The sequence below is a fragment of the Cryptomeria japonica genome, chromosome 1 (genome assembly GCF_030272615.1).
Source record: "Cryptomeria japonica chromosome 1, Sugi_1.0, whole genome shotgun sequence".
Classification (NCBI taxonomy): domain Eukaryota; kingdom Viridiplantae; phylum Streptophyta; class Pinopsida; order Cupressales; family Cupressaceae; genus Cryptomeria; species Cryptomeria japonica.
The window spans coordinates 257,273,101-257,345,189 of record NC_081405.1 but is presented as its reverse complement, the minus strand read 5'-3'; the positions used below and the strand labels follow the sequence as shown (position 1 = coordinate 257,345,189).

The 72,089-nt window shown below is 34.5% G+C and overlaps 1 protein-coding gene and 1 pseudogene across 1 annotated transcript; both read right to left on the bottom strand.

Moving 5' to 3' along the window:
* Nucleotides 1-19,829: 19,829 nt before the first annotated feature.
* LOC131073764 (ATP synthase subunit beta, chloroplastic-like) lies at nucleotides 19,830-46,621 on the bottom strand (annotated as a pseudogene).
* Nucleotides 46,622-47,081: 460 nt separating this feature from the next.
* Nucleotides 47,082-47,594, bottom strand: LOC131857296 (uncharacterized). The gene has a single exon (XM_059209575.1). The coding sequence runs from the start codon at nucleotides 47,592-47,594 to the stop codon at nucleotides 47,082-47,084; it is 513 nt and encodes a 170-aa protein (XP_059065558.1).
* Between the last annotated feature and the right edge of the window lie 24,495 nt (nucleotides 47,595-72,089).

Below are 72,089 nucleotides of genomic sequence, written 5' to 3'. Positions count from 1 at the left end.
TTTCTTGGAATCAAGCCAAACAATGTTGTACAATTTTTTTTGTGAAGTACATCCAACTTTGCAAATATCACAAAGGGACTTTGAATCTTTGAAACCATTTTATTGTGTTCCTCTTAAGATTCGCAATACTTGTTGTTGCAAGTACCATGTGGAGTTTTCAATGTACCATGAACTTTTATGTCATATTAGTTCTATGGTACATACTAATGAGATGTTGCAAGATTGTGGTGTAATGCTATTTCTGACATCATCAAGAGACTTGTAAGATCTATTTTTATGCCCTAGAGATGATGGCTGCTATTTCTATAGAAATAGTTGTTTGAATGAGAAGTGCTTAGAATGTGGTGGGTTGTCAAAGTTTGTTTCATGTTTTCATGAGGGAAGTGAACACGAGTTTGGAAAGAATTATGTTGAGACAAAAAGATATGAGACATTGAAAAATACTTTGAAGAGTGGAGGTGAAGGTTCTAGATGCAAATTGGTCTCAAGAGAAGTGAGTATTGCTGATTTTATTTTGGATTTTAAGGAAAATATTTTTTACTAGTATGCAAGGCACACCCATAGGTCTCAGTGGTTGGATCAATAGTTCAAGATGTGTAAGAACTCTTTCCCGATTAGCACTATTGTATCGGTGGTTGATTTTGCAGAGAACTATACATTGCAACCACAGAATGAGGTTTAGTCTCAGTACTACAATTCAATCCAAATTGCTATTTTTGTTCACATTACATATATACTTGCTCCTGATAGTATAGAAGAGGATAGGAAGATAATCAAGGAGTATCATTTTTATATGAGTGATGCTAGATCACACTCCTTCGAGTATGTGCAACATTCTTTCGAGAATTTTTTTGAGTTCTTGCATGAGAAAGATATTTAAATTGACCGACATATAATATGGTCAGATAACTATACGGGTCAATTCAAGAATGCCCGTATGTTTTATTGGTTGAGTAAAATGCATGTAGAGAGGCGTATACCTCATATTTGGTGTGTTTTTCAGGCAGGGCATGGGAAGGGAGAGCACGATGGAGTAGATGCATGTTTGAAGAGAGCTCTAGTTAAGGAGCAACTGGGGATTTCAGGTGCAAATTTCTCTGATGCATGTTCTATTATTGATTGGTGTAGTTCAACATTGTCACATGGAGGTACTCTTGATTCAATAGTGACCAGATTCTTTTGGTTGGTTGAGGAGGGAACAGTGGGAGATAGATTGGATTCTCAAACAATTAAAGATTCTTCAAAGATGCATTCATTTCTCAGCTCAGATGCAAGTACATGGACCATTTGGACATTAGTGTTGGCTTGTTTTTGTCAGAGTTGTGTTCGATGTGATTGGGATCAGTGCGAGTCAAGTGAGTGGGTTGATACGTGGGTTCCCCACTATCTAACTCCTTTATCTCAAACAATATCCTTGTCAAATGATGACATGGAAAGTTCACTTGAGTATGACCATCTATCAGATCTTGTACAACCAGGACATGTTTTTGCAGTTGTCACACCGCAAGGGAATGAAGAGAGATCAGAATATTGGTTGGCACTATGTCTACAAGGAAAAAAAAAGCTAACACAACCAGTGACAGATAATGACGGGTTCACATATCCTACAGGTTCAGTTGTTGTTGTGGGAACTTGGTTGCGAACATACACGATTAAAAAGAATGGCATACCTGCATTTGAAGACTATGAGAGACACAAAACCATTGTAATGTATTCAAACCTTATTATAGCTACAAATGTCAATTTGTTGAATCATCAAGCAAAATCGAAGATGAAAGAGCTATGGACAGTGACTACTACTGATCATGAAGCAATACTGGATACTCTTAAGCAAAGAGATGACCCTTTAGGCACACTTGAGTAGTAGGTCTTTAATGGTGCCTTGTTTTTTTTATCATGCATTTCATTTCAAACAATGATAATTAAACCTTAATGTTCAAGTTTGTTACGTGTATATTAAAAATGCAGGTCTATTGATGAACGTTTTTTTTTGGCAACACGATTTTTGCATGCACATAGCGGGTACACTCGATATAATCGGAAGGGATGTATTTTTGCAACATGACTTATTATCATGCATTTGATGAGATTTACAATTTTTGTTATTAGAGAACACTATTTGACAATTTTTGATGATATAATTATCGCAAAACCTTTATGCTCATGGAGGTCTTTTTTGATGATATACAACAATATCACAGTATGACTTTTGCGTCAATATAGTGGGTTCTGTTGATATAATTCAAAGGGACATATTTTTGTGGTATATAATCCCACCTTTTCATTTATTATCATGCATTTCAGTTGAAGTGATTATCATAAAGCCTTTATGTGTATCCATGCATTTTATGTGTAGACTAACAATTCTTAAAAATACAGGTTCATGCTAGATCATTCGCCGTTGACAAGACCCTCTCTTGGTGATGGTACATATTCCTTTGTGCATTAATGAGATAAAATTTTGTACATAAAAATTAAGTCAAGTGAATTTATTTCTATTTAAAAATGACCATATCTACCATCGTTTTCAACCATACAGAGAAATGCAGTGAGAAGGGCTTTAATCAACATGCGTCTTTCTTCAAAGTTATGCGTGTATACTTTGCAGAGAAACTGGTAAGTTTCATAATTATACAGTTTTGTACATCTTAAAAATGTTTCAAATGATCTATTTATAATTTTCCAAACTAATTTGTATTAAGTGTTATAATTTATTTCTTGTAGCACATTCATTCCGCATAAAAAGGTTACTTATTTTGGTCTTCATTTATATGCAGGCATTACTGTACATAAGCTTTTCTCTTAGGACATGAGCATGTTTGATGCAGATGAAGTGGGATGTTGTATTTGTATATGGATGTGAATTGATGTAACGTTGTTATGATGATATACAATTTCCATGAGCAAATTGGTTTAGTTATATTGATGATATACAATGTATTTGTTCATGAGTACATTGGTGTAGTTGTATTGATAATGAAAAAAAAATCATGTTTGTATATCCCTTCATGGATGTCACATGCATGTGTAAAGGTAATTATGTGTATACAATACATGGAAATGTTGATGATCATTATGTGTCTATAGTGTAATGCTTGTTTATCTATAATTTTAGCACTTAGGCCACTCAAGGGATGACATCGATAGGGTATGACCTCGAGCGTTCAACCGAGTGGGGGGGCAAAATAGGAGAATGCATAGGGTAATAATGCCTAACTGGACATGTTGGAGCTGACGGTTCGTCATCGCAATGAGCGGAATGAGAAATTGGCCACACGATAACATTGGATTGAGTGAGACTGATGATTTTTTCACCAACCGAAAAATTGTTTCCCTAATAAAACTGTAGGGCAAATTAAAAAACAGAGATAGGCTTTTGTAGGGACCCCTCTCATGGCCCTATAGGCTCAAATGGATAATTCATAGGTTCCCTGTATTTTGAGTTAGGGCCCATCAAAGTTTGACAATTTTTAGCACTTAGGGCGCTCAAGGGACGACGTCGATAGGGTATGACTTTGAGCGTTCGACTGAGTGGGGGGCCAAAATAGGAGCATGCATAGGGTAATAATGCCTAACTGGACATGTCAGAGCTGATGGTTCATCATTGCCATGAGCTGAAAGAGAAATTGGCCATGCGACATCATTCGATTGAGTGAGATTGACGATTTTTTTGCCAACTGAAAAATTGCTGCCCTAATAAAACCGTAGGGCAATTTGAAAAACCGAGATAGGATTTTGTAGGGACCCCTCTCATGGCCCCGTAGATTCAAATGGATCATTTGCAGGTGCCACAGATTTCAAGTTAGGGCCCGTCAAAGTTTGACATTTTTTAGCACTTAGGGCGCTTAAGGGATGACGTCGATAGGGTATGACCCCAAGCGTTCGACTAAGTGGGGGGGAAAAATAGGAGCATGCATAGGGTAATAATGCCTAACTGGACATGTCAAAGCTGATAGTTCATCATCGTGATGAGTTGAACGAGAAATTGGCCACGTGACAACATTCAATTGAGTGAGACTGACGATTTTTTTGCCAACCAAAAAATTGCTGCCCTAATAAAACCGTAGGGAAACATGAAAAACCGAGATAGGATTTTGTAGGGACCTCTCTCATGTCCCCGTAGATTCAAATGGAGTGTTTGCAGGTGCCACGGATTTTGAGTTAGGGCCCGTCAAAGTTTGACAATTTTTAGCACTTAGGGCACTCAAGGGACGACGCTAGTAGGGTATGACACCGAGTGTTCGACAGAGTGGGGGTGGAAAATAGGAGCATACATAAGGTAATAATGCCTAACTAGACATGTCAGAGCTGATGGTTCATCATCACAATGAGCTGCATGAGAAATTGGCCACGCGACAACATTCGATTGAGTGAGATTGATGATTTTTTCGCCAACCAAAAAATTGCTACCCTAATAAAACCGTAGGGAAAATTGAAAAACTAAGATAGGATTTTGTAGGGACCCCTCTCATGGCCTCGACGTTCAAACGAATTATTCATAGGTGCCATAGATTCTGAGTTAGGGCCCATCAAAGTTTGACAATTTTTAGCACTTAGGACGCTCAAGGGACGACACCAGTAGGGTATGACCCCGAGCGTTTGATCAAGTTGGGGGGGGGAAATAGGAGAATGCATAGGGTAATAATGCCTAACTAGACATGTTGGAGCTGATGGTTCATCATCGCGATGAACTGAACGAGAAATGGGTCACGCGACAACATTCGATTAAGTGAGACTGATGATTTTTTCGCCAACTGAAAAATTGCTACCCTAATAAAACCGTAGGGAAACTTGAAAAACTGAGATAGGCTTTTGTAGGGACCCCTCTCTTGGCCTTGTAGGTTCAAATGGATCATTTGTAGGTACCATAGATTCTGAGTTAGGGTCCGTCAAAGTTTGACAATTTTTAGCACTTAGGGCGCTCAAGGGACAACATTGGTAGGGTATGACCCCGAGCGTTTGACCGAGTGGGGAGGAAAAATAGGAGCATGCATAGGGTAATAATGCCTAACTAGATATGTTGGAGCTGATGGTTCATCATCACGATGAGCAGAATGAGAAATTGGCCATGCGACAACATTCGATTGAGTGAGACTGATGATTTTTTCGCCAATTGAAAAATTGCTGCCCTAATAAAACTATAGGGTAACTTGAAAAAATGAGATAGGATTTTGTAGGGACCCCTCTCGTGGCCCTGTAGGTTCAAACAGATCATTCGCAGGTGCCACGGATTCTGAGTTAGGGCCCATCAAATTTTGACAATTTTTAACACTTAGGGTGCTCAAGGGATGATGTCGGTAGGGTATGACTTGAGTGTTCGATCAAGTGGGGGGGAAAAATAGGAGCATTCATAGGGTAATAATGCCTAACTAGACATGTCAAAGTTGATAGTTTGTCATCGTGACGAGAAGAACGAGAAATTGGCCATGCAACAACATTCGATTGAGTGAGATTGACGATTTTTTTGCCAACCGAAAATTGCTGCCCTAATAAAACCATAGGGCAACTTGAAAAACCAAGATAGGCTTTTGTAGGGACCCCTCTTGTGTCCCTATAGGTTCAAATGGATCACTCACAGGTGCCACAGATTACGAGTTAGGTCCCGTCAAAGTATGACAATTTTTAGCACTTAGGGCGCTCAAGGGACGACGCCAGTAGGGTATGACCCCGAGCGTTCAATTGAGTGGGGGGGAAAAATAGGAGCACGCATAGGATAATAATGCCTACCTGGACATGTTGATTCATCATCACGGTGAGATGAATGATAAATTGGCCACGCGACAACATTCTATTGAGTGAGATTGATGATTTTTTCGCCAACCGAAAAATTGCTACCCTAATAAAACCCCGGGCGTTTGACTGAGGTGGGGAAAAAAATAGGACCATGCATAGGGTAATAATGAATTGTATAAAGTATTTTTCATTAAATGAATTGTATTATATTTTTCATTAAATGAATTGTATTGTTCATTAAATGAATTGTATTGTATTGTTGATTAAATGAATTGTATTGTATTGTTCGTTAAATGAATTATATTGTTCATTATACAAACAACACTTACAATGAAATGAAATGAATTTTATTGTTCATTAAATAACCATTATTAGCCATTGTCAATTATTGGAATGAAGATTGAAGATTTCCATGATAACACCACGCACAGATGAGCAACAATTTATATGATCGAATTTCAACTTTTGTATATATAAAAATGTCAAATGATTACAAATGTATGTCCATACACAAATATGGCATAAACGCCAACTGAAACAAAATGTATGTCTAAATACATGAATGTATTTCCATATACAAAATATACATGCCAAGTAGACATGTAAGCATCCCAAAACTATCTATAACATCTTAAGTTGTTGATGGATCATCAAAAGCGATCCTCTTCGCCGCACTGCTCGGCTCTAAAGGATCCTGCACAAGAAAAACAAACCACGATCAATATTAGCTATATTATATAATTCACATTCAAAAAGTTAACATAAAAATGAGCTATAATTGAACTATTCATGTTTACCTCATCTCCACATTTTCTCTTTGGCTTTGCAGGACTCTTGATGTATGTCTTCAGTAGAAGAGGTATGTTTTGAATATTTGCATACATAAACCTACATATGTTCAAAAACATGGCATTGATACAAGTTAGCATATAATTATCATTGATAATAACAAATTATATCTACTAATCAAAAAATAAAATAAACACACATCTACTCGAGGCATCTCTTCGTCTTCTTCATCTTTAGGTATACTGGGTGTAGTCATCAAGGATGTGAAGCCAAGAATTCTCTATATATATACACAAAAAGTATATGAAACTATCAATTTATGTGTAGATGTGTATAATCACTATAAGTTATTTAAACTATTCATTCAATCATATTTGCATTCAATTACCTTTCCCTTGTCTCCAACTGCACTACTAGATCCTAAATCACACTACCTCGCACTCGTGTTGCTTGTGCCCTACAAGAGTAAAATAAGATATACATGCAAGTTACTACATAATCTAATTAATACCAATATAAATGATGAGCATGTATGTACAATAAAATACAAATTACTAGGTGCAATAATATATCTACTGTCAAGCTATCAAGGCCAAATGAAATGGCCGACAAGGTGCCCTCCTTAATCCGTCTCAACTCCTCCTCAGTCATCAACTGTTAAATAGACCATGTAAATAAAAATTAGTACTTAATATTATCTAGATTATAAATATTCATTTAAAATATAACATGAACTATGAAAATACAAATCTTACCACTACATCATCAATGTATGATGACGGTGGCTCCTCGCCTCTAGCATGTGAGGACTTCCCAAGGTATCCTCTAGTCTGTGTAATAATATCTGGTGCATCATGCATCTCATGCACCTCATAATTTGCACTGTCCACAGGAGGATCAACAAGTTGTCCAACTAGACCCAAGCATACGTGCTCATACATGATACAACTATGGGGCATGCATATGTGTGGAGCCGAGGATGACATGTTAGCACCACTGGATGCACCGCTACCATCAAAAGTAGGCTGAGCTACTAACCCAGCCTAAGAAACCAAAAGGCTACTCAAAGAGTGAATAGCCGATATGGTCTGTGAAACCACCTCACAAATGATATCAAGATGTTGCACTATAGGTGGGGGATCAACAGGAGGAGGGGGGACATATGGGTCGTGGACTACTTTGATTGCCCCAGGTTTATTTTGGGGCATACCTAAACCTACACCCTGGAAAGGTTAGATGTCAAAGTAGTTAACATGTTTGCGTAAAAAAAACTCAACATACAATTTTTTTATGAAATAGAAGGGGACATCAAGATTGTTGTTGGGTGGTTTGTCGAAAACCATCCACCAACGATCCCAGAAAATTTTCACAATATCATCATTTGTGCACCATTTAATAGAAAGTTTTGGTTTTTTGGGATCTATGGGTTGACCAGTGTGGGGATTCAAAAACAATGAGGCAATAGTGGCTTTGGAAATCTCAAGATCCTTGATATCCTTATATGACAAGCCATCTGCATATTTTTCCCTCATAGAATCTCACCACAAAAGGGCGACATTGTGCTCCTCAGTCATGGTTTCCATACTCTTTGTAATCGATGTGAGAGGATCAAACATTGGGTTTAGATGAGGGATCCTATGATATACATCTTTAATCCCCCTCAATTCATTCAAATTTTGTGCAATCAAATCCTGAATTGAGGGGCAGTTTGGCAAATGAGGGTTTGGTCGTTGCAGTTGTGGTTGATCAATGTTTTCATTGTTATCCCCCATTTTTAACCTAATTGAATGTAAACAATTGAATTTAGGTAACAAATTTAAACAATTTGGTATTTGATTTTAAAAAAACCTAGTTTTCATGAGAAAAACCATATTTTCAATGAAAAATCAAATAAACATTAACAAAAAATACAAAAAATGAATGAAAATGATTGAAAACAATAAAATTCTTACCTTTCAATCTATTTTTTAGCAATTTTTGGCCAAAACACCGGATATCGGATTTTTATAAAATCGTGCATCCCGTGAGTTAAAAATGACTCACGGGCTATCACTATCGAAATATATTTGTCTCGGAAAATCGGATATCCAATTTTTATACTTAAATTATTTTTAACTAACATATAACATATATAATATAATAATATATTATATAATATATTATTATATTATATAATATGTATTGTATTATATTATAAAATATAATTATATATTATATAATATAATAATATATTATATAATACGTATTATATAATATATAATATGTAATATATAATATTACATTATATATTATATAATACATTTTTTTAATTTAAAATTACAAATAAAAATTGGATATCCGATTTGCATAGGTAATTACCATGCCAAGGTGTACTGACACCCAGGCCAAGCAAAAAGTCAACATGGATTTTCGTGTTTTTAGGTGAGTGGAAAAGGATATTTTTTTCACATCGCCACTTTTTGGCCCCCCATGATCCTGCACTAACCCAGGTCCATGCTACCAATCAACAGACCAACAAGGTCCTTGGAGATAAAGGACAAGGAGACGCCATTGAGGAGTGCTCTTTTACTTTGTTCATTGATTAATTCCTTAATATAATGTCTCATTAGTGTGTTAGGTGTTTTACTTGATTAATTCACATTCTTAGCATACACTTTATATTGGTTATCTCAAATTGATCTCATATTGTAAAAGAAATATATCCTTAGTATGTTGTCAAAGTGTTTCCCTCCCAGGGATCTACTTGGGCCTATCCCTAACTGCCAAGGAGGTAACTCATTCCTTATGGAACCCGATATTGGAAAGACTTTAATAGAAGCTAGTAGGGCACTAGAAAGGTAAACTTTTATGTAGCACAAGGAAATCACAATTCTTGGTTACCTCCCTTCAAGGGATCCCTATCTACTTTCTTTCCCTCTTTGAATTCCCAACATATATAGCTAAAAAACTTGAGAGAATCCAAAGAAACTTCTTGTGGATGGGGATTGAGGAAAAGGAAAGAATGGCCCTAGTCAACTAGGACATGGTGTGTTGCCCTAAGAATTTTGGAGGCCAGGGTTTAGAAAGATTTAGCATCCTAATAAGGCCCTTTTATCCAAAATGAGATGGAATCTTTCACTACATAAAAATGAATGGACTAGTTTTATGGGTGCTAAGTACCTCAACTCTGGAAATGTTTATAGATATTTTTCCACCTTAGCGATCCCTAATGGCTCACAAATTTGGAACAATATCATAAAAAATAGAAGTTTGATCTCAAAGGGTCTAAAGTGGAAAATTGTTGATGGGTTGGCCATTCACTTCTAGGAGGACAAATGGTTTGGGGATATACCCTTAGTTGTTCATCTCAATTTTAAAGACATCAAGGGAGGGGCTCAAGACCTATTTGGATCATGGGTTATAGACTACATTTAACCACACAAAACATGGAGAGACATATAGCATAGTGTTGTCAGAATCAACCACATTTACTTTAGTCAACTTCCATGCTACAACAACTCTTGCAACGAATCAAAATTACATTCTTCACAAGGTACAACAAGTTTGTCTAGACCAAAAATGCAAAACGCAACTTCTTGATCAAATCGACTTACAATCTACTAATAAAAGAGGGTACCCATATGGGACTTTGGAGGAAAGTTCGGATCCCTCGAATCCTCCTAAAAATTAACTTCTTCTGGTGGACAATGATGCATAATAAGATCCTTGAACTCAAGCTATTCTCAATAAACAAGGATTTCAACTCCCTAGCAAATGCATTCTTTCCAAGCAAGAGGAAGAATCCATCCCCATATCCTTTTACATTTTCAATTTTCCCATGATTTATGGGGTCAAGTTTTGTAAAATCTAGATGTGTGTTGGTCTATAAATAAGGTCCCCCAACCCTTTCTTTAGATTAGGTGATACTGTAGTACCCCTGCCCTAATCAATTTCTAATCTTAGTTTTATCTTAGTTAGTTTATCATAATATAATGATTATAGTCAGATGTTTGATTTAATGCATAGCTGTTGATGTGGTTTTCACACTAGTTGTATGCAAGTTGTTTAATGTTCCTATTTCATGGTATTAAAATCGGGCTAATGCTTTCATTAAGTTTATATATGTATGCATGTATGACTCTTGGTTGCAGGAGATTTCAGGTACCACATTGCATGAGTGCGAGGTTCGTCTGCACCTGGATTCGCAGGTTTGAGTGTACCTCTTTAATCCTTAGAGTTAGATTAGGTGGACGTAAGACCCTAGTTGACCATAGTCATGCTTAAGCGAGCATCATCAGTCGTCGTCGGTATTCCCTTTTTGTTTGGGTTTGCGAGTCGTCTATCTGGTTGACTTTCTTGGTTTGCGTGCTTGGTGTGTATGGTTAAATTGATTAATTAGTCCTTAGTATTCAATTTGATTAAATATGTATTTGTGCATTAAAGATTAATGGACTAAATTAATCGGGATTTCTTTATGTGAATTATCGTTGATTTGAATTGCTCAATTTAAATTGGGAGCAAGTTCAATTAAACAGTTAATTTTAATATTAAATTTGTTATGTTTATGTTGTTGAAAAAGAAAGATTTAAATTTAATTGCAATAGAATTAATTTAATCTTTTGGCATTTTTGAAATAGAAAGGTTAAATTTCAGTTGAGTGAGAAAATCAATTTTAAATGGGAAAAGCAATTCAATTTATTGATATAGTTGAAATAGAATTATTTTTGAGAATTATTTTAAATAAAAATTTTAATTCCAAAAAAAATGAAATTTTGGTCAACTCTTCCTTATAACCTTGACTTTTGGAAAATTTTGGGGATGGAGTTTTTTTGGAAAAAAAATATAATTTTGGAAAAAAATATTTTTGGATGTAATTTGGGGGTTTTGGATGGGGAAGGATTCCTGAAGCTGCAAATTGGGGCTTTTCAGCAGATCTTGCCAGGAATGCGAGATAAGGTAGGATTTAGATCCATCTCTTTGATTTCTGGTTGTATTGTTCTTGCTTTTTCAAAACCAAATATTGGATATCAATTGGAAATGGTTGTTCATGAGGAACTCTTGTTTAAATCTCCATTGGGTGTTCTCAAATTCAAATTCTATTTTAGAAATTAGATGTTGTTGGGAAGAATGGTTGAGTTATTGAGTTTAAATGCCCATTTTGCCCAAGTATGGGTTTTTGTTGAAGAAATTATTATGGTTTGATATTCTTCAAATTTTTTTGAGGATTTGAAACTTTATTCTTGCTGGGAAAAATTCTCATTTTAAGGTTATTTGAAGCTGTGTGTTTAAAGAAAAAAAAAATCAAATGGGGTTTTGGTTTTAAAAAAAAAAAAATTCTGTTAGTCTCTGGGAGACTGTTTTTTTTTGGACTGTGTTTTTTATTCACAGTAATCAAGTTTTTAAAAAAAAAGATGAAAAAAAAAAAAAATTGTTGAAACCCCAACCACGTGGGGGAGTTCCCCACCACGTGGAGGGGTGCTGCGTGCCCATTGGGCAGCAGTGCTTCCCATGGGGGCTACGTGCTCCCTTTGGGAACAACAGCGCTCCCATGGGGGCTGCGTGCTCCCAATGGGATGCAACATGAGCTCCCAAGGGGGGCGCCCACATGGGGGTCCACGTGGGTACCCTCCCCCATATAAGAATGCCTTTCTTTTTAGTTTTTTTTTATGTATTTTTTTTATTCAAAAAAAAAAATATATATATATATATATATATATATAATATTTTAATATCGTTTAATGTTTAATATTTTAATTAAGTTTTTTGATTATTAATAAATATTGGCATTTAATTAAAAAATTCAAGTATGATTTGTTATTAATTTATTGTATAATGTTAAAAAAAATACAATAGTTAATATTCAAAACTCATCTTATTTTAATGCATATTTTGGTAATTAAATACTTAATTTGTCACTTCTGTATTAATTATTAATTTGTTATATTTAATTAATCGTGGATTATTAAATATATTCATTAATTAATAGTTAATTTTAGTAATTTTCTTTATATGCTCAAGGAAACAATTTGTTAATCTGGGAATGGATTTTCTTTATTTGGCTTCCCTAAATATGTATATTTTCTTGATCTGTATAGGGTAAATTGGTTCTGGAAAAGAAAAATGTGTAGGATTTACTTTGAACCAGTATGTCAATGATGTTTTAATTGAAGATTAAATATCTTAATTAATTGGTTAATGGTTGTTTAAATTATATTCTTGTGAAATCGGTTAAAGAACTCATTATGGTGTATTTTTGTATGTTCGATGCAATGAACCTTAGAGAGTTAGAAAACCAAGGACAACCTATATCTAAATGAGGTAGATAATTGCAATCTATTATAGATCATGTAGAAAACTTGATCGACTTTTAATGTTTAGATCAATTCGGAAAAGATTGTATCTGCTGAATATTACCTATGCGAGTTTAATTTCTGTATTCGCTTTTGCTTATGTAATGGCAAGTCGTGCTTTGTTTGATAGGACCTTGTCGTATGGATTGATTTGGGGTACCTGTTTCAGTCCTTGGTTTTGAGTTGATTGTTGTTTTGTGGTAGTGTCGTATTTGGTCATATCCTTTGTATGGGTGTCGAGTGATGATTCATGGTTGACCATAGTTGGTCAGGTCTCTGGTTAGAGTACCGTCAGTAGTGTACCTCTTTTGAGTCATGTTTGACCAGATGGTTGTTCCCTCCTTCTTGAACTCCGTTCATCTGACCATGTCTATTCCCTGGTTTTGAGTTCGCCTGAGTATAGTCTAGTGTCATATGGGAAAGTGGCTTTCGATTGGGGGCCGCGCCCAAAGTGGCTACTGGGTAACCCATCAAAAGTGAGTCTAATAAGTGATAACCTAACAGTAGATTAGAATGTAATCTCTAAGTAAGATAAAATTTTCCTCACACATGGGACGAGTGCTAACATAGACCCGACATGCTGTGAGAAGGCCTGAAACGGCAATCCATCATCCTTGTCTTCACGAGAGGATGTGTGGGTCCACATGAGGCTTGGATGGGCCAGAGGCTCGGATTAGGTTGCCAGGGTAACCCAGTGTATGGGGCCAGGACCTATGAAGACCTGCCATGGTAACCATACCAGGTTGTGTGATGACACTTGTCCCTACGTTCGCTAGTGTGTTGTCGTATTGTCCTATTAGGAGCACGTTTGTGGGTCGTCCTATTGTCTTTGCCCTTGTGAGTACTTGGTTTCATGTTAGACCTTGTGTGGTGATGACTCAGTTTTGTGGATGCTCCAAAGGACCTTTGTATTAGCTTTGATTATGTTCAGCTGGATCCTTTTCTTTTCAGGGATCGTTTATGTATTTATTGACCGATGCGGTCGCTTCTATATTGTTTATGTTTCGCCTTGATGGCCGGATTGTAATGGTGTAACCTCATGTATTCTTAACTTTATTAATTATCAGAGGGGTCTTGTAGTTGAGCAGACCTGGAGATGTAGCCCTTTAGGGGTGAACTCCGAGATCATTATGGTGTTATGTGATGTCATTCTCTTATGTTTCCCTTATTCAACTTTATCATGTATGAATAGCTTATGTTAGAATGTATAAGTGGATAAGATGGAATTAACTTTATATGCTTATATGCAGTCCTTTCTTGAATGCCATTTTGATCGAATGCATAAGTGGTTTAGATGAGATTTATCGTAGATGCATGTATGCAATCGTCTTTTAAAAAGCAATAAATTGGAATATGAAAGAATGTAACTTAGAGTAATGGAATATATTCAGTTGTTGTTAAGGAAATTAAGTATGCTTGGAAAGATCTCATAAGTTTATGATGAAATTCTTGTGTGCTAGAATATTAGATGTATGGCTTGTATTTTAATGAAAAGCTTGAATGAAGATTATGAATAGATCTTAATGGATGAATCTTTGCTTGTGATTTATATTTCCATCTTCAGAAAGAAATTATCCTGATTAAGAATTATCTCGTTATTAAGATAATCAGCTTATTGGATTAATTGTGTGAGTTAGTGAATTGTGAAATTTAAGTAATCTCGTTGGGAAACTCTTTAGGTGTTAGTTGATGTCTTCCGCTATGTAATTCTGAATCTTTGATATCTTGTTGTATCTTAATGTGGTATAACTTTTAAAAAAAAATTATTGCACTCCATTCTTAAGTTTTGGCTTAATCCCTTCGGGGTTTCCTGGTGGGGCATTACAGATACCATCTTAGTATCCTCTAGTTGGGGAACTTTGGAGAATAATCTCGCCACACCTATGCTAGAGCATTTGGAAGGAAATGGATAATAAGATCTTTATAGAGGAGGAAAGAACTATGGAAGAGGATTTTATCATCTTTTACAAACCCCTTAAAGACAAGATATATATTTGTGGATGGGTGTGCCCTTCTTACCCCACCTCACCTTTTGATGATAAAATTTCCAAGAATTGGAAACCGCCCAATTGTTATACCATATTTGACAACTCAAAAAGGATAAAGAAGATGAATATGCAAGATCACCCCCTCTGTCTGGGTGGCACAAGGTAAATTTTTATGGGGAAACTTAGTAGGGTTTGTTTGTTGTTGGAGGAGAAATTTTATCTATCATGGGTGCCTTAGTGGAAGCTTACATGGGTAGCCTAAATGAGGGTACTAGTAATCAGGAAAAGGGTATGACACTTCTCTAGGGGTTAAAGATTTATCTCTCAATTGGGATCCAAGTTTTAGATATTGAGGGTGATTCAAAGATCATTGTAGATGTGTTGATGAGGTAGATGAATAAATTGGTGTACAATAAGTCCAAGTGGAAGAGAGGGTGGGGTTCTATTGGTAGTGGAAAGGATGGTAGGGGGATGGTCACTAGGCTAACATGGATGCCCTACTCATGGCTTAGATAGAAGAAAAGGTGGCACCACAGTGTAAGGAAGTTAAGTAGAGGAACAAATTCCTACACTAACCTTGAGAGAAGGGTAATGCAAAAATTTTTACAGATTGTCACAAGAGTTATAGAAAACAAAAATAGATATAATAACATTCAAACCATAACACAATGATTTACATAGGGAAAACCCTTTTGGGAGAAAAATCCCACATGCGAAAAGTTTCCCAATATATTATTCAACAATCAAAAATAGATTACAATATACTTGCATAGAAAAAATATTTGTAGGAGTACCACTAATCAGAGATTCAGAGGTAACTCGATAGCCATAAGAATCTTACACACAACATTTATCTCATGCACATCATATATAGGAGATATAATACAAGAAACCGTCAAATGATATTACAAAACCATGGGCTAAAACCACCCAATAAGGTATATCCAACCTTATCTCCCTTCTAGATGCCATATGAAGTGTTAAAACACACATCAACATGTGTCCCTCCCTTTTACAACTTATTTATGTGTTCAATGTATTTTATATTTCCTATTTCAGGAGTACAAACTTCTGGAGGTTGTAACTTGAGAACTATGTGTCTGATTGATGAACTGTTTGAAGCACTAGAAAGCTCGTGAAGTTATCTATTTCCTTGTAAACCACTACACCATTTATGACAAATTTTTAAGATGTTTTGGGAACTCTAAAGTCCTCAAAATCAAATTTAAACCTTTCATTAGACCCCTCCAAAATGAAAAAGTTTAATATCTTCAAAACTAGTTGTGATCTTGCGACATAACTTTACTAGAATACTTATATAGACAACCATAAGCTTAGGGGAGATTTTTGTACCATTTTGTACTCAAATAAAAACTTACTATAAATAGTAACCTCATGTAAATACAAGGTTGAGACACCATTTTACCCACAGATCTCCCACTTGTCGAACACCTTGCAAGAGAAAAGGGAGTATTAACACAATAAATCAACTTATAGGGACCATGAGACCCATAGACTCTGAGCACCATCTGAACTTCTCTATGCTCACAACCTTAGCTAAATAATCTTCAACTTTCATCAAATTGTTTACCTTAACCAGCTTCACCCTACCATCTTTGACAATATCTCTAACAAAATGATATTGAACATCAATGTGACTGGTCCGGGCATGAAATGTTAGGTTCTTGGCTGGGCAAATCGTACTTTGACAGTCACAATAAACTATCATGTCTTCTTGTTTTATTTCAATGTCTGAACACAATCTCTCAAGCCAAATGGTCTCTTTACAAGCATGAGTAGTTGTCATATACTCTGCTTCAGTAGTGGACAAATCAACCACAACCTGTCGCTTACTCATCCAACTAATTGCACCACCAAATAAAGTAAACACATAAGCATTGGTGGATCTTCAATTATCAATATCACCTACCTAGTCTAAATCCACATAACCATGAATATCAAGGGAAATCATGTCTCTGTTGGCATTTTGATTTTATTGGCATTTTGCATAATAGATTGCATTAATGATATGTTGTCATTGATGTCAATTGAACCAATAAAAGGTATTCATATTAAATTGTTGATATTCTTGTTTTTTATATTGGCTAGTAACCAGTAAGAAGAGAGTTGTAGATGATGTTGTAATCGGTATGAAAATTTTGTGAGTTGAACTGGTGAACCGGTGTAAAGGGTCAAACCTTTCTATATAATGTAACTGGTAAATCGTATCAGCTGTTAAACCCTAATCAATCAAGTTTGTTGGTTTATTATCTGATGAGCAGTAATCATGGAGACACGTGTGATCATTGTATGAGGATAAATTTAAATTGGTTTGGCACATTTTCTTATTGTCTAAGGAAGGAGCAAAGTGGGTTGCATTTAATGCACAACGTGTGATGAGTTACAAAGTCCAATGGAGTAGTGATCATGGAGCGGTTGGAATTGTCCTGAAGAATGTGAAGAGATTGTCATGATTTCTAATAGTCAAGATTGAACTAACTCGTTTGTAATCTCAATGATGAGAATTAGGTTTTTTGTGTTACTGACCTAATTGATTTGTATTTAAGGTCAAAGAAGTAGTTTGCAAAGATTGTTGGAAAGATTGGTAGAAAACCTATTGAGTGTGTGGTTGCCCAACCAGTGAATGGATTTGCATTTTTGAGTGAAGGCAAATTGAAGCTTAGAAGGATCTAATCAAGCAAATGTAGTGCTACTCAGACAGATCAAGAAAACTTGTTGTTTTCTAACAATTATAGCAGAAGTAAAATCCCTTAACCAGGTAAGCTCTAACAAGCTTGGTTACTCATTAAATCCTCTAACAAGGTGGTCCATTAGCTTGGATTCTTAAATACTCCAGTGAGGTTACTCCTAATAGGGTATTGTGCTTCTAACAAGGCATATTTGTAAATCTCTTAACCGGGTGATTCCTAACCAAAATTAATTCTTAACAGGACTTATTGTAAAGCTCTAACATGCTTTGGCTCCTAACAGGGTGAACTTCGAAAGAGTTCAAATAGCTATCCTTGTGAGTCCCATCTCACCGTGGTTTTTACCTATTTGGGTTTTCCACGTATAAACATTTGTGTCAAGTGGTGAATGCTTTTGTGGTTGTGATCTTATTTGTTGATTTGGTTAACTTCTGATAAGGCATGTTAAGTAGAAGCATTAAGAGATGAATTTGTTGAGTTAAGATTAAGCATTGTTGATGTTTACAAGATTGAAGGTGTTTACTGTTAAAAGTTGTCATAACAGTTAAACTGATTAATGTCAAGTATTCCTAAGAATATTGATCTTGACTGAGATATGTTTACTTTGTTTGACTGAGTTTGAGCTTGGGAGCTTTGTATCAGTTTTTCAATATACTGATTCACCCCCCCCCGCTCTGTATTCTACCAAATACTTATTATTTCATCATACCATCAATTGGTATTAGAGCTATCCAAGTCCTCTTAATCTAAAAGCCTAACAACTTGAGGAAAAGATCTTGTAGATCATGGTGAAGAAAGAAGGTCCAAAGTTTAACAAAGGTAACTATAGAATATGAAGTGAAAAAATGAAGATTTACATTAAGAGTCTTGGTAGTCAGTATTGGGATTATATAGAACATAAGTATACTACACCTATTGGACCCCTAACTGATGATCAAAAGAAAGAACAACAAGAAAATCACCAAGCATTAGAAGCTATTATCAGTTCCCTATCTGATGTTGAATATGTATATGTTCATGGTCTTGAAACTGCATATAAAGTATGGAAGAAACTTGAAGATATCTATAGTGGTGATGAGAATGTCAAGATTGCTAAAGAAGAGAGTTTAAGAGGCAAGTTTGATGACATGAGAATGTCTAAAGGTGAGAACATCCAGCAATATGGTCAAAGGATCAAAGAGATAGTTGGAGAGATAAATAGTGTAGGAGGGAAAGCAGAAGATGCCATAGTAACCAGTAAGGTACTGAGAACCCTACTACCAGTCTATGCTATCCGAGTTGCAGCTATTCAGGAGCTAAAATCCATTGACAAGGCAAAGGTAACTTTTGACTCTATTATTGGCAAACTTACTGCTTTTGAACTAAATGGCTATGAAGGTAGTGTACGGAAATCTAAATCTGCATTCAGAGCTTTTGTCTTTAACCCATCTGTGAGAAGAAGTAGAGATACCAAAAATAGCTATGAATCTAGATCCAGTAGAGATGTTGATGATGAAGAAAACTTAGTGGAACTTGAAGCATTGTTGGCAAAATGATTGCCTAGAGGCACTGGTAAATATAGAGGTAAGCTACCTTTAAAATGTTTTGCATGCAACAAGATTGGTCATATAGTAGCAAACTGCCCTAATGGTGAAAATGATTACAAGAGAGACAAATATAAGAAGTACAAGGATAAAGATAAGAGATATTTTCTTGTATCTTTTGGGATACATGCGTACCCTCAACATCACAGATCGACTATCATTACTAGTATTCCACCAGAATCGATTCATGCAAATTAAATCCTCTACTTGATAACGAGGCCAAAGAAAATGTCTGATTTTTGCTCTTGTATCTATACAAAGAGGTTCATCTTTTTCTATGATACCTTCATTATTTAGTATCTCTTTACTATTTAATCCTATACTTTGATCTATAGGGGTTTCTAGATTCAAAAGATTCAAAATTTGAAATTCTCTACGACATCTTGGAAGGAGAATATCTTCGAAAATAAAAGAGCTTGAAATTTTTTCATTGACATCCTCAATACTTTTTCTTTTTCTTTGTCATTGAGATCTATCAAAAAGTTGAGATCTATCAAAAAGATTTACATTTATTCTCTTCTTCTTTAGTTTTAAGAAGAGACTTGCGATTTTCTATATCAAAAATCAGTTATTAAAGTAACCCGGTACAAGTAGCATAGATCTTTGCCTTTCATCGGCAAAAATTCCCAAAAAATCATTCTTGTTATCCTAGAAACAACTCTTGAGATACTAGATAGTTTCCAGTAAATCCAAGTCGAGCTATTTGTTTTCCAAATAGGGCATAGTTGGTTGGAGCATAGTTGACATGGAATCTAACGGATCTACTGCTGGATAGATCCCCTTGGCAGCTAATCCTCTTGATAGTACAGTAGTAGCATCTAAATGTGCAAATGTTGTAGTGGGAGCGGGATCTGTCAAGTCATCTGTAGGTACATAAACTGCTTGAATGGAGGTTATAGATCCTTCTTTGGTAGAAGTTATTATTTCTTGTGAAGAACCCATTTTTGTGCTAAGAGTTGGCTGATAACCCATTGCGGAAGACATTCTGCCTAATAATGCAGATACCTCTAATCCTGCTTGGACAAAGTAGAAGATATTGTCAATAAATAGGAGTACATCTTGTTTATTTACATCTCAGAAATATTCAGCCATAGTTAAAGCAGTTAAACCTACTCTCATACGAGCTCCTAGTGGTTCATTCATCTGACCATAGACCAAAGCTACTTTTGATTTCGATATATTTTGTTCATCAATGACTCCCAATTCTTTCATTTCCTTGTAAATATCATTCCCTTCACAGGTACATTCTCCTACTCTGCCAAATATCGAAACACCTCCATGAGCCTTAGCAATGTTGTTGATTAATTCCATAATTAACACTATTTTACCCACTCCAGCTCCCCTGAATAATCAAAATTTTCCCTCATGGCGGTAAGGAGATAAAAGATCCACTACTTTAATGCCTATTTCAAAGATTAAAAATCTGATATCTAATTGTGTAAAGGTGAGAGCAGATCTATGAATAGGAGATCTTGTGAGAGCATCTATAGGACCTAAGTCATCAACAAGTTCCCCAAGAACATTAAAAATTCTTCCAAGAGTAGTTTCACCAACTGGAACACTAAGTGGACCTCTTGTATCAATTACTTTCATTCCTCTCATCAAACCATTTGTAACACTCATAGCTACAACTCTAACCTTATTATTGATAGTGGTATTACTGATGATGAATTTGATGATGATGTTAGTGAAGATATTGTGTTTGTAGCAATTAAGGAAGAAGTATCAGATCAAAAGGCACTATTTGGATAACTCTAATGATTGGATCATTGATAGTGGTTGTTCGCATCACATGACCAGTGATCGGAGGAAATTTATTTCCCTAAAGGAATTTGATGGTAGTGTTGTTAGATTTGGCAATGACTCACCCTGTATGGTAAAAGGTAAGGGAGTTATTTCTCTTAATGGAAAGAGCAGTGCTAATGATGTCTATTGGGTTGAAGGCCTAAAGGACAATCTGTTAAGTGTGGCACAACTTAATGACAAAGTTTACCCACTAGAGTTCAAAAATGGTATATGCAAAATATTTGACAACAAAGGTGAATTAATTGCAATTGAGAAACAAACCAGAGGTAATCTATTTCATCTCAATCCTAAAGTTAGCAACTGTTTGATTGCAAAAATAGATGATAGTTGGCTTTAGCATAGGAGATTTTGTCATATAAATTTTGACAATATTATTAAAGTAAGCAAGTCTAAGATAGTAAGAGGTATGCCTCAGCTAGACAAACTGGTTAATGCTCTTTGTAAAGAATGTCAACTAGGAAAGATGAATTTTTCAACTTTAAAGAGAAAGTCCTTCTTAATACAGAACTTGTTAGATTTGGTTCATACAAACCTATGTGGACCAATAAGAACAAGAAGCATTTGAGGTGACAGATACTTCATGATCTTCACTGATGATTGTTCAAGGATGAAGTGGGTCACATGCTTGAAGGATAAGAATGAAGCTTTTGGAAAATTCAAGGAATTCATAGCCTTAGCTGAGAAAGAGAGTGGCAGAAAGGTAAAATGTCTAAGAACAGATCAAGGTGGTGAATTCACTTTTGCAGAGCTCACTAAATATTGTGATGATAATGGTAATAAGTGACAACTTTCTGCACCAAGGAGACCACAACAGAATGGTATAACAGAGAGAAACAACTAGTTAGTGGTTGAAGCTGCTAGAACTATGTTGATACAAGGAGGTGTATCAAAAACTTTTTGGAAAGAAGTTGTAAGTACAACTATCTACACAATGAATTGAGTTATGGTAAAAAGAGGTAAGGACAAAACCCCATATGAGTACTGGTATGGGAGATCACCTGATGTTAGCTATTTCAAAATATTTGGTAGCAAATGTTTTATTAAAAGAGGTGACTACATAAGCAAGTTTGAATCTAAGAGTGATGAAGGCATATTTCTTGGCTATTCCACCAAGAGTAAGGCCTATAAATGCTTCAACAACCGGACACAAATAATTGTTGAGAGTGTTGATGTTTGTGTAGATGAATGTCCTGAAATTTTAGAAGGAACCAGTTTTGAGAAGAAGGATGAAGATCCTTGCCTTTTTCTTTTAGAACCTGAAACTATTAAATCAGAAACCGGTAAAGCAAATCCTGATGTACTTGTTCAACCGGAACAAATAAATTCAGAGGAAGATGACAATGAAGAAGATGAACCTGAAGAGAATGATCATGTTATTCCTAGGTATGTGAGACTAAATCACAGTCCTAAATAGATAATTGAGGATAAGGATGTTGGAGTACTAACTAGAAGGAGAATAAGAGAGAACTCTTGCATGATATCCACCTTTGAACCTAGAAATGCTAAGGAGGCATTTGGTGATGATCATTGGGTGAAAGTATGGAGGAGGAGTTGGAACAAATTGAGAAGAACAACACTTGGACCCTGGTACCTTGACCGGTAAAAAAGAATGTTATAGGTATTAAATGGGTATTTAGAAACAAGTTAAATGAAGATGGTGTTGTAGTTTGCAATAAGGCAAGATTAGTATGCAAAGGTTATGTGCAAGAAGAAGGAGAAGACTATGGAGAAACTTTTGCACCTGTAGTGATACTGGAAGGTGTCAGAACACTACTTGCATTTGCAGATCATAAGAAGTTCAAAGTATACCAGATGGATGTCATGTCTGCATTCTTGAATGGGATACTGGAAGAAGAGGTTTATATAGAGTAGCCTGATGGTTATGCATTGATAGATAAGGAAGACATGGTATGCAAATTGCATAAAGCTTTGTATGGACTAAAGAAGGCACCCAGAGCATGGTATGAATGACTTCATACTCATCTGATGAAGATAGGCTTTGCTAGAACCAGTGATGACAACAACATTTATCTCAAGTCTGAAGGAGATGATATACTGGTCAGTGAAGTATTTATAAATGACATTATATTTGGATGAAATGATGACATGAGTAATTATTTTGCAGATGAAATGAAGAATGAATTTGAGATGTCATTAGTAGGGGAAATAAAAAAAATTCATAGGCTTACAAATACATATGATGAAGAATGGTATTTTCATTACTCAATCCAAGTATGTGAAGGAGGTTTTGAAGACTTTCGGTATGAGTGACTGTAAACCATTTGGAACCCCAATGGTTATAGGTTGTACATTGTCCAATGAAGATGCATCTAAGTCTGTAGATGAAAAAGAATTCAGGTCAATGATTGGAAAACTACACTATGTTGTTCACAGTCGACTGGATATTGCCCATGTAGTTGGTATTGTGGCTAGATTTCAGAAGAATCCAAAGGAGGCACATCTAATGGCAACTAAGAGAATCTTTAGATATCTGAAAGGTACTATTGATTATGGATTATGGTATCCATATGGTGGACATTTTGACTTGCAGGCATATATAGATGCTGATTGGGCAAGAAATATTGATGACCGAAAGAGTACTAGCAGTGGAGCATTCTTTCTAGGAGGAAGGCTAGTCTCATGGAGTAGTAAAAAATAGAGTTGCACTTCACAATCTACTACTGAAGCTAAATATGTAGCAGCTTATATGAATTGCACACAAGCTATGTGGATTAGGCACATTTTGGAAGGTTTGAAGATGAAAATCTTAGAACCTATAAAGATTTTGTGTGATAATACAAGTGCAATAAACATTTCTAAAAATCTTGTTTTGCACGCAAGGACTAAGCAAATTGAATTGAAATATCACTTCTTAAGGGAAAAAGTTCAAAATAAAGATGTTATCTTTGAGCATGTTTCTACCAAGGAGCAACTTGCAAATATATTTACCAAACCTCTGCCTAAGATGACTTTTGAGTATCTTAGAAGTCAACTGGGGGTTGTCCCTCTTCATGAAGTCAGTTGAACACGATGCTGATTGCATCAGTCCCTGAATTACTTGTAGAATCTTATACAGATTGATGAAGGAGTGGATGTATTCCATAGGGGGAGCATCAAGTTGTAAAATGATGTTGATACACGGTAAGAGCGGAATTACATGTTTTACTTTCACTTTGGCATTTATGTCAAAGGGGGAGAAGAATTATGTGATTAAGGAGAAGAATTATGTGTCTGATAAGGTGAATACTTGGTAATGTAAACCAGGATTCCTACTCACTAGCGGCAGGCTGAAGACACATAGAGCAAGGTGAATACTTGGTAATGTAAACCAGAATTCCTAATCACCAATCTCTGCAACAATCAGAGGCGTTGATATTTGTATTGCCATCAATTCCAAAGGGGGAGATTGTTGGCATTTTGAGTTTATTGGCATTTTGCATAGTGATTGCATTAAAGATATGTTGTCATTGATGTCAATTGAACCGGTAAAAGGTATTCATGTTATTGTTGATATTGTTGTTTTTGATATTGGCTAGTAACTAGTAAGAAGAGAGTTATAGATTATTTTGTAACTGGTATGAAAAGTTTGTGAGTTGAACTGGTGAACTGGTGTAAAGGGTCAAACCTTTCTATGTAATGTAACTAGTAAACCCTATCAGCTATTAAACCCTAACCGATCAAGTTTGTTGGTTTATTATCTGATGAACAGTAATGATGGAGACACATGTGATAATTGTATGAGGATAAATTCAAATTGGTTTGGCACATTTGCTTATTGTCTAGGGAAGGAGCAAAGTGGATTGCATTTAATGCACAACATGTGATGAGTTACAAATTAAGTCCAATAGAGCAGTGATCGTGGAGCGGTTGGAATTGTCTTGAAGAATGTGAAGAGATTGTCATGATTTCTAATGGTCAAGATTGAACCGACTTGTTTGTAATCTCAATGATGAGAATTAGGTTTTTTGTGTTACTGGCCTAATTGATTTGTATTTAAGGTCGATGAAGTTGTTTGTAAAGGTTGTTGGAAAGATTGGTAGAAAACCTATTGAGTGTGTGGTTGCCCAACCAATGAATGCATCTGCATTTTTTATTGAAGGTGGATTGGAGTTTAGAAGGATCTGATCAAGCAAATGTAGTGCTACTCAGACAGATCAAGAAAACTTGTTATTTTCTAACAATTACAACAGAAGTAAAATCCCTTAACCGTGTAATCTCTAACAAGCTTGGTTACTCATTAAATCCTCTAACAAGGTGGTCCATTAGCTTGTATTCTTAAATCCTGTAGTGAGGTTACTCCTAACAGGGTATTGTGCTTCTAATAAGGCATATTTGTAAATCCCTTAACCAGGTGATTCCTAACCAGAATTAGTTCTTAACATAACTTATTGTAAAGCTCTAACAGGCTTTGGCTCCTAATAGGACGGACTTCAAAAGAGTTCAGATAGCTATCCTTGTGAGTCCCATCTCACCGTGGTTTTTACCTGTTTGGGCTTTCCACGTATAAATATTTGTGTCAAGTGTTGAATGCTTTTGTGGTTGTGATCGTATTTGTTGACTTGGTTAACTTTTGATAAGGCATGTTAAGTAGAAGCATTGAGAGATGAATATGTTGAGTTAATATTAAGGATTGTTGATGTTTACAAGATTGAAGGTGTTTACTATTAAAATTTGTCATAACATTTAAACTAGTTAATGTCAAGTATTCCTAAGAATATTGATCTTGACTGAGATATGTTTACTTTATTTGACTGAGTTTGAGCTTGGGAACTTTGTATCAGTTTTTGAATATACTGATTCACCCCCCCCCTCTCAGTATTCTACTAGATACTTATTCTTTCATCATACCATTAGTCTCCAGCTGAATTACCATGATAACACAAAGAATACACTGAGGTACCCTTCAAATATCTAAAGACTCTTTTGACTCTATCCCAATGAACTCTACCAGGATTAGACATATATCTGGACAAGACTCACACTGCTTGGGAAATGTATGGTCTAATACACACCATAGCATACATCAAACTTCTAACTGCATTTTGGCAAGGCACTCTTCTCATGTATTCCATCTCCAATGGGGATGTAGGAAAATCTGCATTAGATAATTTCGTTCCAACTATAAAAGGGACACACAATGGTCTACAATCTTGCATGTTGAACCTTAGTAACATTGAATTCACATACTTACTTTGGCCTAACCATAGCTTTCTATTCACTCTATCTCTTATAATTTCCATCCCAAGAATGTGTTTTTTCTACACCAAGATATTTCATTTCAAATTTAGCAGTGAGTTGAGACTTTAGTTTTGAAATCATACCTTTCCCTTTACCAATGAATAACATATAATTAACATACAATGCAACGTATAGGAAATGATCACTGTCAGTTTTGTAATAAACACATTGATCTGATTTAGAACACTCAAATCCCAAACTCAACACACATGTATCAAATTTATGGTACCACATCCTAAGACTCTGTTTGAGGCCATAAATGGATTATTTTAATTTACAAACCAAATTAATTTTACCTTTCACCACATAGTGCTTCGGTTGTGTCATATAAATATCCTCCTCCAAATAACCATAAAGGAAAGAAATTTTGACATCCATTTTCTCAACCTCTAAATTATAAGCAACAACAATAGAAAGAAAAAATCTAATGGATGTCATTTTGGCAATAGGATAAAATATCTCACCATAATCAACACCCTCAACCTGAGAGTAGCCTTTTGAAACCAACCTTGCTTTATACTTCTGAATGTTTCCATCTGAACCAATATTTTTCTTGAACACCCATTTGCAACCAATGGGCTTTTGTGCTTCAAGCATTGATACAAGATCCCATGTATCATTATTTTTCAAAGATGTCATTTCTTCTTCCATAGCAATCTTCCTAGATTCTGCATCATTCATACCTAATGCCTCTTTTACAGATTTCAATTCATCCACATTAGTATTCAAATAAAAAATACATCTCCAATCATCAAGTGAATACCTTTTAGGTGGTTTTCTATGTCTTGTAAACCTTCGAACAATCTAAGTTGAAGGTTATTCCTCCTCTTCTAAAGATTTGGAGCTAGATGAGCTCTCCTCAACTTCTTGCCTATCTAGGGGTCTCGATTCAACTCTTTCAAGTGTAGAAGGAAATTGAATAACATCTTCCTTTTTAGTCTATTCTAGCCGCAATGTAACAGAAGGAGACTTAATTTCTCTAAAAATAATACTTCTACTATGAATTACCTTTTGTGCAACAAGGTCCCAAAGCTTGTATGCTTTCACACCATATCTATACTTGATGAAGATGCATTTCACAACCTTGTTCTCCAACTTTGTCCACTTCTCCTTTGGAACATGTGCATATGCCTCACAACCAAAAACTCTAAGATGTCTCAATGAAGGCTTGTGACCCAACCATGTTTCCATTTGCATTATATCAACAAGGGTTGATGTAGGATACCTATTAATCAGCTAGCAAGCAGTGGCAATAACTTCAGTCTAAAAATTTTGTTCTAGACCAACTCCACTCAGCATTCTCCTAGCCTTCTCCATCAGTGTCATGTTCATTCTTTTTGTAACTCCATTATGTTGTGGAGAATACAGAGTTGTCTTTTGCTTGTTAATGCCACAATCTTTACATAATCTATCAAAATCATTAGAGAAAAATTCACCACCATCATCAATCCTCAAACTTTTAATTGTCATTCTAGTATGAAAGTCAACCATTTCTTTAAATTCTTTAAACCGACTGAAAAATTTAGATTTACTCTTTAGAAAATATACCCATGTCCTTCTACTAAAATCATTAATAAATGAAACATAATATGTATATTTTCCAATCGAAGGAACATCTACAGGACCAAACACATCATAATGAATAAGATCCAAAACACCACAAGTTTTGTGAGAACTCGTGTAAATTGAACGTGGTTTTATTTTCCATAAATGCAATGTTCACAGAAATCAAAGTCAAGATTAAAATCATTCAGACCTTCAACAAGGATTTTATTTTTCAAGGTCCTTAGACCATTTTCTCCAATGTGGCCAAGCCTCTATTGCCATAACACAGTCTTCTCTATAGGTAACTTTGCTTCAGAAGAAAGAGTAACCTTAGGTACCCAAAAGCCATTTCCATCTACTGAAGGTGAAACCCTCAAATATTTAGATGAAGTATCCACAAATTTACTTTTTACAGAAGTGCTATTACACTCAATAGTGTATGCATCTAGCTTGTACAAAGTGCCCAACCTAAGACCTCTAGCAATTACCATAGAACCCTTAATCATCTTCCATCCTTCTTATAGGAAAAGACTACCTGCACACCCACATCTATCAGTTTGCTCACAAATAACAGATTTAGTTTTAAACTAGGGATATGCAGCACACCATTAATCCATTTTATTCTACCATCAGAAAACCTAATTCTAACTTTACCTCAACCAACAATGTCTAAATGTGAATCATCACCCAAGTACACCTTATCTCCATTAAATTCTTCATATTCAAAAAACCAATCTCTATTGGTAGTCATATGAAAAGATGCACCTGATTCAATTAACTAGGCATCATTACATGCATGAGTTTCCAAAGTCACAATAAATGCATCACCATCTTCCTTCTCAGACTCAGAATCAAAATCAATCTTCTACTTTTTATTCTTCTTTCTTTGCAGCCCTTACAAATGTGACCCGGTTTACCATAATTCTAGCAAATGACTTTGGACTTTCCAAGATATTTTGATCTCCCTCTTGATTTGGACTTATCACACTTCTCATTCTTCTTTCCTTTCTCCTTAGGTCTTCCACAAATAGTTAGGACTTCCTTCAAACTATGGGATACCTTCCTTTGCATCTCTTCACCAAGTAGGGAACCCACCACATCTTCAGACTTTAAAACAGCAAAAGTACTATTGATAGCCATAACAAGCGAATCCCACGAATCAAGAAAAGAGCAAAGCAAGATCTGACATTTCTCCTCTTCATTCATCTTAACACCGACATATACTAATTGAGCTACCAACATATTGAATGCTTCTAGGTGGTCTGTGACTCATCCACCCTCTTCCATCTTCAAGGAATACAATTTCTTCCTCAAGAAAATCTGATTTAATAAAGATTTTGCTTGATACATTTCACCAAGCTTAGTCCATAGCTTCTTTGCAATTTTTTCTTCATGGACATTGATCAGAACAAAGTCTTCCAGACACAATCTGATAACACCCTTGGATTTTCAATCTATAACATCATACTGAGTCGCCGCAGTAGGATCTGAGGGCCTTTGGATATTCGCATCAACAACATCCCATAGATCTTGATCTATTAGTAGATCTTCCATCTTCCACTTCCACATCTCAAAATTTATTCCATTAATTTTCTCCACGTCTATTTTCCTTGATGAACTTGCCATCTAAAAATTCCTACAACAAGATCAAAAAGTACTTTTTGCACAAGCTCCCACTCAAATATGGATTAGCTCAAAAAACCCAACAACCCACAACTGAAACCAAAGGTGATCAAGCTTTGTTATCACTTGTAAGGAAGTTAAGTAGTAGAACAACTTCCTACACTAACCTTGAGAGGAGGGTAATGCAAAACCTTTTATAGATTGTCACAATAGTTACAAAAAATAGAAATAGATATAATAACATTCAAACCATAACACAGTGATTTACGTGGGGAAACCCTTTTGGGAGAAAAATCCAGCCACACGCCAAAAGCTTCTCAATATATTATTCAACAATAAAAAATAGATTACAAAATACTTGTAGAGAAATCTCTTCGTAGGAGTACCACTAATCAGAGTTTCAGAAGTAACTCGATAACCATAAGACTCTTACACACAACCTCTATCTCACACACCTCATATATAGGAGATACAATACAAGAAACTGTCAAATGGTATTACAAAACCATGGGCTAAAACCACCCAATAAAGTGTAGCCGACCTTATATCCCTTCTAGATGCCCTATGATGTTTTAAAACACACATCAACATGTGTCCCTCCCTTTTACATCTCATTTATCTATTCGTTGTATTTTATATTTTCTATTTCAAGAGTGCAAACTTCTGGAGGCCATAACTTGAGAACCATGTGTCCAATTGACAAACTGTTTGAGTGTTGGAAAGCTCACAAAGTTATCTATTGCTTCATAAACTGCTATGCCATTTATGCCCACTTTTCAGGGCATTTTAGGGTAGCTAAATTCCTCAAAATCAAATTGAAACCTTTCATTGGACCCCTCCAAAATGAAAAATATTAATATCTTCAAAACTAGTTGTGATCTTGCGACATAACTTTATCGGAATTCTTACCTAGCCAACCAGAAGCTTCAGGGATAATTTCACACCTTTTCGTGCTCAAATGAAAACTTACTATAAATAGTAACCTCATGTAAATGCAAGGTTGAGACACCATTTTCCCAACACACAACTGTAATAAGATAATTTTTGTGAGGGTGATAACTACTAAGATGGCATGGATGTCCAACCCATGGTACAATACGCCAAGTAGGATGAAAGGGTGGGTCCCCTTTATAGTGAAGGGGTTGTGGTGATGCGGTGGTGAATTTGTGCATGGTTTTCTCTCATGGCCACCCCAAAGGACCACTTTATAAGGTTGAGAAGTTATCATTTTTTGTGCAACCATGTTGAAATGATTAATAGAAGAAAAAATAAGACTTTTTAATGATTACTTTAAGTGTTTCTATTTTCCATGCTTGGGAGTCTTGACGTAATATTTCACTTGGTACTGAGGAAAAGGGTTGGCATGCTTGGTATTTATTACGAGCACATAAATTATTACACCAGTGTTGGTAGGAATTTAACCATAGTAATTAATTCCAAGACTCAAAATATTATTTTTTTGGCTAATTTTAAATTGTTAGAAAAAGAAGGCTAACTATTTGGTTTGGGTTCTCTATGTTATTGTGACAATTTTCACCATGGGTAGGGACAAGGTAATAATCTACCCTAGCACTTGCACTGAGTTTAAAAGGAACCCCATGGTGTGGCAAATCTATAATGAGGAAGGGGTAGCCAAATTTATTAAATGCATAAATGGTTACGATGAGAAACTATCTATCTTATTTTCTAGGTCTTGGGTTGATAGGTGAGTTACTATGGGAGGTGTATCATTTATGCTTAGTGAGGAAGTAATTAGGAAAGCATAAGATCTCTCCACTCAAGGGAGAAAATGGAAGAAGCAAAGTTGAGTAACAAACAGTGAAAGCTTATCCCAATTCTTCAGAGATAACGAGGAACCAATTAGGCTACATGGAGGATTTTCTCATGCCAAATTGTCGAACCCATGGAGTCAAGATTGCCTAGTGTTAATTAAGTTCTTTAATTTATATGGAAGATTCAAAGTGTATTACTATAACCATCTTCCTCTACTTAATCATTTTTGTAACCATTATTTTCTATCTCTTTTGTTTTTCCTATTAATCTCTCTATAAAGTTCAGTTCACAATTCTCTAGATATGGCCAAAAATCAATGTTGAAAACCCATACCCCTCCACCAAGGCCTTATTTTCCATCAGTATCACTTTCACTTGGCCCTTTGGCCACCTAGACAACTAAAGGTTATACAATCCCTTGAAGCCCCCAAAGCCCCCTGCTCTGACTCTCTCCCTACAACTACTATACCTGATTCCACGAGGACTAGAAAAAAGAAATGCCTACAAAACTCTACTACAGCAAAAGTCATATATTTCCCTAGCTCCCATGCCACCCCTACCCTTGGAATGGTGGCTAAAGATAAACATCTAGCTACCACCTCCACCACAAATAAGAAAAGGAAACACTAGAAACCCTCCCCATTCGCAAAAAAATACAAGATTACCATTCAAGACATGGTCAATGATGATGATGAAGAGGGTTCTAAAGATGATAGTAAGAGTGGAAGCGGTAATTGCAGATTCTCAAATAGGTTGCTAGGCCTAACAATGAGAAAAATTGATGGTAAAAAAATGGTTGACTGTGAGGAGGAATTAGAGGAGGACATTGTTGACAATGAGGATGTCACTGAAGATGAAGATGTAGCTAAGGATGGTATGTGGAAGGTGGAGAGTTTGGAAAAATCCACTAGTGATAACTCTAAGAATGGTAGTAAAAATGAACCCCTAGACCTAACCTAGGAGACCATGCCGGAGGGGGTGAACAATCACCAAGGGGAGAGCACGTGCAACTATGATAATTGTGGAACCATAATAGAGGAATTGGAGGCCCTGAAGAAAAGGTGATGGAGATAGAGTAGAAGATGATCAGTGTTTCCAAGTTCAATTTGAGGGTGATACACAACTAAAACACTTCCATGTGTTTGATGCAAAAAAAAGTCCTAGGTAAAGATGTCGATAATGAAGGGAACTACAAGTAACCTTTTAATTTTTTCACTGATGACTGGAGCAATGTACTAAAATAGCCACTAGTTAGTTGGCTTTATCTTTTTGGACCTTTTGGTTTATTCTATTAAGACTTTATATATCATTATTATTTTCTTGTTTACTTTTATGCTATTTTTTTGATATTTTGTAACTAAGTTTCTTGTTAGTGTGTTGTAAGTTGTTAGTTTTGCCTATGGTCTATTAGTGTAAAGTGTGAACACCCTTGTTTTGTTGCTTCTAATATCTAAAAAATTATTGGGCCCTACAAGAGTTTCAAAATTGGATATTTGTATTATAAATTATACTAATCATAAAGTGTGCAATAGATTATAAATTCTAGGGTGCCATTTCAAAACATAGTTGAAAGTACAGACGCATTGTGTATCTTATTTCTGAGTTTAATTTTTTTCACAACAATTTACTTTTTTGTACCAATGAATCGATTCATAATTCATATCGTCACACCATGTAACTATTTGAATGAAAGTATAAAATGATATTTTATATTAAAAAGAAAGGGATACATCAAGTTACAATGGGACTTGAAAGAAAACCTTCATTTCTTATAGAAAATTCAAAATAGAATTTTAGTAAATGTAATGAAATATATGATACTTTTTATATGTTTGTGTCTTCTAAACTTTTATATTGAAGCTATTACTACTTTAAATGAGGTCAAGACTACATTGGAAATTTTCTTTGGTATGTAGGATAAATTAAGGGGCCATCAATTAAATAATGAACTCATAAGGTTAAGTCTAAGAAATTTTGACATCATTCAATACTTCTACACAAAGATATAGTCTATTATAATATTTTTAAAGTAATGTGGGATAAAAAAGAAAGATATACATATTATCTTGAGTGTTCTCTCTAATTTTAGGCCTTATTATTTGATATTTGTTTCTACATTGTATACCACAAATGTGTCCTTGCTTCTACCTACTAAATGCATTATCTAGATGATATTTCTATAGAATTCATTAGGGAGCAAGATGATCTCTCTCTCTCTCTCTCTCTCTCTCTCTCTCTCTCTCTCTCTCTCTCTCTCTCTCTCTCTCTCTCTCTCTCTCTCTCTCTCTCTCTCTCTCTCTCTCTCTCTCTCTCTCTCTCTCTCTCTCTCTTTCTCTCTCACTCTATATATATCTCTGTGTGTGTGTGTGTGGGTGTGTGGGTGATGAATATCTTATAAAATTAAATGGAAAAGGTTTTGTTGATGTGGGAAAAGGAACATTTTTAGATGTTCTCTATCTATTATCTTTGTTAACTAAGATGATCTATTTATCTAATCTCCCACAATGACTGTTAAAAATAATTTAAGTTTACACTAATCTTAGTGGTATTTAATGAAATGCTCAATGAGTCCACAATAGCATTTAAAAAGTAGATCATCAATATATAATCTATCTCTTTTCTCATATTTCCCTTACTCTCCCTCTAAAAAATTGCAATCACTTAGATGAGGTGAGCCACTTATGGCATAAATAGTTTGGAAACTTGAACTACTACTACTTATAGTAGCTTCCTAAATATGACATGGTTTCAAGATTACATTTTATTCATTTTTTTTAGAATTTTCAAGGATGCAATTTTTTGGTGTCTTGGAAAGAAATATGAAAATATAAAATCATGGAGGGTCACACAAATTTTGGAGTTAGTATAGAATGAATTGGTGAACTATTTATACATCATTTTTTTAATATGACTTGATATGTCTTAACATTTATTGATGATCTTTCTAGATACACTTGGGTTTACTTTCTCAAAAAAGGGTTTAAAGGATTTTATTTTTTTAAGACTTAAAAGCATTTATAGAGAAATAATCACTTAGGATGTCTATAAAGATTTTACATAGAGATGAAGGGGGTGAGTTTTTTATCCTTGATTTGAATAATTTTATTTTTCAAGAGGTATTGAATTATAGTTCATGGTTTCATACATTTCTCAATAGAATGGTGTCATAGAATGTACTAGTAGTTCCTTGAAAGAGGACCAGATATATGATACACTCTATATCATTATCACCATAGTACTGGGTAGAGGCCATTAATTGTGTGTGGTATAACCAAAATTAAGATTTGAGCATCCAGTTGTAAATGTGGTAACTCATTTTCAAGCTTGGATTGTCATTGGTTGGAAACCCATAGTAAAAATAATTCAAGTGTTTGGTTCTCCTTTATGGGCCCACATTCTAATATATAAACACAAGGCCATGGATCCATAAAGAAAGCATTGTATATTTTTCAGACACATAGATAGTGTCAATGAATATAAGTTTCTTCATCCCACCACTCATAAAATTTTCATAGAGAAGAGTGTTAGTTTGGAGGAGAGTTCTTCTAGTTCTTTCCTACCACTTCTCCATATACCATCTCATTTGAGAGATTGTACTATGATGATAGTTATTCTAAGGATATTAATCATCCTATTCACCATAGTAATTATTTTCCCTCCATTTTATATAGTGATGATGAGGAGTAGGAATGAAATTAATTCTCTCTTAATAATTATTCAAAGGTTGATGAATTTCCTTTGGATTTCAACTATTAGGCCTCTTTGGGTTTGTCTATAATGTTAGGATAGATGAAAGTAGCCTTATATTCTCAAGTATTTCCCATGTGTCTTCACATTCCTTGGAAAGTGTTCCAAGAGATGTGAGAGTTAAAATATTTAATATTCATTTCTTATGAAAAATTATAAGTTCACTCTAAAGAGATAGACACATGTCGATGACAATTACAAAACATCTTGGATGAATATTCCATTATGACATTAAATTTAGGAGTGGGAAAAGCTTATCTTGCATTCCAATGCATGTTGACTATTGTCATTTTCATGTTCTCCTAAGTGGGGCACCCAAGCATGTAAGTTGTTGCATGTTTTATTTGTGGAGACATCAAAGCCATCAAAGAGTAATGGTGCATTGGGGAGTTATAGTTTTTACTTGTTGTGGGCTAGTCACCCATGTGAGATCCATTTAGTGTTATTTATTATTTTACTATATTTATTTGCTACCCAATATGTAAGGCATGGGCTTTTATAAATAGATTTTGTATCTTGTTTTGAGATACTACAATGATTTTCCCTCCCAGAAACATCTATAAATTGGATCCTTGATATAATAGTTTTATATATTGAATTTCAAGTATTTGTTAGTGGTAATTTTGCTTCATGCATCACCAAACTGATAGTTTGCTTCTTCTCTGTAAATTGCATAACCGAAGCGATAGTTTTGTTCACTTCTCTGTAATTTATTGGCATTTAGCTCATATGAATTACTACAATAAGATAACTAATGCAACAGTGTGTTAGCCTAGTTTTCATCGGCTTCTTTCACCATAATTTTTGGTTTACCATAGTGCATAAAGAATAGTTAAAGTCATTGTATTAAAATTGCATTTTGTTAATGATAGTTTTTAAGTTCTTCAATGAGTTGCTCTGATTTCTCTGTATTTTTCTTGTAAGTTTTGTTTGTTCTTTCTTGCTAGATTGTACAATGTAGATTCTACTAAATTTTTACATGGTATCATAGCCTAGAAGCTGTGAAGGAGAAACATAAATTTTTATTTTGGTAGGTATTGAAGATTAGATCTATTGCAAAGAATGGGATTTCCAGCCTCTTCTCTTTTCACACCATACAACTATTTTGAATGGAAGCCAAAGATTATGCTTCAACTCAGAAGTAGAGGCTTGTATAGAATATTTATGACAATAGAGGTTGAACCTAATTTTGCAGTTGAGAAATCTAAATATTTCAATAGGATGGATGAGGCCTATGGTCTCTTATGAATATCCATGTCTCCAAAATTGTTGTTTCATGTTCAAGAATGCAAAAATCCAAATGAAGTTTGGACTTTGGAAAGAAAGATAAGATGTAGAGTCACATTCTTGAAAATGAGATTTAAATCCATTAGATCTAAAGAGTTTTGAAAATATTCAAAACTTCTTCACAAAGTTCAAGGCCTTATTACTCCAGTTGAAAGGATGCGGAATTGACAAATCCAAAGAAGAAAATAAATTAATTATTTCTATTCTTTCAAAATTGGGTCTAGAATATGTGGTATTTATCTCAGCTTTCCACACAGTCATGCTTACAACCAGAGCAACTTGGAAGATACCCACACTCGTTGTCTTTATTGAGTCATTAATACTTGAAAAAGATAAGCCCATTAAGATGGGAACATTGAAAAATTCCACAGCTCATGCACTTGTTGTCAAAGCAAGTGGGAAGAACAATTCAAAGTCATGTCATCAATCAAAAGCAAAAGGGAAGAAATATCTAGATTTGAAAAAGAAAGGAAATCTCAAGCCTTTAGATGAATCCACAAGCTCAAAGAAAAAGAAGAATAAAAAGGGCAAATATAAGTGCAACTATGGTTACCATCTATAATCATCACGCATGAAGAATAGAATTGATCTCATGGTGCAAACACTTCAGAAGAATAATCTTGGTAACTTATTGCAGAAAGTGCCAAGAAGAAGCAGGAAGAAAAAGCACCAAAAGCAAGAGATAATGCACATGCATTAATTACTATTCATTCTTCTCTAGATGCATCAGTTATTGACTTTAGAGATTCACATCACATGGAAGCCACCAAAGATGCTATCTCCTCTTTAAAACCATATGTTGGTACTCCTATTCTCATGAGAGATGTCTCTCTAGTAGAGGTAACCAGAATAAGGAGAGTAGAGCTTGGAATTGGAAGTTTTCAGAATATCTTACACATTCCAAAAAAATATTTTAATCTTCTCTCTATCTATCAAATGATACATATTGGCATTGGAAGGAGAGTTGAATTCACCCCAGATTTGGTGAGCATATTTGACATGCAAGACAACTCTAAGATTGTTGTTGGTAAGATGAATCATCAATCTCATCTGTATACCTTTTCTAACTTTGTTGCTAAATCATAAATTCTACTTTAGTGATAACACATGCAAATGGTGAAAGTAGAATTTGGCATGAAATATTTGGTCATTTAAACTTTAGATACATGTAGCAACCTAGGAAACACGGGCTGGTGAAAGGCTTGCCTGTCATAGAATTTTTTGATGGAATTTGTGAAGGTTGTGCTCTTGGGAAGCATCCACAAGAAAAGTTTCCAAAAGGGAATGCATGGAGAGCTTCTTCTCCCTTAGAGCTTGTTCATAGTGATCTAATGGGTCCATTTCCTGAACCTTCCATGAGAAAAGCTAGATATGTCGTAATATTCATTGACGATTACACACGATACACATGGTTGTATTTCCTCAAGCTAAAGTCTGAAGTGTTTGAGAATCTCAAGATTTTCAAAGACCATGTAGAGGAGTAGTCTGCCAAAATGATCAAGATCCTCTATACAGATAATGGGGGGTAGTATGCCAACAATAATGTCCATCTTTATGATGAAGATTGAATATAGTTGCAGAACACAGTTCCTTACACTCCAAAACAAAACAGGGTAGCTGAGAGGAAGAACCGATCTTTGAAAGAAATGGCTACTTGCATGTTGTATGCTAGGTCCCTTCCTTCCAAATTGTGGAATAATACAATCAACTATGCTTCATAGATACAAAATAGATCTCCTCATAAATCTATCACCAAAAAAACACCTTTTAGCATGAAGAGGTACGCAACTAGAAGTCACACATTTTCACATTTTTGGATCACATGCATGGGCTCACATTCCAATAGATAAGAGGAAAGCTTTGGTTCCTTAAAGAAAAGAATGCATCTTTGTTGGATATCTAGATGGTGTAAAGGGATACAAATTTCTAGATCTTTCAACAAAAAATATGTTTATTGAGAGGAGTGTCTACTTTGATGAAAGTCCCACGCAAGCATCTCAAGAGCAACATGCCACCACTTCTATGCTACCTCCTATTACAAATCTCAAAGATGATGCATCCAATGATTCTAATTTGATTTCTAATACATCTGAATCTGATCTAGATGAACAAGATCATGCATGTCCAGATCCACATCCAATATCTGATATGGATTTTGGTGATGATTCAATATCCCCCACGAGAAATCAAAGAACGAGGAGCTGGCTGATATATATGATGCCTCTCATGCACTCTAGCTACCGATCTCATTGTGCCAATGCATGCCTATGTGGCTCAAGCATCTAACCCTCAAACTTATGTAGAAGTTATGGAGAATCCTCTTTGGGAAGCCATGGATGAGGAATATAACTCTCTTATTGCAAACCAAACATGAGATTTGGTTCCTCTACCATCTGATCTCAAGCTTGCTAGGTGTATGTGGATCTATAGGACAAAGAAATCAATAGATGGACAAGCGAGAAGATACAAAACAATATTGGTATCCAAAAGATTTCAGCTAGTTCATGGCATTCACTATTATGGGACCTTTTCTCTAGTGGCAAAAATGGATTCCATTCGACTGACTCTTGCCATTGCAACAAAAAGAAGGTGGGAGGTACATCACATGGATGTGAAGAATGAATTTCTTCATAGAGATCTTAAGGAGGAGATCTACATGGAGCAAGCACCTAGGTATGTACAAAATTCCTCATTGGTATGCAAACTCAAGAAGTCACTCTATTGCCCCAAGAAGGCACTTAGATCTTGGTATGCAAAAATGGATTCTTATCTTCCGTCTCAAAATTTCATGTGCTAAAAATCTGATCCAAATGTTTATATGATGAGAACATCTGACTCTTTGTTGTTCATGTAGATGATCTACTAATACCAGGTGATTCAGTCACAACTATTGTTGCAATCAAAACTGCTTTACATGAAAGACATGGGTCTCCTACACTTTTTCCTTGGTCTTGAAATTAACCAAAACGCATCATGAATCAAAGTTGCTCAATCCAAGTATGCAAGAGATCTCTTGGCTCGGTTTCATATGACTGACTGCAAGCCTACAACCACACCTTTCCTATCGGGGGTGAAGCTTGAGGATGGCAAGGACACACCATTGGTTGATTGCACACACTACCATTAGCTTGTGGGGAGTCTTCTTTATCTCACTCACTCTCATCCAAATCTCTCATATGTAGTTGGGGTTGTCTCCAGATACATGTAGGAGCCACATGAGCTACATTAGAAAGCTACAAAGTGTATCCTTTGATATATTCAAGCAACCATAAGCTATGGGATTCATTATTCAATAGGATGCACTTTGGATCTCATTGGCTACACTAATTCCGATTGGGCTGGTGATAATATTAATCCCAAGTGCACTTCTGGATGTGTTCTTAGTTTGAGATCTGGCCCCATTTGTTAGTCAAGTAAGAAGCAATCTGCCATTGCTTTATCACCTGTAGAGGCGAATATAGAGGTGCAGTCAATGTTACCATTTGGGCTATTTGGTTGCAGAACTTCCTGACTGAGCTTGGTATTAATTTTAATCGTCAGACTATCATTTGGTGTGACAATCAGAGTACACTGAAGTTTTGCAAAGATCCTGTACAGACACAATGAACCAAACACATCGAGGTTCACATGCACTTCATCCAAGATTTAATCCATGATGGAGTCATTGAAATACAGTATTGTCCCGCTTCTTGCCAAATTGCAGACATTTTCACAAAGACATTCACTAAACAGAAGTTTCATTCTCCTAAAGACCTTCTTGGAGTGAAGGACACTACCACATAACAGCTGTCATGCTTAGTTAGCATCTATTTTGAAGGGATTTTGTTCCCACTGGGTTTTCCCTCTTTCCTCTTTTTTTAAGACTTAAAAGAAGGATGTTAGCGGTAATTTTACTGTGATAGTTTGCTTCTCGGTAAATTGCATAACTGAAGCGATAGTTTGCTTCACTTCTTCTCCGTAATTTACGGGCATTCAGCTCGTACGAATTACTACAATAAGATAACTAATGCAACAGTGTGTTAGCCTCTAATACTTCTTTCACCGTAATTTCTGTTTTACGGTAGTACATAAAACATAGTTTAATTCATTGTATTAAAATTGCATTCTTTTAATGATATTTTTTAAGTTCTTCAATCAGCTGCTCTGATTTCTCTGTATTTTTCCTGCAAGTTTTGTTTGTTCTTTCTTGCTAGATCGTACTGTGTAGATTCTGCTGAATTTTTGCAGTATTTAGGTTCTATTAGATTTCTCAGAAAAATGAAGAGAAGAGTATCATTGTGAAAGTCTCATTGAGGATTATTAATTTCTTTACTTCTTTCTCACGTGGACACACCACATCATTATAGACTCAGCATAAGTATTCATGATAAACTCACAAAAAGCCTTACTTCAGCCATACGATAAGAGACCTGCACATCCGAACACAAACTTAAAAAGGAATCAAGTGCATGACACATCAAGAATACATTTCTTATTATCTTTGCAGTGTAAGTTTAAGACTTTGACCCTTTTCTATTCAAAATGCTCTTACTGTGATGAAAAAAGAACCTTAGACTTCATCAACTAGACCCACAATGGTTGAATAAGTTTTGAACTTAAAAGAAGACAGATTTCATTTATTTTTTTGCACAACATTTGAAAAAGCATCAGCCTTCGTAATCTGCAAAACACAAAGGATTCCCAAAATCGTGATACGTGGAATCAGAACCTATAGTGTACATTCATATTATTCTTCTATGAGAGAACAAGGGCCCAGAATGACTAGATATTATGTGTTAATCTTTTGCATTATCGCAAATTTGAAAAGAATTTCAATGTACATCCTGCGAAAAAAATAAAACTATCATTATCCAATAAAATTCATCCACCTGTTGATGACGTTACTTCAAAAGATTGAAACAATATCACAAATTTACTTTACAAATGGTGACATGTGGCTTATTCGCAGATTAAAACAATATAAACATTTGGATCTAATGGAAAAAGGCTTGCTTACAAAAGAAATTAAAATCTACCACGTCGATGCCACTCAGACAAAAGCTATGACTTTGACTTATCGTGTTATCGTGACTTCAAAGCAATACATGCATTAAGAACCTACATTATGAAGAACTCAATGAAAGTAAAGGAAAGGAGCCTTTATAGTCTCCAATGTCAGCCATCTGTGTATGGGTCTACAGATGGGTTAGACGAGTATGGGACTAGCTCGTACTCCTTGCGAGATGTACCAAACTGCATTACAAATGAGACGGGTTAGACCAGTATGGGACTACCTCATACTCCTTGTAGAAGGTACCTAACTGCATTACAAACGAGGCGTACATACCTTACCCCCTTGTGGAATTTGAAATTGTGACTTCTCTTTCAAGAGCAGAAGTTCTCCACCACTAGGCCAATTCATATAGGTTAGTTGACTTGGAACGCATGTTGGCTTATTGAAAAGTTGCAAGTTGTATGTTGAGCTTAAATATAAATCTATGATTAGAAAAAGTAGGGTGATATGAGCAACGTTTATAACGTGGACTATTAAATCACATACTAAGATAAATTAATAATGGCACACTAGGACAAACTCTAACACAATATTAATATTTTGTAATAATAATTTATAATTGTTTACTTTGAATAATTTTTGGTCTATAATAAATATTTTTTGTCAAAAAATTCACATGTTTATATCTGAAATCACATATTTTATTTAATTTTGAAAAATTTTAATTTCTATTTCATTTGAAAGTACACATCAATTTGTATGTTAAGCAATTTACATTACTGTCTCATTATTACATGTACTAAATAACACTATAATGTGAGAATAGGAACTAGTCAAGATGCAAATTACAATTTCACAAATGGTAAAATATTGAAGGATAAACTATGAATGTTTAAAAAAATTACGAATAAGTACCAATGCATAGTCATGGAATGGCTTAAATCACACACGCTAAGCTTATACTTCTAGGCTTAAAAGTGTTAAATACTTAGAGTTGACTAACATTTTCTAGGCTTAATATGTTGTTTAATGTATGTTGTCACACTAAGAATACACTTCTGGGCTTAAAAGAGTTAAACACTCGGAGTTGACTAGCATCCTCTAGGCTTAATATGTTGCTTAGTGTGTGTGGTTTAAGGTTGGCCACCATAGCCACATTGTAGCATAGAATAGCAATTGCTATATAGAATCATGGTATTTGTAATGGATAATTTGTACACCCAAGAATTACATCCCCCTTAAGTGCAGCTAGGTGAATAAAGAGAGATGTCTTGATCATGTATCCAATTACAAAGACGAAAGGAGAAAACCAATTGGGAACAAAACTCCTTACTAGTCATTTCAAACTCAGAAAAAGCAAGTTGTAATTGTTGATGAAGAACAGATGAATCTACATTGCAACATGATGAAGCTACACAAATACCACCAAAACATTCTCGAATACTCAAAATTATAGTCTGGTATTTAGTCTACACTAGTCAACTAGATTGGGTTTAATTGATAGACACACAATCTCTAGATATAGAAACTAATCATTTTAAGACAAGAAAATTTTGTTTTGCAGAGATGTGCTTCGAGTCAAATAACTGCATAGATACTCTATAATTATTATGTTTCCAAAATATCAAAAGCACGTGACCTTTTATGACTCCTAATTGAAATGAAAGAATGTTTGCAAAGCTTTGATTAAGTAGTAACTTTTATATCATATTTTTTCTTATTTATAAAATATATTAAAATTTAACCTAAACTAAATGAATATGCATGAATCCCAAGATAAAACTTTATTAAAGTTCAACCTAAACTAAATGAATATGCATGAATCCCCCTAATGAAACTTTATTAAAGTTCAATTTTTACCATGCCTCAAATTTTTCTATTACAAGATACTTTATCATGTTTTGTTTGATAATACCACAATTCTTAAAGACCCCAGATAAGAAGAAAGCAAGGAGCATGTTAAAAACAAGGAGGAAACATGCCTGCATCTAAGGATTTACATCTTGATTCATGATAAGGAACCTTCAGAAAGACCACCCCTTTGCTCAGATCATACCACAATAAATCACTAGTTCGCGGGATAGAATAAGAAGATCACAACTTCTAATAGCCTGGACAAGGTAATAGATTGCCTCCAACAGAAGATTAGTGTCTTCAATCACCTAGCAAACTCCTTCAAATGATTTTTCACACCAAGAAAATACCGACCACCAATGAGTTAAGTGGCTGCCTAAAGATAGTGACCAGCTCAAGAGTATACTCAACATGACCTACAAGTCAAAAGGAAACACCTACCAAAGAATTTCTTGTCATAGAAAGGAAACTTAGATATGCAAAAAAGTAGTAAGTTTCGGCCTCCTTCACAAGTCGTGTGTAGTTAAAGAAAAATAAAAGTAATGATGCTTAATTTTTTTACCATGGCTTTTGCAGAATCAGCGCCTATTTTGTTTGGAGAATAGCGATTGAAAAAAGAACACTATCCATCGTCGCACCTTGGAAAACATGCAAACAAGAAACACCTCTTAAACTATAAATCACCCTTAGCATACAAGTAGATTGGCTTGCCCAAAAGCAATGAAACAACAACAAAGAGAATCGACCTCATTACACATCAAGTCGCCCTTCTTTTTTAGCTCTTACCATGCACAAAAGTTGCAAAATGAACATCTCAAATCCACCACATGAGCCTCTCAACTCGTCACACAGGCTTCTATGAATCACGAGTGCACAGAAGTAAAAATGGCATAGATCTATGATCTCTCTAGATCCATGAACTCACTCAAATTAGCATGACAATACATAAATGATTTGAAATACGAAGTTCCTCCCTATTCACATATAGTAAAGATAATAATAATAATAATAATAATAATAATAATAATAAAATCTTGAAATTATGAAGATTTTTTATGTAAGACCAAAACCCCAAATAAGGTGCAGTCAAGAGAGTGGGGTAGGGACCCCCACCCTCCATAAGTCGTGGAGTATTCCAAGAAGGTAGGCAGCTCCCCCCACAGTCGATCACAGCCTACTATGGGTAGGCAATATCCCCATTCTTAACCATTAATAATTGTTTTATCCAACAAAAATATATATACACGTCACCATTATGTGATCAACATAAACATCGATTCTTTGCCTAGAGCAATACTTGTGATATACATGACAAACAAAATCAAAGAAAAACTAATATTTGTTAACTGAATAAATATAGAAATATATAAGTAAACAAAAGTATTTATATTTATACACTCATAGCTAGATTGAGCTATGTATTGACATTGTTTATACCTATAACAAATTCTTATGAACTTGACCATGAAATCCTTATAAAACCTTTTTTTCTTGTGTGACAGGAAAAAGATGAATATACTCCAAGTTGTTGTGTAAACAAGGATGTTTAGTTATAGCAAATAGTAAGACAAATAGACTAGTCAACCAAGGGAAATGGTAGCTACCTTCAGCATCTAGGTCATCAAAGATAGCAAGGATAATGCAAGATTTTGCAAGGGAAAACATTATGGCTTAATTACCACTTTACCTCTACCATATTAAGAATTATCCAAAACATTTTTAATGTCCCTATAAATCCGGTTTAAGGTTATGGTGATCACCCTTCTTCCTCTCCCTATGTAGCCTAAGGAAAATGACCTTGGTTTGATTTGCCTCGTAGGTTCCGATTAGTATTTTCTTATTTCCCTATAGTGATTTAAAAGGCCATCCACTTGAATTATTCATTTGGGTTATGAATTGTACATTTAATTACTATATTTATAAATTATATCTCTTTAATCTGGATATCGTATAATAAATAACAACTATAATGAATATATTATGTAAATAGTGTGTTGTATTTTCTCAAGGAAAATGAGAAAGTAATAATCTCAACATAGATCTTGTTAATATAATTTAAATTACTTGCATTATGATGATGGTATTCAAATTTGACTACCTTATTGTGCACAAGTTTGTTAAGGTTTTAGTCCTATTGTTTCTTCTCCTCCCAAATTGAGTTCTCTTTGAATTCAATTTATTTTATAGGATGAATAAAGATAGATTTGTTCTAGGTTATAATGAAATCACTGAGTAGTAATGTGGAGAATGCAAATATTCATGATAAAAAATTTATTTAACTTCACTTTATAAAAAAAAATAGTAATGTAAAATCTAAACTCAAATATAATCTTTTTGACACTGTTAGCACTCTTAATTAGATGATGAAGAACTGCATTCATTGTAAATTTTAGCAACTCAATTTTCAAAAAATTATGTTTGGATATAATGGTAATAATATTAACTAATGAATGTTGAAAACCAACTCTAATTGAAATTAAATAAATAGGTTTGAATAAGTTTTAACTAATTTTAATAAAATAAGGAAAAATAATGTTTATTAGTTCATTAGGCAATTAAATTAGCTAATTTATTTGCATTGTAAAACTATTCAACCACTTGAATTATTTATTTGGGATATGAATTGTACATTTAATTATTATTATTTTGGTCGATAATAATTGTTTTTATTGCATTATAATATATGGAGATTACATCAACAAAATCCAGGCTTCCAAACTACATATATACCCAAATATAGTATTTTTCTTACATACAACACCCATATTTACCATAACCCTGACATCAAAAAATCATCTAAACAAAAAACCCTTCCATATTGTCCAACTCTCACGACTTCCCAAAGGGTGGGATGCACTCCCATGACATCTATATCCAAAAAACACCACCCAGACCCTACTAGAATTTGCAGAGAAAGAAATATCTATAATCCACCTATTAAACTAAGAACAGTAAAGGACTAACTGTTGCTATCTTTTAACACCAGCCATGGCTTAATTGTATACATGAACCTTCCTCCCAATCTAAAATGGAGTTGCTCTAGTACCGTCTATGGATTTTGCTGAAAAAGCTCTTTGTTTCCTCGCCCCTGAGCGCTTGCCTTTAGGATGAGCCTCCGACCATGCTCGTGTCAGCTCATTTTCTTCCTGCTCGTGCTTCAGAATAATCCGCTTAGGGTTCTCCCAAGCTCCCGCCCTTTCCAAAACATATGCCTCCTTGTCAACTTTAACTATCCATTGGACGAAAGACACAATGCTGAATTCATCCGCGTCCTTAGCTTCTACAAAGCCCTCAGAGTAATCAAAGCCAACCCTAGGCAATGCCCATTCTAGAATGGAGTCCAAGCCTTCGAGCATTGCATCTTCAAAAATGGATGTAACTGCCCATTTAACCGTGTCTGTGTTTTCACTAGTATCCAAACCCCAATCTATTACCATTGAAATGATGTCCAGGTTAACCTTCCATCTTGTGACATTCTCCATGAAAAAAGGTCTAACAACCTCCATCACCGTGTTGATCATCTCTGCATCCTTGAATCTTAGCAACCCGGACATTCTATCTCTACTCACAGCTCCTTTGAATCCCTTCCGCTGCTTTTTAGTGGTTACTGTGAAGTTTGCCTCCATGATTTTGAAATGTGAACTTCCTGACTTCTGAAAAATATCCTCTTATTTTCCTAGAGATTTTCCGATATCTACGCCTCACACACTACCTCAATTAACACAACCACCCTCAGCTTTATAAACCTTGCACAGGTCTTGGTTGTTGGTGTAACATGTCATCCTACTAATCATGTCAATGCACCTCTTACAACCTCAGAGTTTCCTTACATCTGCCTTCAATCTCCACTTTCTCGCTTATCTTAATGATAGCATTTTAAGTTTTACAATGAGAAGGACATCATGACAAGTTGATCATCCCAGAAAAACTGCCATATCCAATCTTTGTTGCCAAAATTTTAACGGGTCATCATTTCTTGACCTATGCGAGATTTCAAATCATCTTTCCCAGAAGGGGAGTTGCACTAAAAATGCTGCAAGGTGGCATCACCCTCCTGACATCACTCATCCCATGCCTAACATCCACTCATTGCATTGTCACATATCCCAATGATGTGATCCCTTGGAAGTCTTCCAATTCAACTTCACCTTCTAAATCAAAAGACAGAGCCCATTTGGATAGTTTGTCGGCAGTCTGATTGCCTTCTCTTCGAATATGACTAACTTTGAGATTTTCAAAATATTTTAACTCCTCTATAATTATTGCAATGATTCCTTGAAGATTCCATGCTTTTATCTCCCCATTCATTATTGCCTCACCTTCAAGGTGGAGATTTCGAACACCTTCCCTTCTCGCTAATCCAATCACAAGAAGGGCAGCTTGCACTTCAGCCTCATTGTTTGTGCTCTTCCTAAGTATTTTGATTCCACATTTGATTAGATCTCCATTGTAATCCCACATTGCAAAACCTGCTCTTGCTAAGCTTCTGGAAAATTGGGCTGCCCCATCAAAATTTACTTTAAACCAGCCCTTCTCTAGAGGCTTACATTGAGCTTCCAGTATTTTTTCTCTGCCCCTTATTGTTTGCCATAGATCCATGTCTAATTTTTATTCCTGGCCAAGCTTTCTATATATTCCTATCCATTAAAGTGAAGGGAGTGGATAGTGAGAAATCTTGGGATGCCACTGAGCCTACCACCTCTTCAATAGCCATGTTGATTCTTAACAGTAACCTCCTCCCATCCTCAGTCTTATCCTGATAAATTCTTTTATTACGTTCTTTCTAGATCTCCCATATTACTACTGAGGGGCTAACTTTATAGACACATGAGAGGGTCGACTTACTAGGTTGCCTCGAACAACTTTCAAAAACCTCCTTTAGGGAGCATTGGAGAGGACACTGCCAATTTAAATTCCCTTGAAGATGTGCAACCTCATAGTTTAGGAGCAAATGATCTACCGACTCCTTCAAATTATTGCACATCACATAGTTGGTTGGGACCACAAAACCATACCTCTTTCTTCTTTCCCCTATTAGGATTCTACCTTTGACAGCTAACCATGCAAAGGCACCATCTTTCGGGAGGCACTCTTTGCTCCAAAAAAGGTCCCATACTCTTGAGTGGTTCACCTCCCTTCCTTCCAAAAATTGGTAGCCCAATTTTACTGAATATTTCCCATCCCTAGCTCCACACCAAATCACTTTTTCCTATATGCCTATGAGAAGGATCTTCCTCTACTCCAGTCATATTTGTCCATCTGGAGCATCTCTGCAAAATTTCGTCTATATTTTGTGAGAGATTGAATCTCCCAATCTTTTTCATTCCATAGGCGTTCTCCATGATAGCCTTTTGACATTCTGATTATCTCCTTCGCTAGATGGTGTTGCATCACATCTTTGCCTTTCTTTTCTTTTTGACAGAAGCCCATTGGATGGATTTTGATGGCATATTTTACACATGACTCCATATCTTCCTCCAGCATCACTTTTTGTTTCCATATCCCCATCCCTATTTTAATCTCTAGTGTGTCAGGAAGGTTGTGAATTTGTTGCCAGTTGATGCATAGCCTAGAGACCAGGCTGAAATCAAAGGGGTCGAAAAATTCTTCAGACATTACAAATTCACCCAGATGATCACCTATTTGTTTCAACGTCTCTAGATAACCTTATATACTCTTGTGGAAGGCCCAGTAGTTTAATCCAAATGAGGGCTTTTTCAACTAGGGCTTCACACGGGTTAACATTTGTTTCCATACTGAGATATTTAATCTTTCCTTCAAGAAAAAATGGCCCATTCTCTAGTATCCAATCTCTATCCTGTGTTGTCAGGCAAACTACTTGATAATAGCCATTTCCCAACATTTTGAGGTCCATGTCCTCCCCCCAATTTTTGTCACACTAGTTCCTAAATTCAGAAAAAGTCGGCCATAATCCTCCCCATTTGATGAAAAGGGCTTTATCAAACAAAAAATTGAGCGAATCCTTCCATGCATCGATTGAAATCTCTACAGACATTACTCTTCTAACTTTCGCATTAGGGTTTACCTCTATAACCTTAGTTGCTTCTGTGGAGAGTTTCGATCGCCAGAACTTCTCCTGCACCGTTCTAAAGTCCACTTTTGGACCAGAGCCAAAGTCTTGATAGCCCCGACCCACCTTTTGCATTCGTGGAGCTTTGGGTTTGTCTTCTGTCACTCTGTTCCAATACTTTGTATTCCCCGGAGCCTTCCATGACCAAAAAATTTGCAGCCATTGATGGCGATAACTGTCTTTCCAGTCATGACTGGAGTTCCTCCTAAACGGCCATTGCTGCCCAGTTCCTCCTCTTTAGCGAAAACCCTCGTGTTTCTGGAAACCAAATAGCCCACTCTGCTCAGCCATTTTTCTCTTATTGTACATTTAATTATTATATTTACAAATTATATCTCTTTAATTTGGATATCACATCATAAATAACTATAATGAATATATTATGTAAATAATGTGTTGTATTTTCCCTAGGAAAATGAGAAAGTAATAATCTCAACGTAAATCTTGTCAATGTAATTTGAATTAAATAAATTCTGACGATGGTATTTGATTTTGACTAACTTATTATGCACATGTTTGTTAAGGTATTAGTCCTATTGTTTCTTCTCCTCTCTAATTGAGCTCCCTTTGAATTCAATTTATTTAATAGGATGAATAAAGATATATTTGTTCGAGGTTATAATGAAAACACTGAGTAGCAATCTAGAAAATACAAATATTTATGATGCAAATTTTATTTAACTTCACTTTATAAAAAAAATATTAATGAAAAATATAAACTCAAATATAATCTTTTTGACACTGTTAGCACTCTTAATTAGATGATGAAGAACTATTCCCATTAAACTTGATCATCTAACTACAATTCATTCTCAAGAATACCTATCCATCAATTTCAAATGTCCTATCTAGTAGGTCATTTATAAACACATTATCATCTAATATGGATGTTTCCTACTCCTAACCCATGCATCCTGAGAATCTTCATACCCATAATCATAGATAGACCCATAGTTTTAGCAAAGGGGAGGTGATCATACAGACTTAGGATCCTCACTCTCATGACCTTGTGTTAAAGGCTTACTACGCTATAACAAGGTCTATGTGAGGGATATAATAGATTTTAGAGTCTCCACCTCAACACTCTCCTTCATAATTGAACGGATCACAATGTGTTGAATTCCTGTCTTAGAAAGGGTCTCCATGCCTAGACTTGGGAATAATGTCTCCCCTTTATATCTTATGTATATTCCCTACCTTTACTTTGGAGTTCTCACATGTCAAAGTAATTTAGAATATCATTGAGCAAAAAATCACAACATAGTTTCCTCACAAAATATTGTGGGACCTCATTTTTTGATGCACAGGGGATGGTGATGAGCCAAAATAATGGCTCCGTTTTGTCAGATTTTGTCATAGAACTCTTGCTTTGGTCATATGTTTGGGTAATGTATGGCTCATAGGACTTTCCTGGTTGGGTCTTTTAGTATTTTTGGACCTGATTTATCTTAGACCCGAGCTTGTTATCTAGTGATATTTATATAGTTAATCTATGCAAATTATCTGAATTAATCTTAAAATATAGTTTAATTTATGTTATGTTAAAATCAATGGATACACATGCTTTTGTGCACATAAATGCCATGATGCAAGGTCAGCCAAGATGAAAGGATGACTAAGCTTGCGGTTAAAAGAAACATCAACGCACCACTGGATGCAGACCCAGTCAAAGTGGAGCAACATTGAAGGTCATAACCAATTGACTGCTTCCTCAACATAGCGATTTGTGGAGCATTCATGATTGTTCCTGATGGAACATAAATCTAGGAAGGAGGTTGCGCTATATTTTCTCAGCAGCAGGACAGTTGTTGTTCTGCATTCATGCACTGACTTCTTCTTTTAGTGTAATAAGTCATGCTCACCTATTCCTTTGGTATGTGGGTTGATCAGTTAGGAGTTTTTTATAAGTTTTCTTTTAAATAAAGGTCTCAATCTCCTCACGAGAGTAGACAAAACGATCATAGAGTTAGTAGTATTCAGTTTTCAGACTTATGTATGTACAATCAATTTGAAGTAAATAAAATGATGGTATTCTGAGCTTATCAGTTATTATCTGAGTTCTGGATATACTCACATATACTCACTCAAGGGGCCCACTTGGTAAGTAGTCCCTGTGTGTTTTTCAATTAATTTATTTTTTGTTATAGTTGTTGTTTTGGTATTTGACTGTTCCTGTAGCCACTGGAAACAACTCCGGTGGTTGTTCCTGTAGCCAAAGCAGGCAGAGTAGTTCCTGTCTGCCGACCAGAATGTTGTCATTAGTAGCATTTTCTTAAGTTACTTTCAAATGTGATTTTTAATAAAGTGTTAAGTCATCATGTTTCTACATATTTGTTTCAGAGAATTTCCTTTTCCAACAGTAGGATAGAATGGCTGCAATTTGATCTTAGTGCACATATAGTGTCGACCTATTTCAATTTTACGTCCCTGGTCGATAAAGTAAATGAACCTTTTCTATAGAAGAGGTAGTTGCTCAATAAGGATTTCCAATCCCTGAGCTGAGTTTTTAGAACCTAGTTGCTAATCCAATTGCAAGGACCAACAAGTTTGGCAACAATGAATAGGAAACCTCTTGCAACTTGTGTGTAGAGACATTCATTAGTTTTCAAATCAATGAACAATAAACACAACTAAAATTTTAATATTTTATTTTATTTCACTTGTTGGTATATGATAATTTTGAGATATAATTGGTGTTCTTTCTCCCTCTTATTGGATCACACATGTTAATTTGGTTAGTCATAGAATCTGTATGAGAGATGGTAAGTTTCAATGAGTTGGTGAGGGTTGCTTGATGGGAACAAGTTGTCTTTGAAGTTTTCTTACCTATCTTGATCAATTATTGGAGGTCTCGTTTATTATTTTAAATTTGACCTATTAGGTTTTCTTATGTTTGAGGGGAATTTTGAGGAATTGATGGATGATTTTGTTGAGGGTCATTATGTCCATTCTCTTTACTAGGGTTTTCAAAAAATGATGAAATAGGGTTCAAATGAGCTCAAACTCTTTTCCTTTATGGTTTTATCTTAGACATAATGTGAGTGCACTATGATGTACTCACATTATGGCTCAATAGTTATTAGCCTAGGCTCACTAACTATAAATCTATCTTGTGAGCATGTTATAATACACTCACATTATGCCCTAAATGAACAAAAAAATTGTTATTGCACTTTTTTTACCCCCATATTTTTACACATGCCCCTATATACTTGGTTGTTTTAATTAAGATAATTCATTTATTCATTTAATATAACATCAAAATATTGGAGATAACATAGATATTATGTGAGAAATTACTATAAAGCATTTATAAGAGCATCACAATAGAAAATTTACAAATCATTACATCTCAATGGATCATCCAAGGTCTATCATATACTTTTTTTTTTTAGAGTTTTTTCTCAAAGTCATGAAGCTAGTCTATTATATGTTTGGCCAAGGAGAGCTTGACGCTTTTGATTTAATGAATTCCCTACAAGTGTTTAGATAAAATTACTTGTTCTTGTGCTCATTTAGAGGATAAAAATTGAGGTAAGGTGAATTCCAATAGTCTATAGTTTGTCAATTAAAATATGAGTTTTAATTTATATTTGTGTAGGTTTATATTATGCACTTGTTGAGACTAGGAACTTTTAAGAAGATTGATTTTGAATTCATGTGGATGATCTAAATAAAAAATAGTCATTTTGTAGAATTTAAGATCTTCATTTGAGTTACTCCTAAAATTTTAAATTAGTGGTGAATCAAATTCTAAAATTGATTGCAATATTTTCTATCATCATATTTTGAGCTAAACATCACATTTGACTAGGTAGTTGTTTTCTAATAAATTTTCATTTAAATCTAAGCCTAGATAATTTCATATAAATGTATTCTTCCCTCTATGGATATTAAAAATTTGGAAATAAGTTTGTGTGATGGCAAAATTAGCTTACCCATGCCCATTCCCATTTGGTTTTTTCTCACCTTGATGGGAACATCATAATGCAATAATACATTAGAAAATAGCATAATCTTGTGTTAAGTTTTAATTACAACTCGATCCCTGGATCTATTATTTGCAAAATTTTATTAGCTTCTATAAGGCAACCTTAAATATATTTCGTGTGACATCTTGCTATCTCATGGCATATATGGACATTTTACACTCGATTTTATCATGATTGATAGACGGTAAAAGGAGGATAATCAAATCATGCCTCAATTTTAAGAGCCAATAAAAGATTCAAATCCACCTTATTATCACATATTATTAGAAGTTTACATAAAAACAACTTTACCTAAGACAAAAATGCCTATAAACTAATTGTAAAAAAGGAAAACAGAATAATATACTCAAAATTAATGAGTAGCAAAATTTACAAAGAGTAACATACATACATACATACATACATACATACATAGATATATATATATATATATATATATATATATATATATATATATATATATATATATATATGAGAGAGAGAGAGAGAGAGAGATAGAGATATAAGAGCACTGATATGCATACATCAAGGAGATGATAAGCCCAAGAGGTATGACACATTTTAGGATATAATATATCCAAGGTGAATAAAATATTACACCAACACATGTCACTTGAATGTTTACAAATGCAATCTTCGATCTATCTCTTTGTTGTTAAGTCAATATGCCAACAAGTTGACCTAGGAGAAATTCATCTATCAAGTCAGCAAGGTCCTAAATCACATCTCTAGACACCACCTTAATAGACCTAAATATCCAAAGGTTAGAAGTGAGCAGCCTTTTAGATACACACTTTATCAATTTAATCTTATGTAACAATGATTATTTTTACAAATGAAATCAAATTTCTAGCAATCAGTATCAAACTTATAAGACTTAAAATTAATCTATATCATTTTTTTTTCCAAATTTATCAAACTAAGACAAACAATTTATAAGAATGACAAATTAATTTAAAATTATTAACATTACTTTTCACTTATAATAAATCTAATCAAATGATTTTATTTTATCAACCATTCACAACACCATCATAAAGGACTTCAAAAAGTTAAAAGAAATTCGACCTTTAGAATAACAACCAACTAAAATAATATTCGCATAAAAAATATTAATGTAAGAACCCAATGTCTCTGATGTCTACAACGACTCCCACCCATGAGGCATTTTCAAAAACTGTCGACCATGTTTGCAACGCCTCCTCCCTGCGGGCGTTTCCTTCTACTACGAGCAACCCTACCATGGACCCTCTTCTCGGTGGTGATGCCACTGTTGTGTGTGGCTTACATGCCCCCTCCCCTGAGGGTTTTGTCTCTGTTGTTAACATTGTCATGGGTATTGGAACGGGTTCGTGCCCTCCTCCACCCGTGGTTCCTCTTTTGAATGAAAATAATGGTGTTGACGCTCATGGTGCCCTTCCTTTTATTGGGGATGCCGAGGTCCTTGGCTTTTCTTCCGAGGGTGTTGTCAAGGGTACTGGAGTTGTTTTCTCTGGTATCGTTGCTGATGCCAATATTGCATTTCTAAGGTTTCTAGATCTTCTGCTAGTGGGCATAGCTTTGCTCGTGTGGTTAGATCTTTTGCTCACCTTGTCAAGGGGATCCATCCCCTTCCTTGTGCCAAGACCTCTCCTGTGATGGTTTGTGGTCTGGAAGTTGCTGAGAATATTGATTACTACCAATGCACAACATTGGTATGCAAATTTACATGTTTCTGGCCTTCTCTCCCAGATCTCCATGGTTGGGTGAGTGTTTCCTGGTAACCTTTGGTTGCTTGTAGCATTGATATTTTCCCTTGTGCTAAATACTTTTTCATTGTTGCTTTTGCTTCTTCCCACGATCGTGATTTGGTGTTGAGAAATCTGTGGGCTTGGGGAGATCACTCTCTCTCTACCAAACCTTGGACAACTTCCTTTAACCCCCTCACCGAACCACTCAATGTGCGTCTAGTTTAGGTTTGCCTACATAATTTTCCTCTTCAGTTTTGGGAGCACTCTTGTTATGAGGCCATTGGTAACTCTATTGGTCGATTCTTGAAGGTTGATGATGTCACGTCCTCCTTGGATCATTCTACCTTTGCTCACATTTTAATTGACATTGACATTTTCAAGCCTCTCCCTGGGGATGTGGTTATTATGGTTGGGGACAAGCCTTAGACTCAATCATTGGACTATGAGGGCCTTCCATTTCGCTGTCGAAGGTGCTTATCTAGGGGTCACTTGGCTTCAGACTTTTCTCTCTCTCGACACAAAGGCTCTGCTACTTGGTGGAAGGATGCTACTACTGATCATTTGATGGTCAATGTTGCTAATACTAATGACTCCTCTCAAGCGGATGATGTCTCCTTCCGGGATGAGGTAGTGCCTCTCACTGTCGTTGAAGCTCTTGTTGAACCCCTCGGTGCTACTGACTTGGCCTCCTCTGGCCCTATGAATGTTGCTCCAATTCTACATCATTGATCCACTCCTGTTGAATTTGCTCCTGATGTTGTTCAGTTGCAACAACTTTCTATCATTTTGCTACTGCACCAACCTGCTGATGCTTACTGTAACTCTACAAAGCCCTCCCTACCCAATCCTTCTTTTGATGGACTTAATGGTAGTATTGCTTGGACTGTGGTTCATCACAGGCGAAAGGGAAAACATTCCCCTCTCCCCCAAAATTGCCTTGGTTCGGATGATCCTCCCCATCTTTGAGCTAGGTTTTGGGTTGTTGCAGGTTTGATAGGTTTTTTCACCTATCACCCCGGTTTTGTTGTTTGCTTTATTGCCTTTGAGCTATGTTTTGAAGGGTCAATACCCTTGTCTGTTGTTTTTGTATTATTGATAATCTTGGCTATGTTAAGAGTCAGCACCCTAATTAATACTACTTTAATAATAAAAATCAACCAACTAACAGCTCTTTTAAGCTTAAATTTGGTGCTTCATTTTTTTCTCCTTTTTGCCTTTATTAAAGAAAGTGATATACATTCAATTTTTATGATCTCCTTGTACTTGGGGCTTGCATTGCTGGTGGAAAGATTTATCATGAACTTCTGTTGTCTTACAACGTTTCAAATGTCTATGAAAATAAAACCTCTTCTGACAATAATGCTTCATTATTTTACAAACTACTCAATTGTTTGAACTGTGAAAGCTTTTAATGTCGTGTTTTGAACTGCAGCTTATTTTTCACAAGATACGTTTGGATTTCTCTCTAATGATCTGCTTAGTAGTGTGATTATAGATGAATCATTTAGACAAATCAAAAGTTAAAATATATTATTTAAATCAAAATAGAATATTGCATCATTCTTTCTTTACTTTTTCTTATATTGTTCTATATACTTTCTATGTTTCCTGTTCACTTATTTAAATTCCCAATTTGTGTTCTGTAATGAATTAAATCACGTGTTCCATGCCGAATCTGATATTTCTGTTTCAAATTCTTTCCACGCTATGCCATCTAAGCACAGTCATAAGTAAGGAGGTTGGCCATAATTATCAAGCAGGTTTGCAGTCAAATGGGAGAAATGGAATACTTTACTATCTGTTTAAAGTAAAAATATATGACTAGTATATAATTATTATTTTGTATTGGTTTATGGTCAATTACTACAAACCAACTTGAATAATGACATTACTGAAAGCAAAACTATAGCAGAAGGAAGAATTTAATGTATCTGATTGTACGTTGTTGTTCTTGGTACCTAATAAATGATAAATGCTTACAGTTTACTTTATGGGATTTAAACCGAAGAAGGAATCTTGAGAAAATGTTTACAGATATTTTTATCAGTGCAGAGATGGGATGGATCAACTTCTGTTTCTCCCGATTCCTTAACTTTTGATGTTAACCACACCTGTCTCGCTCTCTCTCTCTCTCTCCACACATGCAATCGCGTTTTAGAAATCATTAACGTCGAAATTGTATTTATGAAAATTTAATATTTACTGTTGTAGAACTCTTTGATTTCGAAATTGTATTGATCTTGTATCTTTCTGCCTTTTTTTTTTGAATATTGCATTGAGCTTGCTGCTAAGAAATTTGTGTTTGATAATATTCATTAAATGTCATTCCCCAAAAAATCAGATGCCTAATTTGTTTCTATTTTCTGCTATTTAAATTGGTGTTTTGGATTTTAAACATTATAAAGTCCTCAGTTTTTAGATATAAAAGCAGAAGCAATGTTCTTCGGGAAAAAAATATATATATATGTCATTTACTAGTTTGTTTTACTATACATAATGGGAACACAAATCTTGAGAATTAAAGATCTATGGATATTATGAGATTTTTATTCATAAGAATATGATCCCAACTTTATCTTCTATATCATATTTTCAAACATTTGAATCTTTATAGATGACATAATTAGGAAACATACCATCACCCACTACACTTTTTTAATAGAAACAATAGTTAAAAATTAGACAATCCAAATGTCTTGATTTAGTTGTATATTATCGAGATTGCATTAAAGACATATGTGCCATTTCACTAGCCAAAACTACAAAATTTAATATATTAAAATAAGCCTTATCAAAATTGTCTTCATATTGTGTATGTGTCAAATAGTGTAGACATATCTAGATTGTTATGTTTAGTGCAATGTATTATCAAAGAACTACAATGAGCTATCAAAATGTTTTTCTATCCTATAGAAAGATTGTTCATTCTTTCACACTTATAAAATTGTAACTTGTTGATGAATAAATAACTCAAAGAATTTGCCGTTCTATTTGTTATTTGTTTTAATTTGGTATTAGATCCATTATGTGTTGCTACCCTTCCTATTGTCAAATATTTTCTGAATTTTGTGTGGTAATTTGGATTTTTGGATTAGTTTGAAGTCTTCTTACGAATAGCAATAACATCTAGTTGCGAGCCGCTGCCAAAGGAAGATAAGAAGCCTCGAGCATTTTGTGTGCTCGGTTGAGAATTAGCTAAAAGAACATCCTAATACTTGTGTTCTATGCTATTTAGTAAAGAAGATTGGTAAGTGCTATTGCTACAATGAGATTGGTAAAGAGTTATGTTCAAACCTAAGATTGTGAAGAAAGCCACCAAGACAACTGCTAAAAGTGCAAGAAAATTGTCAAAGCCCCTTTGTTGCTACAAATATTTTTGATGTGATATATTTACAAAGGTATTTTTTTTCATCACGAAAATATTTGAAAATGGAAACACCTTTAGAAAATTTAATGGTCATAATTTTCACATGTGAAAGGTGAAAATATAAATGCAATTGATGAAAAAAAATTATGGAGTATAGTGAATGACAAAGTAGGATATACAAATGTTAAAAGGAAGATTAATTTGGAAAGTAGAGATGAAAAAGCCAAGTCCATTATTGCAAAGAGCTATGAAATTTTTATGCCATACCACTCTCTTCTAGTGGCTTGCTACTAGTAGATATTCTACACTTGACAAAGAAACCCAAAATAGAAGCCACTCCGATTCAATTAGGCACTATGGGACTTTTGTAAAATTTTGGAAGCTTTGTATTAAGTATATTTTGAGGTCTTCCTAGAATGTTGTGGAGCCCTATTTCACATCAATACTCAAAGTCTTGGTTGCCTTATTCTATTGTTTTAGGTGGATATTTAGGACACTTGTAATGATGGTGAACAAAGGATACCACTTGTAATCTTATACCACTAAATGTTCGTGGTATTCATATTGATGGCAAGTGGAGCTAAAGGTTAAGCCTTAAGGTGTCAATTGAGGAGGAACATATGTTCCTCATTGTTTATAAAGATTTAGCTTGTGAACTAGACTCCAATGAGAAAAAAATATTTATGAGTTTAATAGAAACTGTAGAAGCCACACAAAGAAGTGCACAGTAGAAGGCACTCAAATAGGAACTATGGGGCTTTTATGCAAGTTTGGATCAGTTTTATTGTGAAAGGATACCCACTGATAGTGATATTTATATATGACCTTGCATGTCTACTTATGTTTAAAAACTAAAAGGGATTTTCAGGTACAAAATTAGAATTCATTATTCATATAATGCAAACAAATCGTTGTGTTGTTATTAGTTATTCATTTGCACAAAGGAGTTGTTTTGTTCTTATAATGTTTTCCACAATTCTCCTTAAAGGTAACTATGATTATTGATGTGATGTTGGTTGTACACATGTGACTGATCTCAATGATTGTATATTTTCGAGGTGATTGGTGATGTTGATTATACATGACTGATCTTGTTTGTATATTTTCAAGGCAGTTGATGATGTTAATTGTACATGACTAACCTTGATTGTATATTTTCAAGGTGATTGTCATCATTTTCAACTTGTAAGGTTCTGAAGAATCCACATCGGATATATTTTTCATATGTAATGATCATCACCTTTAATTAATGATGGAGTACTTTGTCAACCACCAATTTTTTCTATAAAGAGGCATGAAGGATGGTGAGTTTTGAATCCAGTGTTCTCATTTCTCAGTTATGATAAATATTTTCTTAAGTTAATATATATTAAGGATGGTGTAGATGTATTATTGGGGACACTATAAATTCTCCTACCTTGAGTTATGTAGTTTCAAAGGAAAAGAGAGATCAATTCCATTTAGACTTAGGATGGGTGGAATTGGAAAGAATTGGATGGGTGGAATAAGGTAGGAGAGTGACCCCCAAATAGGAACTTTGGCGCTGGTAAACACTTTTGAAGGTTCCCTTTCTCTTTTTTGACCTTTATAACCATCATTTTCATTCTTTATGGCTTGATCCTATCCAAAGATGGTGGCAATAGTTTTGGTATTAGTTTAATAGTTTTTTTTGCCATCCTATTCTTTTTGGATAGATCCATCTTGTCTGAAGATAAGGGGAGCAAGTTGGCCATCACAACATTAAGTCGAATGACAAGACCATTCAGATGATGTTGCAATTATATGTAATACATTAAATCAGATTACAAGAAGATCCAACATCAAGAGTTTGGTTTAGAAATAATATTATGATCATCATGATTATTATCATGTACATTTTGGTTATCTTAATTTTCTAAATGATAATATTTTGAGCTCATGGGAAAAGTAGGAAGTACTATAAATATACTAAAATATAAGGGGATATTTAAATAAGACATACTCAAACATACATATAATGGTAAAATAACAATGATTGATAAGACATGTCATGTACAACTTTCAAAGATGGAACTAAATCATCCATAAGTATACATTGAATACTATTGTCCCATAGTGAAGACCTCATAATAGTAGCCAAAGATCAAATTCATAAAATATAATCATTAATTGGCTCATGTTCCTTTTGTTTGCATGAAAGAATTGACTTAAAAATGTCTTAGGCTTCATATTATAAAAATAAGGATGGCATGAAAGGATTAGTCAAGTCCTTTAAAACGAATTTATAGGATTATGAGGCAATGAATAAAACCATTCGAGTGTAAAATTATTCAAGATTGATGACAACACCATAGAGATCAATAAAAACTTATTAAAATAAGTGAAGAACCTTTCTTAGAAGTTTTATAAATTCCATAAAAGATAACCTCTATCACCACACTTAAAAAAAGGGAGCTACAAGTACATTTGGTGAAGGATAAGTCAAAAATTCATATGACGAAGGATTAAAGAATATTTGGTAGTGGCATCTTATGTTTTAACTCTTTGTGTGTTTAAGATTTTGAATATTGTTTCATATCATCTAATCCTAGTGATTATATTGTGAAATATCATGATTAACATGTCCCATGTACCATTCTATATTTAACAATGTTTGAGGATGTGAAAATATGTATCATGTTCTTCTTAAACATTGTGCATGCCTAAACTATGTGTAATTATAACAAGATATAGGAGGAGATATTACACAAGAGCTTAAAGATATATCATGAAATAATGAGCTAATCCAAAGGAAAGTCTTCACTAAAAGATGGTATATCATAAGAGACGTGGAAAAATTAATGGGATCCACTAAGGATAACCATTAGTAAAAAAAATGGCAACTAAACACAATAATAAAGTTATCTATAAAAGCACATGACACATACTAGAATAATGTATATTGATCAACATGAATCAATCTATTGGCTCTCTCTATTCAACAAGGTATCACCAAATGCATGCCAAAGTAATATACTAATTTGTGGAAGCATGATATTAAGATAGAAACTATCTACCCCTAATTTTTCATCTTCAATGCCTCTAAATAATTAAATTGAATGGATTTAAAGAATGGGTATCATAAAATAAATAATCATAAACTAAATATTCTTATCCACATCAAGAGAATATAAAGAACTGTTTGTATTCCCATCACTAAATATATACAATTCAATATACCATGAGTGAAATGATGTACGAGAATAATAAATCTCATCTGAAAGTGGAATGAGTGTATCACCATCATTGAAATTATAAAGGTAAGATTAGAATGAGAGGCACAAGTAGGGGGAAATAGTTGAAGAAGGGATGAGATTCCTATTTATGTCAAAGTCATATGAAGGGATTTCACTAGATGCATCATGAGAAGTTAAGTTAAAAGTTTAAACCACATAGGAAGTACAAGCATTCAAAATGAATATGTCATCATGATTAGGAACAACCACATCACTAGAAATAGGAAGAATTAAAAAGGAGGAAGAGTACACATAAGATAGAAGGATTAAAAAATAATAAATGCTATGAATATTGAAATACACATTCACGATGAAACAAAACATCCATAGAGGAAACACCTCCATCCATAAGATAAAATGGCATGAGATTATCAAGGATAGAAGAATTAAGAAAAAAAATAATAGTGAAATATCAAGATCTATAAGATATGCATGGATAGAGGCTAGGCAATATAAATCCTTAATATAAGATGTGTGGCATTTTTCTCAAATTGTAATATTTCTTCATGTGACTCTTGGTATTGAAATACCATAGGAAAGCTATCAAATTTTGAGAATCAATTATTTACATCTCTTGAAGCTTTATGGCCTTATGGAAGTGATGGAAAACATCGAGAAAGCATAAATGTCTAAGATGTAAATTGATGTATGAGTGTTTATTTTTAATTCTACAATTTCAAATGTTCCTAAGAATCGATCGCATTATTATCTAGTCAAACCCATCTCAAAATACAAAAAAATCAATCAGCCATCCTTGAGCTCGCACCATAGTATATATTAGTACAAAAAATCATCTAATCAAGCCTCTACATGAAAATTCCAAAGGGACCAACCAAGACCTAGGACCTAACTCACTAGACAAGATGAAAGACTAAAAGGATCAGGAATGTATTCAATTACTCAAATCAATATATATATATATATATATATATATATATATATATATATATATATATATATATATATATATATATATATATATATATATATATATATATATATATATATATATATATATATATATATATATATATATATATATATATATATATATATATATATATATATATATGACCTATGTTATTATTCTTTTATTCAATTAATAATGTATAGAAAATATGGACAACATTGATAAAATAAATTTGTATTAAACAAAAATCCATATAGGCATGCAATGTTATATGTCACTAAAAGTATAATTAATGTACAAGAAATTCTTATAGGATTACAATAAATCCATGTACCTATGTATAATGTAATAAAATAATCAAATCCTTCCAAGGAAAGGGAAGAAATCATGAACCACCTTTAACTATTGATTGGAAGGAGGAGAATACAATGATGGTTGTTTTTTAACCTATTGAATCTATTAGAATTTTCTATAATCAGACTGCACAAAAACCTTCTACAAGTGAAACCAAACGATCACAAATAGAAATATCTATCATTTGCAATGAGGGTGAAGGTAATGTAGATAGACAGACTTGCATATATAGGAAAGGATGACGAGGTAGATAAGTTGGATACAACAACTGACTAACCCTTCAAACATGAAACACTAGTAAGCTCACTTGACAAGTGTATGTGCAAGTGGCAAGTGTGTATGAACTAGGTGTTTCACTAAGTGAGGATACTTGTCTCAACTAGATGAGATGAGACTAGAATAAAAATGCACAACAAACTTCTACAAGTGAAGCCAAATTAGAAAAAATAGCACTACATATGATTTACAATGAGAATGTAAGTAATGTATATAAAGAGCCTTTCATATATATAGGCAAAGATGAGAAAGTAGAAAAGTTGGATACAACAATCGACTAACCCTCCAAACATAAAACAATTGTAAGCTCACTTCCCAAGTGTATTTGCAAGTGGCACAAGTGTGTATGCACTAGGTGTCTCACTAAGTGAGCACACATGTCTCAACTATATGAAATGAGACAAAATTCTAAAAGTCCCTAAGTGGATACTTAATCAATGTGAATAGGATTGTTTCTAGCATGATAATAGCTAACTAGTTTGATAACACTAGCATCCCCCTTAAGCACAACTTACGAAGTAATGTATGCATGATGATGAGTCTCAAGTACTAGGCCATGTTGGGTACTCGTATACAAATTTCTCATAAAGTGGAGTAAAGGAGAAAACCCAATGAGAACAAAACTCTTCTCCAAAAGAGAAATGATACAATGTGAATATACTAGTGAAGAAGATAAGTCAGAAGGATTGATTAGGACACCCAAAGGACTACGTTGATGCATAATTACAATGAATATTCCCCTCCATAGGAGATAAATGAGAGACTATGTAACTCCCCATAATGTGATGCCTATAGTGTTGGTAGATGCTTGGCACTAGATTTTAAAGATGATCCACACTTGCTAAACAACACCACAAATGTGTGCAAGATAACTTCCCATTTTTTATATGTAGGAAGTGATATCAATGCCTTTGAAGTTTCAACATGATCCAAAGACTAAATCATCATTCTAGTTTCCAAAATTTCATGTTGAAAACTAATATGCATATTTTGTTACAAGGAATCACTCGTGATTTTTTTGAATTAGTTTTGGACTCATGTGTAGCAACAAGTGATGAGATTGCAATGCATGGCAATGAACTACATTTTTCATCTCCATAATGGGACCAAGAAGGTGTGGAAGCGCTCAAAGGTACGAATTCATATAAATGCTCAAAGGCATGACTGAAGACAGCCTTTCAAGATAAATACAAGTAAAGAAGGTATGGAAGTGTTCATTATGCACATGACTAAGATACCCCCTTGATTCAATATTAGGTGACCCCCCATTTTTTTGGCACTTTACTACTTATTCCTTTTTTCAATGCATCAAGGTCCATTGTGTAGAGAATGTCAGAATATGCATTTTTGCAAAAAAGAATGTTCAATTTTGAGCTACCATTTAAATGTTCAATTTTGAGCTACCATTTAAAAGTTATTAGACAATTAATTTCTCACTAAATGACCTATTTTTAATTACATCTACACTAAATGATTATAAAATGCTCTAAGATGAGATCAAACCTATATGTCCAACCATTCATTGGAACAGTCATGGAAAATGCTTTCAAATGACTATACATTTCAAATTTCACCTCTATGAATGAAAATGATGACAAAAAGAAAAAATAACCCCCTTTACAAGCATTTAAAATGAGCAGAAATGAATAATGGCCCCCTTACAAACACATTAAATGAAGCAATAGTTAACAAAAACTTGTCTATCAAGCAACTGGTTATCATTTAATGTTATGTAAATAAAAGACATGTTATTTTAAAACTAACAGCAAATGATTAAGGCTACTTTAAAAAAAACATGTGTTATCATAATAATGTGACGGGATCTTGTGCCTAGTTAAAATAAGTGGGGGAGTTTCTTGTCCTGAAACCTACAGATAAAAATGGAATTGATTGTTGATACTATGGTGATACCAGTAGTGTTGTAGCATTGATGAGGAATAAAGAAGTTGAATGACAACTCTTGGAGGCTACTGTTATGTGATAGGAGCAGCGTATAGTAGAATTGACCAACTCTGTAAGTCTCCAAGAATTTGGTGGAAGCCACTTTCAAACTGTATTTAATACATTTGACACCAAAAGGGGTGGTTGCAAAGGCCACATTGCACATAAAAAGTTGATGGAAAATTCTATTGGTTGCATGTAGGAGTGAGATGGTATTTGATGCCACCTTTTGCTTCAATGATGAGAATGTAAGTAATGTACATAGAGATTCTTGCATATATAGGCAAGACAAGACTGAGGAGGTAGACAAGTTCAATACACCAACTGACTAACCTTCCAAACATGAAACACTTGTAAGCTCACTTTACCAGTGTATGTACAAGTGGCAAGTGTGTATGCAATGGGTGTCTCACTAAGTGAAGACACATGTCTCAACTAGATGAGATGAGACAAACTACTAAAAATCTCTAAGTGGATACTTAAGCAATGTGAATAGAACTATCTTTAGGCATGCTAATAGCTAACTAGTTTGATAAAGTTATTAGTTACATTAATAGACTCAAGCTCCCCTCTAAAATATTTTAGAGCTCCACCTGATAAAATAAAAAATTATATACATTAATAGATACATATTGAATTATAGAATGTCATATAATGAAATAATCACTTACCATGACCTCATAAACCTTTTGAAGCATTTTTTACTCTCTTCATGCATAAGAGAGGGAGGTTCAAAAATGGAATTTGTGAAGCCCTATGAAAAGAATTAAGATGCAAATTAATATGTACACATGAATATAATTTAAATTTTTAGTAATATATAGATAAAACAATAACCTAGCTCACACCTTTATCAAAAGAATCAAATATGTTACTACTATAGAAACACCATGCTCCATTGTGGTATGAATACTATGAGTATCAAGTGATATCATCATCTAAAAGTTCTTACCAAAATCTACCTTAGTTTATAAACATTCAATGATTAAAATAATCAAGGTTACCTCATTGTAAGATGTATGATCGTGCTTTGCTAGACAAGTGCTGATAAAGGGGGCCCAATATTAACCTATTCAACATCCATTGTAAGTTTTAAGATTACCATTCATATAAGGTTAAACAATTCACATGTACTAGATTTTTTATTTCTTTACTAATTAGATACTTGTGGATTTGACATTGTCGTGTAATCAAGAGTTGGAGGGCCACCAGACATAGAGTGGACAATATAATTTAGTTAATCCTACATTTCAAAATAAAACATAATAAATTGAATTCGACCTTGTTTCACTTTACTTATCTACTAGTATAGCTATATTTTAAAAAATATATACATAAAATAATGTCGAGAGATATCACATAATTGTCTTGCATGTTTATTAGTTGTCAAGAAGGACATAGGGCTGAATAATGCTGCACTCTTTCACTCTCATTAAAGACGTAACAATTTCATTTCCTTAGAGACAAGTGGCAATGATTCTATTTTATTCAGATTAATAAAATAATACTTATAGAGAAACTGAAACATGCGTGCATTTACATGTCATCTACACGTCAAATTTATTCAAAATAATTTTTTTGTTTATGAATATTTGTATGTCATTGTAGATGCCTCTCGACATAACCATCTATCAATACCAAATGTTTCATCTATTAGTTGAACTCTCAATACAATATAATCTAGTATATACACATATCATGTTATTTTCACATGAATCTTGCTCATATTCATATCCTTAATTACAAAGAGACCCAAATTTTTGACATAAGTGATGAGAATTTCAAAGCTTGGAAGACTTGTTCACATCACCTAGTGCTAGAGGACAAGGGTACCATAAAAGACTGTAAGTGAGAAATTTGATACACTATAGGTTATCAACCTCAACACCCTCCTTGAGAATGGAAGGGGGATTATGACATGCTCAATGTTTGGCACTCTATCCTATGTAGAGCCCCCACATCTACCATAGAACTATTGCATGTCAAAGTAGTTTGGGATTTCATTGAGGATAATATTGTAATAAATTTTTCTCATAAAGTATTGTGGGACCTCATTTTTATTACATAGAGAATGGAAAAAATTCATCTACCACCCATCAAATGTTATTTTATTTTTCCTTTGGTGGTGGCACTTGAATGAATATGGAACCTCAAGTATAAGTGTCACATGTAAGGGTGCATTAGAGCATGGGTCAGTGAACAATACACACAAGTTGGAACTTGGATTTTAACATAGTTTTTATTTTATTTTGTCATAGTATTTTTTTTTTGCATAATAATGTCTTACTTGTGCCCTCTTGCTTTACCAAGTGAAAATTTGGCCACTCGCAAAATCTATGTGAGATGATATATTCCCATGAAATGGGGATAGTAAATCAATGGGATTTTGTTCCTAATGGATCTCTTTAATTTTTTAATTATTATATTAAGTTCTTTCATTTGTTTTAGATTATTTTCCTTAATATGTTTCCTTTCATCTTTGGAGGATGTTGAGGCATTGTCAAAGGTGTTTTCAAAAATTATTCTTCACTAGGGTTTTCATGAAATAGTAATGAGGATTTTCTTCAACTATTAGGATATTCTAAACTCTTTGAAATTAAACGAAATTCTCTTAGAATCATTTCGATCTAGCTATAATTTAATTAAAAAAATTACACCAAAAGGTGAAGAAAACTTACCTCCTTGACTTTGGTAGTGTCATGGAAACATTTTGGTGGTAATCAAACAATGAATTAGCATTGATATAATGATTTCACAATGTGAGAATGCTTCCTTCAATGTTTCATATTATTTTTTATAGGTGAGGCCAATTCCAAATGAGCTTGAACTCTTATTATTATTATTTTGTGCAAAACAAAATGCTACATCTTTGATGGCACCAAAATGTGTTATGGCCAGTTTTTGGTGTTTCTATGTGTGTGTGTGTGCATGTGCGCACATGTGTGTGTGCATGTGCACATGTGTGTGTGTGTGTGTGTGTGTGTGCATGTACATATGTGTGTGTGTTTGTGAGTGAGTGTATGTGTGTGTGTGTGCGTGCGCGCGCGCGTGTGCATGTGTGTGTGTGTGTGTGTGTGTGTGTGTGTGTGTGTGTGTGTGTGTGTGTGTGTGTGTGTGTGTGTGTGTGTGTGTGTGTGTGTGTGTGTGTGTGTGTGTGTGTGTGTGTGTGTGAGAGAGAGAGAGAGAGAGAGGACTTGATGGTGTTAGATGTGAAAATAGAGAGATATAGTAAGGTGAATAGAAGTGGATAAAGAGAAATATCAAGGTAGATAGAGGCATAAAGATAGAGAAAGATAGGGATGTAGGAATAGAGAGAGTGAGATATATAGAGGAAGAGGGATCTATAGAGAGATATCAAGGGTGATATAGAATGGTAGAGAAATATAAATATAAGAAGAGAGATAGAGAGGTGTGCATAATGACTTATAGATAGAGAGGGACGGGGAGAGGAGGAGATAAGAAGATAGAGATAGAGAGACAAGAGAGAGTGAGAAAGGAGGTGATAGAAACAAGTAATATAGAGAGGGAGATAGAGAGAGATAAAGGAGATAAAGAGAGGGAGAGATATATCAGACTATCTCTATCTCTTCCCCTATAAATCTCTCTCTCTCACTATTCCTTCTTAAATCTTCCTCAGTTTTATTTTTACTTCTAAAATATGTGAGAATTTTATAACACAAGCATGCTATAACATGGTCATCTGTGTATTTTACTTGGACATTACCAACTGTTAGGGTGGGATTTTTCATGCAACCTTATAAAGTTGGACTTGAATGTCAAACACCCAAATGCATTTTTTATAAATTATAAAAAATTGACTATATCTTAAGCATTCTCTCCATTGAGTTTACATGACTTCCAATGTTGAGTTGAAAAAATACATTAACGTTAATATCTCTCTTACCTTTCTAACCATTTAATTTTTTCTACATTTTAAATATGTTAAGGTTTTGATCTTTGATTTATTTTGTCGGTGTCTATCTTTTCTATTAAAAACCTACGTATAGTATTTTGGTTTCATTTTGTATATATGTGTTAGTACAAAAAATGGCTGAGATGAATGATAGTACTGAAGATCATAACACAAAGCTTTGTATAAGGGTTGTGGAGATCCACAATGATAAGACACCTTGAGAAACATATGTATTTTATAAGATATATTTCAATAGATGAATATGCGCATAAGATAAAATAAAATATAATTATAGAGTAAAATAATAGAAGATAATATCAAATTATGTAATAACACATAGAATAATAGATAAGCGATACATGCAAAGGAATAATGAGATTGAAATATCAAATATATCAATATACTAAAATTAACAATCAGTATCCATTGTTGTATGGACTACTTATTCATTTTTATTTATGATTTATCTCAATTTCTTGTCTAGTTTTGCATTATGGCTAAACCTTTCATTCTTGGGACTTAGGGATTAGGGTATAGGGTTGAGTGCTTAGGCTTTAGGTCTTGGGGTTGAGGGTATAATTTTTAGTGTTTAGGGTATAGGGTATAGGGTTGAGTGTATACCATTGAGGGTTTAGAGCATATGCTTTAGTGCCTACTAGGGTTTAATGACATGGTATAGGATTGAGGGAGAGATATGTAGAGATAGAGGAGCACAGAGAGTTAGGGGGAGAGAGGGAGAGAGAGAGAGAGAGAGAGAGAGAGAGAGAGAGAGAGAGAGAGAGAGAGAGAGAGAGAGAGAGAGAGAGAGAGAGAGAGAGAGAGAGAGAGAGATGGATATAAGTGGTGAGAGAAGGAAGGAGAGAGGGGGAGAGAGAGAGAGAGAGGTGGGGAGGGAGATACCCTCTCTCCTTCCCTACCTCCCCCTTAGGAGATACCCTTGTCTCTATATACCTCTCTTAACTCCCTCCATCACTCATCCTCGCCTTTCTTCTTGTCTCTCTCACTCTGTCACTCAATCTGTCTACTTATTTACATATCTGCTTTCCCTCAAGAGAGAAGTGGAGAAATTTAGAGGTAGAGATAGAGGATAGGGAAAGGGAGATATAGAGGGATAGAGAGATTGAGGTAAAGAGGGGACAAAGGGAGGTGAGATAGAGATAAGTTAAGATGGAAGGATAGATAGGGAGAGAGGAAGGGAAATGTATGTAGATGGAGATGGGAGATAAAGATAGAGATAAGTAGAGAGAGATGATAAATAATGATAGAATGGAGGGAGACAAACAGAGGGATAAAGAGGTATGTAGAGAGAGAGAGAGAGGATAGGTATTTATATAGAGGGAGGGAGGGAGGGAGGGTAGGAGAGAGAGGTGATATAGGGAAGGAAGGAAGGAAAGGTAGGTAAAGAGAGGGGGGGAGGAGATAAAGAGAGACTGACAAATCTCTCTACTTTCCTCTCACTCACTCTCCTTCCCTAACTACTTATCTATAGCTCTCTCTCTCTCTCTCTCTCTCTCTCTCTCTCTCTCTCTCTCTCTCTCTCTCCCCTTACCTCTATGTCCCCTATTCCTCTCTTTCTAAATACATCTTTTTCTCTCCCTCCCTCTCTACATATTTCTTCCTTCCTCCCTCCTCTCTCTTTCTCTCCCTCCAAACCTCTCTTTCTACCTATCTCAGACTCCTTGTCATGCCCAAAATTTAGGGCAAGAACGGGATAAAAAAAAAAAAATTATCACAACTTAAAACATTAAATTGACAAATATAAAATGCTATAACTTGTTTTTTCTTAACTCTGTTTAGAGTAACTTTATCTACTAGCTCAAGTAATCAAAATAATTAAAAATTAAATGCGGAATTCTAATTGAATAGTTTTATTGTCTCATCGATTTTAATCAATAAACTAATTTAGTCAAATAATTAAAGTAGATATAATTAATCTCCAATAGCCAATAATTTATTTTAAGAACTAATTAAATTAGTTCTGACACTCAGTTTATAAAAGTCTAATAATTAAAATAAGAATAAACTAAATTGATTAAAGGGTCAATTATAATTATAATGAAAATTCGTTCTATAAAGTTTAATCTCATCAAATACCTATATTTAGGTGGACCTATAATAAATCAATTTATTATAAAAAATTCTACAAGGTTAAACTTCATAAGTAATTTAAAATTTAAACATTTCATTTTCTTCCTTAATTGAAACCATACGTTTATAAAAAAAAACATATATAAATTAAAAACACTTAAATATAAAATCTAAGTCTATCTTATTCTCTTATATTGTCAAACTCCATATATATATATATATATATATATATTTTAATTCTATAATATTTACCTCATATTTCTAAATTCTTCAAGCAAATCCTAACTAGGAATGAATATTATAAGATACCTCTTATTTTATTATTTCCTTACTCCTTTCTATTTTACCCCTAGCCCTACCCGGGGTAGGGTTTTGTATCTTTTTTTATTTTATTTTATTAGTATTATGTAGAGCGAAGGAGGGCCAAACACTGGAGCGGTAGCCATGCATTTAGGTAGGGGGGGGGTTTCTTTTTGGAAGGCGGCAGCGAGGGTTGCCCGTGAGCGGCGCCGCTCACTATGGGTTACCACAGTGACGGCCCTCGAGCCATTCACTGTGGACGATTGCAGTGGCAGCCCTTGGGCCATCCACTATGGACACCCACAATGGCGCCAGTCATGGCGGCCCACTATGCAACGCACAGTGTTCGGCCTGCCGAACCTCCCCACAAAATTTTGTTTATTAATTTTTTTGTCAAATAAAAAGTTTTAAATAGTTTTTTTTGGGGGTTTAATTTAAAGAATATAATTTATATATGTATTTGTACAAATATATATATTTATAATTATTTTAATCAGCCAAGTTTATTTATTTAACTATAAGAAATGAAATTCATTTATGTATTTATGCATGCAAATAATTTAGTTGCATATATATATATATAACTCCAGGGCAATTTCTTTCTTGGAATTATTTATATTCCGAACATTTACAACAGATTAAATATTTTCTGCAATATGATCATTTTATTTTTATTTTTTATTTTTTTTTATTTAATATCCTAGTTGCCAAGTAGAAATAGTTAGGTTATTTAAGTATTGATTTACTTTTGAAACTTTTACACAGTTGTTTTAAAATAATCTGATTTACCGCAATGTATAAATATATTTTTGTTTGATTTACTTACTGCAAAATTAAAGTCAATAACCAAATTTAATAGACTTAAAAAAAACAGCAAC

Coding starts and splice junctions, on each gene's coding strand:
- LOC131857296 (XM_059209575.1), bottom strand. CDS start 47,594: ATGGATCTATGGCAAACAATAAGGGGCAGAGAAAAAATACTGGAAGCT.